General features: G+C 31.7%; 6 protein-coding genes and 1 pseudogene across 10 annotated transcripts; 2 read left to right on the top strand and 5 right to left on the bottom strand.

Annotated features, from left to right (window-relative positions):
• Positions 1-15632: 15632 nt before the first annotated feature.
• Positions 15633-17684, bottom strand: HTA9 (histone H2A protein 9). Its single transcript, XM_047311836.2, has 2 exons — positions 17426-17684; positions 15633-16155 (listed from the first exon to the last, which is right to left on the bottom strand). The coding sequence occupies exons 1-2, from the start codon at positions 17531-17533 to the stop codon at positions 15859-15861; spliced, it is 405 nt and encodes a 134-aa protein (XP_047167792.1). The 5' UTR covers positions 17534-17684; the 3' UTR covers positions 15633-15858.
• Positions 17685-18771: 1087 nt separating this feature from the next.
• Positions 18772-20806, top strand: LOC148203361 (uncharacterized). The gene is made up of 5 exons (XM_088107593.1): positions 18772-18805; positions 19210-19323; positions 19817-20430; positions 20518-20642; positions 20752-20806. Exons 1-5 carry the CDS (start codon positions 18772-18774, stop codon positions 20804-20806), a joined length of 942 nt encoding a protein of 313 aa, XP_087963719.1.
• A 138-nt stretch (positions 20807-20944) lies between these two features.
• LOC148203360 (serine/threonine-protein phosphatase 7 long form homolog) lies at positions 20945-21529 on the bottom strand. The gene has a single exon (XM_088107592.1). The coding sequence runs from the start codon at positions 21527-21529 to the stop codon at positions 20945-20947; it is 585 nt and encodes a 194-aa protein (XP_087963718.1).
• Positions 21530-24500: 2971 nt separating this feature from the next.
• On the bottom strand, positions 24501-27304 carry LOC124836659 (3-ketoacyl-CoA synthase 11 pseudogene; annotated as a pseudogene). The gene is made up of 2 exons (XR_015784092.1): positions 26898-27304; positions 24501-26272 (listed from the first exon to the last, which is right to left on the bottom strand). The product of XR_015784092.1 is annotated as a 3-ketoacyl-CoA synthase 11 pseudogene (transcript).
• Positions 27305-34428: 7124 nt separating this feature from the next.
• On the bottom strand, positions 34429-39671 carry HBP5 (SOUL heme-binding family protein). The gene is made up of 8 exons (XM_047311842.2): positions 39214-39671; positions 38990-39127; positions 38809-38877; positions 38632-38703; positions 38320-38402; positions 38106-38237; positions 37725-37938; positions 34429-34755 (listed from the first exon to the last, which is right to left on the bottom strand). Exons 1-8 carry the CDS (start codon positions 39625-39627, stop codon positions 34711-34713), a joined length of 1167 nt encoding a protein of 388 aa, XP_047167798.1. The 5' UTR covers positions 39628-39671; the 3' UTR covers positions 34429-34710.
• Positions 39672-51482: 11811 nt separating this feature from the next.
• Positions 51483-52892, top strand: LOC124836658 (GRAS family transcription factor family protein). Its single transcript, XM_047311833.2, has one exon. It carries the CDS (start codon positions 51618-51620, stop codon positions 52815-52817), a length of 1200 nt encoding a protein of 399 aa, XP_047167789.1. The 5' UTR covers positions 51483-51617; the 3' UTR covers positions 52818-52892.
• A 5774-nt stretch (positions 52893-58666) lies between these two features.
• Positions 58667-71641, bottom strand: LOC124836664 (protein argonaute PNH1-like). Of its 4 annotated transcripts, none has more exons than XM_088106051.1 (24): positions 71433-71641; positions 70424-70552; positions 65051-65338; positions 64602-64810; positions 64307-64453; positions 64064-64197; positions 63863-63972; positions 63232-63338; positions 63007-63145; positions 62808-62924; positions 62500-62607; positions 62339-62410; positions 62123-62245; positions 61718-61877; positions 61274-61395; positions 60982-61119; positions 60619-60761; positions 60308-60370; positions 60146-60209; positions 59926-60061; positions 59600-59673; positions 59353-59447; positions 59236-59267; positions 58667-59007 (listed from the first exon to the last, which is right to left on the bottom strand). In XM_088106051.1, exons 3-24 carry the CDS (start codon positions 65315-65317, stop codon positions 58841-58843), a joined length of 2727 nt encoding a protein of 908 aa, XP_087962177.1. In that variant the 5' UTR covers positions 65318-65338; positions 70424-70552; positions 71433-71641; the 3' UTR covers positions 58667-58840. The 4 variants fall into 4 exon arrangements, with proteins under 4 accessions (XP_087962177.1, XP_087962176.1, XP_047167795.1 ...); XM_088106050.1 differs by having other exon boundaries at positions 71437-71641; XM_047311839.2 differs by lacking the exon at positions 71433-71641 and adding an exon at positions 71032-71420.
• Between the last annotated feature and the right edge of the window lie 448 nt (positions 71642-72089).

Here is a 72089-nt window from a genome sequence, read left to right as displayed (position 1 = left end):
TCTTTTAACATGCCTTCTTTTGATATTCTATATAAACAAGTTATACTTTCTCATTTTTTTTCTCTTTCATAAGTGATGGAGTTTAATAGGAATGACATAGTCTGAATTCGTCATACTTGTCATCAAATAGATCACTTTCAACTTTGTTTTTTTAAAGGAAAGTCAGGTATTAGTGTTTGGTGACTAAGGTGAGTATAGATATAGGAAGAAAAGAAACTAGCTCGAACTACTTGTAACATGTGAAAAATGGACTTTGATAACTTAACATGAATATTAAACATTATGTTTAGTTTTGGATTGTCCTAGAAAACCTTGTGTTGAGATTTGAATTAAAACATCTTGTATTGGTGATTTAACCGAATAAGTTATTACATATAGTTCTCTCATCCTATTACATAAAATGACATGCTATATATGACGTTTCACATGTCTAGGTTATTCCATAGAGCACCTTAGCCCTGAATTGAATATCAAATTTATCAAAATACATAGTACAAGGGTAAAATAGTAATAAATGATTGAATTTTTTTTATTTTTTTTAAGAAAAAAGAGAATAAAAAGTAAGAAAGGGCAATGTAAGATGAATATAAAAAATTTATGTATGTTAAAGTATCATTATTTCTATCTCTTATATTAATGCTACCAAAAGTGATGCCACATATACTACAATAATAGGAAGCAAGCCTCGACCTTGATATCAAGTAAACACAATCCCTTTAAAATGAGACAATTCCACAACCTCTATATAAGGATAACGAATCTTTTGATATTAGAATATTGATAGAGAAATAGAAAAATATTGAAAGAAAAATAAACAAAAATTGAGAGTTAAGTATTTTTTATTAACTTACAATGTGCTTTTAAAAAATTAATTTAACAAAATTTGGTTAAAAAAAATCAAATCTATATATTTTTAAAATTAAAGGACTAAATTGGATTAAAATTTCGAAATAGACTATTTTTAATTTTTATATTTAAGATAAAAATATATTTAATCATTATTTAATTAGTGGTTAGTTCATGGTAAAATGATTGATTTTTTTTATTGTTATTAAAATTATATTTAAAATAAGTTTTAAAAACTTTTTATTAGAATTAGTTATAAGAAATATAAAAATTATTTAGTAAAGAAATGCGTACAACTAAGTTGTTGGTATCCTTTAAGGAAAATAATAAGTTTGACACACCTACCAATTCTTATATAATATATATATATATATATATATATATATATATATATATATATATATATATATTAATGGAGAAAGATATACAAATATTGAAAATAATTGTCTAATAATAATAACGAAGAAAATTATTTATAAGGGTAATTCATTATTCTTATTAGTAAAGAGACGGAGGATTATCATATATGTTTTTACACATTTAACTAGTTAAATTACCATATAGTATTGATGGTGTTTTTAATGAGAAGGATTAATTAGGAAGAAATAATATAAACATGACTTCACTCTAATTCATAAAATAAATTGACACTAATTTTAATTTAAAATTTTAAAATATATAATAAATTTGTTTTTTTTTCTTATATGATATCAACTTTATATAATACTTACAGTCATATTTGAATTCTCAATAATATATCTTTAAATGTGAATATCTTTTATATTAATACATTCCCCATCATGAAAATGACCTTATACTGTTTTGTTATTTATATAGTGTTGTTTTTATCAACTATCTAAGTTGATCATTAAAATAAATCAACGACTTTCATATCAAATGTTCTTTCAATATGAAAGAATTTTAAGATGTTTTGGATATATAAGAAATATATTATATGTAGAAATTTGTTATTTTATTTTATTCATATATTTTATATGCAAAGTAAAATTCGGCATAATATCAAATATTTACAATATATTAATTTTAATTTTCTAAATTTAAATAATAACTAAATATATTTATATATTTCTAAAATTAAAAGATTTACTAAAAAATAAATTTAAATAAAAAATATCAACTAAATATTCTCAATAAACATACATATTTTTTTTTAAAAATAAGTAAATCCACACTCTTCTTCCTGCAAAAATTGTTGGAAGAAATTTAATAAAAGTAACTTCTATTCCAAACATATTTTGTTGAAATGCACCGAATATATATATATATATTAGAAACTATAAGTAATTTATAAACATTAAGCATATAGAACAAGAAGTGGTAGGAACAAGATAGATATGGAAGCAGCATGGGCCTTAGAAACATAGTGATACCCATCAAATAGGAACGTTCGTCGTACTTGTCATCAAATAGATTACTTTTAATTTTGTTTTTTTAGAGGAAAGTAAGGTATTAGTGTTTGGTGACTAAGGTGAGTATAGATATAGGAAGAAAAGAAACTATATCACATTCAAAAATGGACTTTGGTAATTTTACATTAATATTAAATATAGTTTTCCCATCCTATGCTATTATCATAAGGTGACGTGTTATATGATGTTTCACATGTCTAAGTTGTTCTATAGAACGACCTTAGCCCCAAATTGAGTTGGGTAACAATGATTGACTATGAAATTTGTTAAGGATCCATCTAACTAGTTGATTAAAACATATTTCTAAATGATCATAAATTTTTTTTTTATTAAGAAAGAATAGTGTCAAATAAAGATTGTGAGTTAAATGTTTGTTATTAACTTTATGTTTGAATTAACTTAACAAAATTTGGTTAAAAAAATTAAATCTACATATTTTTAAAATTATAAAATTAAAAAACTAAATTGAATTAATTTTTTGAAAATATACTAATTTCAATTTTTACGATAAAAATATATTTATTTTTATTTAATCATTGGTTAGTTTATGGTGATATTATTGATTTTTTTGTATAGTTATGAAAATTATCTTTAAGATAATTTTTTTAAAACTTTTTATTAAAACTAGTAATTAGAAATATAAAAATTATTTTAGTAAAGGAATGCGTATAACTAAGTTGTTGTGTATCCTTTAAGAAAAATAATAAGTTTGACACACTTACCAATTGTTTTATATATATACTAATGGAGAAAGATATACAAGTATTGAAAATAACTATCTAATAATAATAACGAAAAAGTTATTTATAAATAACGTAACTATCACCGTTCTAAAGTTTTATCTAAATCAATAATTTTACTTTAACTTTTGACTAAAAGAAGAGTTAAATAAAAATAAAGCAATGTATCTCAACACACCATAAATATTAAACGAAAAAAAATTAAAAAATAAATAATACTAAATTATGACTTATTTGAATAATATATCTTGAATATATATTTCATACCTGTATTTAACTTAATTAAATTTTAGAATTATACTACTTTGAATATTTTTAAATTACGTAATAAAAGAGATGCAACATTACAAACGTTATATATATATTTTTTGTTAGTGTAAGGGTAGCTCATTATTCTTATTAGTAAAGAGACGGGAGGATTATAATATTTTGTTTTACACATTTAACTAGTTAAATTATCATATAGTATGGGTGGTTTTTTTTTTTTTATGAGAAGATTCATTAGAGAGAAATAATATAAACATGTGACCACACTCTAATTTATAAAATAAATTGACGCTAATTTTAATTTAAAATTTTAAGATATATAATGAATTTATGAATTTTTTTTCTTATATGTTGATCAATTTTTTCACTAATATATAATATTAGACTTAAATTTTCAATAATTTTTTTAAATGTGAATTTTTTACATTAATGTATTTCCCATTGTGAAAACAGTAACGTTATATTGTTGTTATTCAACAGGCTAAGTTGGTCACAAGATAAATCAACGACTTTAATATCAAATTTTTTTGAATATGAAAGAATTTTCAAGTGTTTTGAATATATAAAAGATATATTATAAGTAAAAATTTGTTATTTTATTCTATTCATATATTTTATATGGAGAGTAAAATGTTAGACAATATATTTGGTTGAAATGCACCGAACATATATATATATATATATATATATATATATATATATATATATAGAGTAGAAAGTATAAGTAAATTATAAACATTAAGCATATAGATATGGAGGACAGCATGGGCCTTAGAAACATTTTCAGAAAGTGCAGAAAATGACTTGAAGGAAAACAGTGATAACACTGAGCCGTAGCAGTAGCAGGCTTAGATAACCAATAAATAGAAACTAGGTCGTAGTAGCCCCAAACAACACACCACTCAACCGACATTGAAACCACCTTTTCTGTCCTATAATTCCATCCACCCATTACCCTTCTATATTTATTTCCTTCATCAATAATATTTCCTATCAAACATCTTTCACAACTTCTTAACATTTCCTCATTTTAATATAAACTTTTTAATATTCAACCAAACTGTCATATCAAATGTTATCAGGATATTATTCAATTATTTATTAATATTTAATTTTACATTAAACATGTCTCCATACGATGAATATGTAAATTTATTTTTATTTTTCATGGACGTGAAATCTTCAACAATTTTTTTATTTAAAGTTATATATTAAATATGAGACAATATATTAATACGTAGTCGATTATTAGTTTTAAATCTAATTTAATTTTATAAAATTGATATATAAAATAAGATATATATTTATTTATATATCATTAATTTGTCTTTTATTTTTTTAATTAATGTGAGATCTCTAACCTGATAGTGTATATAAGCTTTTAACCAAATGCTACCATGTTATTGAACAAGTTGGACAGCATAATGCCTCCATGCACCCTGAAATTAGATAGACATGTTGCTGGCAGGTTGTAATCAAGATCAGGTTTTACATGACCCACTTGGGCCTCTTTTACAGTGTTCAGTGCCCAGCATTGGAAGCACAGTTTGCAGATAGTAATAGCCAAATGGGCCTATTGGGTGAGACATACAAGTTCAGCCGACATAGATTGAGACAAGACTTAAGCTTAATGGGCCTCATCGGGGTGAAGGACCAGAGACACTGATTGTCTATTTGGGCCCGCTTACTTTGCTGCAGGTTGCCAGTTGCGGAGACATAGTCTTTTCCGTCAAAACATAAATCTTAATTAAAAATATGTTTTTTTTTTAAAAAAAAATTTTTAGTAACCTTTGACAATTATGAACTCAGGTAAATATTTTTCTTTACGATTTTGTAAATTTGATGGAAAGTAATCAATTTTGGTACTTAGTTTATTGTTATAAGGATTGAAGCTTACGTTCATGATTATTAGAATTTCATTGTTTTATACAAACTATTTAAATAAAATTTAACCAGTTTTTGTCTTATTTTTATATTTTTCATGATAAAATAAAACAAAATAATTCCAGAAAAAATTGAAGATAGATAATTCTTGAAAATTTAAAACTCTGTAAAAAAAAGATTTGCTCCAATGTAAATTATAGAAAGGTAGCTGTGAAATGATAAATTACACAAAAAGATTATTTGCATGACTATAAATAAGCAGAGTTCTAAGAAAAAAAAAATCAAAGTAAGTTATTCACGCCACCTAAAAATTCTTTATTTATGGAAAGAATGGTTAAGTTTGAAATTCCACCTATGAGACATTATTGATTAATTAAAGGAAATTCGGATATCACAATTTTTATTGCAATATCTCAACTTTTAATAGTATTTACACTATTATGGGATAAGTTACACATAAGTAAACTACAATAGTGATGAGAAAAATATGTATAAACTTTTATAATTATATAAACGTAATCACAATAGTATAACATATATTAATAAAAAGGATAATGTTTCTATCAACAAAGTTCCTTATATTTAAAAGTTAAAGTGTAACTATAAGTCTATTAAAAGGAAGTATATACATCTATAAATAAATATATATCAACAAACTAAGAAAAAGGTTGGTCTTTTGCTCCGTCCTTGCTTGCTAACATTTGATTCAAAGACAGCTCCTTATCTACTCACACCGCAAAGATGATAATTGCAACCCAAGAGATGAACAAACACAAAAAAAAAAAAGGTAAGATAGTTATCAAAGAACAGACATAAGTCTCATTACATAATTCACTTATCAATCATCAAATAATATTCACACACATATGCTCATCTAACTCTTAACTGACCACTTAGATACATGTATTGATATCAAACTCTAGAGGCCCTACCTTTGAGGTGGAACAACAACAATATCCTCAACAAAAAATCACACACTCCAAGATTAATCCTTTCAAGCATTCAGGGCTAACGAATAACCAATAGACTAGGGACCTCCTTCTACTCTCCACCACATAATTATCCTTCTCTTCTTAAGACTGAAGGTTATTGAGAGCGTCAAAATAACCTCTAATTACTAGCTTCCTATATCAATACATTCACCTACACACGTAACCATTTAAAGAACCTCTCATCGATGTCCTTATAACCATCATTCACATGCCACCACACCTTTCAACCATATCACATAATATAAGATACATCATTCTACCATTCACAAATAAACATAGCAGAGAAATTACTTAAAATTAGCAATAAGACCTAGACTTACTCGCCCAGCAAGAAGTCCCCACTCGCCCAACGATAGCAAAACCAGTAAGCTCTCACAGCCTTGTGAGCTGGCTCGTTTAGCCCCTACAACCATCACCAAAACACCTTACAAACTCGCCCAACGAACCAATTCACTCGCCTAACAAATGCGAAAACAGAGAACTCCCACAGACCAACGAGGGAGTTCGCCAACCCCTGATACCCATTGCCAAATCCTTATTTACTCGCCTTGCGAGTAGTTTGCTCACCCAACCCCTCTGCATAAACCAGCAATCCTCCAAATTTTCCAAGAACACCACTCCAACCTCCCATGTCCTCTCCCATGAATTTCGACCAACTTCTAACACTCCTAAAAGTAAATCTAAACTACAACCAACATGTCCATATACATATAACTCAATCTAAACAAGTTTTGAATCATTTTACCATGAAATTCCCACCCAAAAGCAACTCAATTCCACTTTATGGATCAAAACTCAAATCTACCAATTCTTACTGTTGACCAAGCAACTTAGGGGTTTGAACAAGTCCAAATGAACTCCAAGACAAACTGAACTCTCCATTTTACCTAAAACCTACTTCTCAAATTCACTACTCAAAACCTCAAAATACACTTAAGAGTCAACGAACAATACAACCTATCATCTATTATGCAAATCTACACCCTCTACATGTTCAATCATCATCCAAACTAATCTTAAATGACACTACCAAAGATTCCAAATTCTCATTTCTCCCATTTCACTATTTCTTCCAAAAGTCAACTACCAACACCTCCCCTTTTAGAGGATCTAAAATTCTACAATTACAATTTCATTCAACAATTAAACCAAATATAATACCACCATTTCACTAAAACATCATCAACAGGGTTATTCAAAACAAACACATACTCATACAAGACATCAAGCATCATACCACCAATTTCACTAAATCAAGACAACATTCTCACCAAGAAATTCATCTCTAACATAATTAGATCATATTATCATTTCAGAAATTCATCAAGCATTGAAATTAAATACTCAAATTATAAAACTAGCTTCCCTTACCTTATAAGGAGTTATCCCAACTACACAACTCGTTGCTCTTGCTTTGAGCTCAAGGAACTCTAGAAAAACCTACAAACCATAAGAACATCATCAAAGCAAGTTCTTAGGATCTCTGATCGACAAAAAGATATGTAGAAAACTACTTTAACACATGTGAAGATAACTACTACGCATGAATTTGACCGAAAAATTAAAGAAAAAATGAGCATAAATGTACTTGTTCTATAAAGAAAAATGATCAGATAAAAGGGAAGGATTATCCATCGTGATTACTGAGATACCTTCTGATTATCAAACAGATGATCTAAGCATTAAAAATCGTAAAGAGAATGTAGATAGAGCTAAGAAAAAGATTTCTAGAAATATAGTAAGTATTTTTTATAATGAAACAAATTTATAATTTTTTATTTATATAATTGAATTATTTATTCGGTTTCATTGTTTTAAAATATTTATAAACTTTAATACTTGATTTTATAGGATTTACAGTCCAACAATCCTTCTATAATGTTATTTAGCACTATATTTTAACAATAGGTATAAGTTTTCTATGTTTATAATTGTTTAATATTTTTGAAAGAAGTTTACTATGTACTTTTTTTTCTTCACAAATTTGATTTTATCTTCATGTTTTTTTTGTTATTACTTTTTTAGTAATATTATTCATTTTATAGTAAATAATTGATGTGTTTTGACATATCTATCTTAATGAAATATCATAATATATAATAAATGTTAAATATGTTTTTTTTTCTTTCTGTTATAAGATAAATTATATTTTAATCTTAAACTAAATTATAAAATATTTTGTAAAGTCATGTACAACAAATATAGACTATATTTATTTATTTAACTGTAAAACTCCATTTCTTATACAAGGAATACCTATAATTGTTTGTTGAGAGATATATTTTGCATGCCTTTAATAAAATATAGTTTTGTGATTTAGTTTAAAAGTAAAACATAATTTTTTATAATAATTAAAAAAAAAACATGTTTACCTCATATAATGATATCTAACAAAAAAAAAAACTTCCATATTTCCTTAAAACTTATACTCAGAAACGAAGAACGATACCAACAAATGCAGTCAGTCAAAAAATTGAAGAATATTTTTAATAGGAGCAAATATGATCTATGGCAAATGAAAAAGTTACAGTACTCAAAAAAAAAAAATATATATATATATATATATATATATATATATATATATATATGTATATGTATGCATGTATATGTGTATATATCAATGTTTGCAAATCCCGAAGTTTCAAAAATAAAAAAAATATTTTGCAAAAGCAAAACTCGACGATCTCCAATAATTTAAAAAAAACTTAAATGTTTACTTCGTTTTCATGTTAAGAGGTGAATTTCTGTTTAGTATCCAGTTTTAAAAATGAAGACATTAGGTCCCTATGTTATGAAAAGTGTATGAATAAGGTCATGTCCGTTAAGTTGACAACAACAACATTAAGTCCATGTTGATGTGGCCATACTTTTTCTCTTCTCTCTTCTTCTGTCCATGCTGATGTGGCCTTATTCATATATTTTTCATAACATAGGGGTCAATGTCTTCATTTTAAAATCGGGTACTAAACATAAATTCACCTCTTAACATGGAGACGAAGTAAGCATTTAAACCTTTTAAAAAATAACCTTTTAATATTTGAAATAATTATTATTTATAATAAATAATTACCTTTTTATTGCATGTAATAAATAAAAATTAACTAATTCATTAAAAGAATTATTTTCTATCAGTAAAAAAATTAATAAATAATTATATTAGAGTACTTATTGGATGTTCCAACTCTTTTAAATATATATATATATATATATATATATATATATATATATATATATATATATATATATATATAATAACCATCTATATAGAGATCCAAAGCATTTAAACAAAACTTTCTACAAAACAAAGTGAGGAATACATATACACATAATTCATTAAAGGCTTAATACCCTATTTTGTTCCCAGTTTCGTTCGAGAATGTCAAATTAGTCCATCCTTTAAAACGTGCGTCAATTACGTCCTTACTTAATAAAATTTATATTAATGAAATCCCTTCCGTTAAATCTGTACAAACGGCGTTAATAGAAGAGAGAGAAAATTAATTAACGCCGTTTGTACGGATTTAATGGAAAGGATTTCATTGATATAAATTTTATTAAGTAAGGATGTAGTTGACGCACGTTTTAAAGGATGGACTAATTTGACATTGTCGAGCGAAACTGGAGACAAAATAGGGTATTAAGCCTTCATTAAATGGTTATTAATCACGTTTACGTATACATTTATTTTATATAAATAGTAACCATTTTAAACTTTAATTTGAAACCAAACATAAAAATATATTTATAATATAAAAAAAATCACTAAAGTTACTATTTACTCTATATAATATATTATTAAAATCGTTACTAATAATTTAAATTAGGTTTAATAGGTTCGGAAGTCCCTATATTTGCAGGTTAGTTTTAATTGGGTCCTCCAATTTTGGAAGTGATCAATGAGTCCCTGTTTTGGTAAAATTAAATCAATAATGTCCTTGCCGTTAATTTTATTAAACGGCGTTAACTTTCTAGCGAAGTGTCATGCTGAGGTGGCTTTTAATTAGAACGTGGCACTGGAAACCTTCTCCCCTTCCCCTTTCCCGAAACCTTCTCCCTTCCCCTTCCCCTTCCCCTTCCTCTCCAACTCCAACCTCACCTTCTCCCATCTTTGGGAAACTTTCTTCTTGCCCTCTCACGCCCACCTCTTCAACATCTACATCCACGCCCATCCCCCAATGAACCGTCAAGCGCACCTTCCTTGCCTCCCCATCTCTTTACCGTTGCACTCCTCCACAACTTTACAAAAAAAAACTTTACAAAAAAAAAACTTTACAGAGTATCAACTCATCCTCTGTTAACTCTAAAGATTGTAGTATGGAAATAAAACAGAAGGGATGGATGATGACATGATCGCAATCTGATTGATTTAGTTAGAAATGACAAATTTTGACAACATATTCGTACATGCCTCATATATTTTAGAGGTTGGTTTTTGCTGGAATCAATCAGATGTCTAAAAAATTTATAATCTGCTTCTGTGATCAGAAATTAAAAGGCTGTTACAGAAATACACCAAATTTCTTGTGGTTCCTTTTGTCATGTATATCATGTTATCCATATGATTAACTTCTGCTCCCTTGATGAACCTGTAGTGTAATTAAATATCTGTCACTTAATTTTCCTTCACCCATGTCTTTCCAAATACCTAAAATGAGTTACTGTATTCAGCAAATTATGCTTCCTTGTGCAGAATGACAAACAATTTCTGTTTGAAATTCATTTATTCCTCTTGTTTGCATGAGTAAACTCACCAAGATCTAGTGATTTACTCAACTATTGTGACAGACTCTCGGTAACGAAAACATGAACATTGTCCAATCACCCCTTGAGAGGCCCTTTCTCATCAGCAACTGCACCAGTGAGGAACGCTTCCAAAAGCTCTCCAGGTACAGGAATAAGAGGAACAAGAGGAACTTTGGGAGGAAAATCAAGGTAATTGTTTCCCAAAGATGGGAGAAGGTGAGGTTGGAGTTGGAGAGGAAGGGGAAGGGGAAGGGAAAGGGGAAGGGGAGAAGGTTTCCAGTGCCACGTGCTAATTAAAAGCCACCTCAGCATGACACTTCGCTAGAAAGTTAACGCCGTTTACTAAAATTAACGGCAAGGACATTATTGATTTAATTTTACCAAAACAGGGACTCAATTGATCATTTCCAAAATTGAAGGACCCAATTAAAACTAACCTGCAAATATAGGGACTTCCAAACCTATTAAACCTTTAAATTAATATGTTACATATATTAATTATTAGTTAATATTTAATAAGAAAATATTAGTTGTAAAACAATATTAATTTATCATTTATTTAGTTACTTAATAAAATAAGATATTATAAAATTGAGAAAATAAAAGAGATTGTCTCAAACATTTAAAGATATAATATTAACATATTTCATTTTACTTTACCTGAGCTTGAACGATTATTACAGGAACAGGATAACCTCCAACATGTGGACTCCCACATAACAATGCTTACATTAATGAAATGTCAACATAGAATCTCCCCACGAGATTCATAGAATTATGCCAAACACATATATAATATTTATTATCATTAACAATCTTATCATATCTTATCATCATCGCCATGCATATTTATCCATCATTCTATTAACCATTCTTATATCATATTATAAATCAATCATTGTTTTAACATTCACATAATCATACACATTAAAAACATCATAAAAGACATGTGAAAATTTAGTTAAAATTTTGATATTTTTGCTCACCCACTAGATTGCTCACTCAACAAAGTGATTAACAACACATTCGCTCACCTACCAGATCTACTTGCTCAACGAGTAATGTCTGACAACAATATCACTCAACCACTAGATTTGCTTGCTCAATGAGTAGTATCTGGCAATACACTCGTCCAACGACCAAATAACTTGCTTAAAGAATATATTACTGGAACTTACAGACTTAAATTGTCCCAAAAGTCTCCTAGTACGTTTATTCTTGCCTAGTGACTGTCAATATAGTAAACTCTTTAACTTTGCTCTTGCCTAGTGATTACCAAGTCAGTAACTCTTTGACTTTGACTTTGTTAGAGGAATATGCATAATTGTACATAATAAAATTCTACAAATTTATATCATTCCAGCCTTGCAAATCAATCTAACAACAACCACAAATGTTAAAATATACCAACCATTAGATTATACACAACTCAATAACTTAATTCACCTTAATTGTAATCTCAACCATACAACATATCAAATTTCAACATACAATCACTAAAGACAAATCAAACCCCTAATTCAACTTCACATGTCATATTTCATCAGGCAACTCAATTATACAAACCAACTATCATACAAGCATATAATCAATAATTACACGTTATCTATCAATTAAAAACAATGAAACTATCTTTTCTTATTTGAGAGACAAACTAGACTAATTAAGAATCCTTAAAACACCTCCAAACACACAAAAAGCTTTATGTACTCCTAGAAACAACATAAACATGATCTAGGCACACTATAAGGTCCACTTATCAGTAGAGACTAACAAAGAAAATTTAAACACCACATGTGAGCCAAAAAGTGCAACATGCAAAAAAAGGACATACAAATCAAGAAAAAGAATAGAAAAACAGTGTACTTTGTTGAAGAAAAAGGGCCAAGCCCATCTAAGTAGAAAATCTCATAAACAATAATTATAAAGTATAAAAATACTCAAGATAAAATTTTGTGAATCATTTTCTAAACTTAATAGAAATTTGGTCTTTCTATCCAAAATATGAGTATGACAAATACTTATTTTAAGTTAAATCATGTCATTCGTTACCTATTTTTGTAGAAAAATATTAAACTAGTCCCATTATTTTATACTTCTCAATTTAGTCCTTATTTTTAAAATTTTGATGCAATAAGATTTTTACTATTAGTATTATAATGACACTGTTAAAGATGTGTCACCTATCAACTTCTTTATTTTTTTAATTTTAAAAATAATTGTCATGTGTCAAAATGACGTCGCGTCATATGATAGTGGCAGTGTGATGTGACAGGGGAAGTCTCACGTGTTACTGTCACACCATATGTAAATGTTTTAGTCTCAATTTAATCAATGTATTTTTATTTTATCTCAATTCAGTCTTAATTTTTTATTTTAAAAAAATTAAACAATTTTGTTTCTCTAAATTGAAACAAAATTTATTTTTTATATAAATGTTATACAAATATTTTTATTAAATATTTTTAACAAGATTATTTATATTTATATTTTGCATTTTATTTTATTTAAAGAATATTTTAAAGTTGTTAATAAAAAATAATATTAATAAAAATAATTCAAAATTAATTTGTACTAACAAATATGCTTGTTTATCAATTTTATTTAATAAAATAAAATAAGTTTATCAACTTTTTCAATTATTTTAAATAATGGTATATTTTTAACGAATAACATAATTTAACCTTTATTTTATTTTTAAATTTGACATTAGACTTCACCGTGTCATTAAAAAAATGATTTATTTTCAATACTTAAAATTGCTATTGCTACATCTAGTATCTCATGTCAGATATTTTCATAGTCTAAAATGTATTGCTTTTCAAAATTAATCTCCGCGGAATATTAGGATTTTCACCAATATAATAATATTGAGTATTCAATATGTGTACACGTTGTTTAAATATGCACTCTTGTGCCAAAACTTTTCATTGTAAAATCAATTAAAATTTGTTCTATAATGATACTATTTATTTACCACATTTTCTTTCGTGAACGGTGTTACCATAATTATTTTCACCTCTATAATGATACTATTAATTTAGTTTAAATTTCCTTGATCTCCTTTATAATTTAATATCCCAGTTGAAATCATCACAATATTTTCCTTCTCCAGAATGACTGGATTCAACAACATTTATGAAATTCACCCAACTTTTTATATTTTTCTTTTCCAAGATTCTACTTGTGTGTCTCACAATGATTCCCAACAAGTTTGCTACAATCTAATGTTTATGTTGTGAGACTTAACATCACAAAGTCAAACTTCATTAACATCATTTGACCAATTTTTTCTACTGCTTTACTGATAAAATATCTCATTTCATACACTCTGATTTTAATGATGAGATAGGTAACCATGGAAAATATTTTTCTACGAATTAGACATTTAATACTTTTCAAATGATTTGTAATCTGTAGATATTTTTCGATTTTTGTTTTAGTAACATCATGAACTCATCATGTTAATCTCAATTAAACAAAAATAAAAGAAAAAAAGCAAAATGATATCAGCAAAATAACCTATTTGTCCTACAAATCACACAACAAAATAGAAGAAAATATAAAATTGTTCCAACATGTGACACGCGAAAGGAGATGAGAAAATGAAATTTCTACTGACATTATCTGAAAGTAATGATCTATTTAAGCATTCTGACATGTGTTAATTACATTTATAATTTCTTGACTATTTTACAATGGCAAAGAACTAAAATATTATTAAATTATACAAATACTACGGAAAAAAAACCTGTGATCACATTTAAAAATTTTAAAAATAAATTACCTAAACTAATTTTTCGTAGTATTAAAACTTGAAATATAGAAGTTCATAATTGAAATAACCGAAGTATAATTAAATTATACGTATAAAAGGATCAAAGGAAGCTTTTGACATTGGAGAGAGGACGTTAAAACGTGGTAAAGATGCAGGTGATGTATGGATTCAAACCATTAACACTTGTTCTGGATTACTTGAAAATTAGAAACAAAAGCTTAGGCTTGAGCAAAATATAGAGAGTTTTGCTGTTGTATACATAAACTGTGAAGTTGAATGAAAATAGAAAAGTAGCACAGACAACATATTTGTCTGCTTCTGCGACAGTTCTTGCAGCATCCACTAAAATTGCATCACAAATTTCAAATAAAAAAATAGATCTCTGGTTGAATCTAACCATTATCCAAACCATCATATAGAATTATGACAACACTCCCGCATCTAAAAAAGTACCATATCACAACTCCTTCATTGCTGCACTGCTACGCTGTTAGCCTGATATATCAACAAAAGCAGTCCCATATAGCCACATAACATGTCACAATCATAGACGACATGCCAACAGCCATCACTACAATACTATGATTACTACCATTGCCATAATGATGTTGCTTACCAAAACTATTTCAATAAGTTTAATCCTTTATGCCAACCCAAATACCAGGAGACCAAATTGAGATAAACAACCTTAACATCCACAAGCCTACTAGCATGGTTGGGATGGACATCAGATACAAGTATTATAAGATGCAATGCTAAACACAGGTTGAATGTAACAATATTTCAAATCATCATACTGAATTATCCTCAATTAAGATTTTCAGTGATAGTGATTAGTGACATACTAAATTGATAAACAGAAAAACGAAGACTACCTCCACGACCAACAACAGCAACACAGTCTTATATAGAAGGTCCTTTTTTCATGTTCATGCAACAAATGCACAATTAGTAGAGTAACAATAACTCAAATTATCAGACCGGATTATCCTCAATTAAGATTTGAAGTGATTGAGACATACTAAATTGATGAAGAGAAAGACTAAACATTATCTCCATGATCAACAACAGCAACTCAGTCTTAAATAGAAGGTCCTACTGATTTATCAAGTGCATGCAACAAATACACAATTAGTAGAGAGAAATTTCACATGAAGCAGCTATTATGCACTAGGGATCTACTCCTTAGAAGACTTGTTGATAAGAGACTTGTGAATGTGAGGAATCACTCCTCCTCCAGCAATCGTTCCTTTTATCAGGGTATCCAGCTCTTCATCCCCACGAATGGCTAGCTGTAAATGCCGGGGAGTGATACGTTTGACCTTGAGATCCTTGCTAGCATTTCCTGCCAGCTCCAATACTTCAGCAGTGAGATACTCCAAGATTGCTGCAGAGTAAACAGCAGCTGTAGCCCCAACTCTACCATTAGCGGTTGTCCTAGACTTCAATAGCCGGTGGATACGACCAACTGGAAACTGCAAATTACAATATACAAAAAGCTCACGTAAGACAACATACCAGCTTGCTACTCCTTAGCCCAATGTATCAATAGTTCCCACAAACTATACGCTAGCATATTCTGTGAATCAAAATACAATGATTTGGCCAAAAGATTAAAAAGGTTGGTGAGATTATAGTAAAAAACTCATATCACATTAAAACAGAAGGTGATTATGAAACTTTTCGAGAAATGACCCTACTTAACATGCTTCAATCTACTAGCTACCAAGAAGGGACTGATTTCAATTTCTAAATCAAAGGGTTACACCTAAGACAGTGTCCTCAATCACAGACGAGAAACCAAATATATAGCCAGGTAAATCTCCCTAAACATATGAAATTTTGGTTGTAGCAATTCAGAACCATGCCGGCAATGTTAGAAGCATTTGTAATAACAAACAATGATTGAAAATGGAAAATAAACAAAACAAACTAATGTGTAAGCAAAATTATCTGACTCTGGATAACTTTGATTAAACAATATTGCGACCTACATCTAAACATCAACAGTAGAAATTTTCAGGTCTAACTGGACTCTAGTTGTCTTATGGGCCGCAATAAACGCGTTTACATGTCGATGCAGCTCCAACATATTTAAAATAACAATCCAAGTGTTTACATAGCAAAAGTCAGTCAAAATTTACATAGACTCAACACTGACTAAAATGTCAAAATAACAACAACAAAGAGGTATATTCCCGACTTAATCACACCAACAAAATTTAAATGCATTAAAAGTTTGACATTCAAGAGAAATGAAGAGTAATACTGTTCGATGACGAAATCACTCTAACAATACAGATAAAAAAATATAAAACATTTTCATTCTAGTGGCACAACATCGGGGACAGCATATGGCAAAACCCTATTCTAAAGCGAGGTTAAAGTCTCCAACATGTGGTCATGAACGAGTACGCTGCAATCAAACTCACTAACTTAGTACACTCGCATTAAACCTTCCAGATAACTAAAGAAAAAAGAAAAAGAAAAATAAAAACTTTCAAAGAAAAAAAAACACCAACATTTGATTTTTTTTTTCTTCCTCACCCGCTGGTAAAATTATCCTACGGGAAAAGCACAGCTAACATCTACGAGACCCGACAACAAATGGCTCACATTGCGTTACCCCAATAACGAGGGTTAAGAAAAGAAAAGAATTTACAGAATGAGTGCGTGGAGATTTTGTAGGGCTACGAGGGAATCGGAAGAGGTAAAGGAATGAGAAAGGAAGGGAGATCTGAGAACCTGAAGGCCGGCACGAGAAGAACGTGAAATCGGCTTCTTTTTGTCCTTATCTTTGTTGGCGGCAGAGGTTTTGCCGGTGATCAACCCCTTCGCCCCTTTCCCCGACATCTTTTACCGCCAAAACAGTACGAGGTGTTGCGCTGAGAGGAGAGAGAAAGATAGAGAGAGAAGATGAAGGCAGGTCTCAGACTCCGACGAAGGTAATCTCTAATCGACAGAGGAAAGGGATTTGAGGTTGTTTCTTGGTCCTTCCTACCACGCTTCTTTATTTATTTATTTTTTCCACACACGCATTCGCTGATCCTCCAACTTTCTTCTAATTACATCGCCACCCCATATTTAAGAGTATTTACTCATTTTCACCGTAAACTGGTGTTTTAAAGCTTTAGCCGAATTGACCAATCCGACCTTCTTAAAAACCGAATTAAAAGTTAGCCCTATAATTAAATTGGATAAAACTCGGGCAGTGTTTAACGAAATGCGTTATAATATTATATATTCGTAGCAGTTTGGGATGTTATTTTAATAATGGTAAATAGGAATGGTAGTGGATATAGTTAGTAGTTATTTATTTGTTATTTGTCTAATAAAAAAAATATGTATGTGTTATATATCTCTTTGAGTACCCAGTTTCGAAAATACTATAGATTAATTTTAAATTTGTAAGTTTTCCATGAAATATTTTTTAAATTTTATTTTATATGTTTTTAAACAAAACTATAGAAAAAACTTAAATAAGTTACATTTCAAAAATATAAATCCAAATTATGCTAATCTGAAACATATCTCTAAAAAATAGTACTTTAAACGTAACTAAATAATTCTCAAAACGTAAGTGTAATATGATTAGAATCTCTTAAGCAATTTTAATAGACAAGAGTAAATATAATGGATATAAATAAAAATAAGTCAAACTTTAACATTGATATGTTCATTGTTAATATTTTTACTTTGGCAACTTATTTGAGAAACAAAGAACATAAAATAAAATAAATAATTGACACAGTGATATTATTGGTAAATTTGAAATGAAATATTAAAGAAACTGCTATCATTTTCAATTTTTTACATTATATAACTTTTTTTTGTAACCTTTCAATTTTGAAGGGTCTAAAAAGAAAATTAGTTCACTAATTTTAACAATTAATATATATCAAATATAAATATCTAATTTAAAATTTTAATTTGATTATCTCTTATCTTTCTTCATAGCCAAATTTGAATATATATAATAACAAGAACATCTATATTTTTACAAAATTTACATTATATATTTTCTCCAAAAAAATTAATGAAGTGGTATAGTATAGAATAAATTGGTAGTAGTTGTTAGGATGGTGAAAATAATGGTGATTAATCCTACGATAGAAATGCTTATCGGTGATGACCCTTGTCCTCAAAAGGTTATTATATTATTTCATTGAAGTTTCGAAAACATAACATTCAATCATAGGGAAAAGTGTCTAACATATGGGGACGTCGTGTATAAGTAACAAGTAACTCAAATTGAATATTCATCATGACTGATTCTTCCTACACCTCACTGTCTTCATCCTGCACTCTCAAATTTACTTCTTTGTCCTTCATTTAATAAAAAGTCAAAACTTAAATTAATGAATTTATTTTTGTTAACCATCAACCATTTTCCTAACTGCCAACCACAAAAATATTTTTTTGGTATAAACCCTCAGGTGCGCCCTGTTCTTCGTTTTTACTGTAGCAAGCATTATTATTTTTCTTCACTTCTTTACTGTGTATTGAGTTGGATTGAGTTGGTGGTTAAGATTCTCGGGTGGTGGTAGTGCTGGGTTTGTTGGGAGATTTGGAGATCTGCTGTGACATTGTTCGGCGAGAGGAAGAAGACACTGTGACATTGTTCGACGAGAGGAAGAAGACAGGTACACGAATCTCGTAACTGCACTTCGAGGTGCGGAAAGCAGTGGCCGCACTTCGAAGTGCGTTTTTTATTTTGTAGTCGCACTTTGAAGTGTGGTTTGTGATATGTATTTTTTTATTTTATTTCATGCATGCTTTTTTTGTTTAATTTTTTTTTCTTTATTTCATGCATGTTTTTTTTATTTAATGATTTTTTAGTTATATTCCTGCAATGCTTTTTTTTATGTTTTTTTATTATGTTATTATTTTTTATTTAAATTTCTTGTTTTATGTTATGATTTTTTATTTTAAATTTTTTGTTCATGGATTATGCTTAGTCATTAGGCAGTGTATTATTACTCAAAGAATGAATTGGAAATACCTCTTTAATAATATTTAGGTTAGTTGATTTTTATGTTGAAAGATGAATATGAATTTTTTATTAGGCAGTGTTTTTGAATTTTTTATTTGTAATTTAATAAATCTTTATATCGGAGTTTTCTTATTCTTTAAAAGAAGTGGGTGAGGGTGATTACACAGATCAATTTTTCACTGATAAAATATTCCCAACACGCGCCGATTTAATTGAATGGGTTCGAAAGATTGCATTTGATCTTGGATTTGTTGTCGTCACTATAAGATCTGACACAGCAACTGGTGAAGCTGGTAGAAAGACATTTATTTTGTTAGGCTGTGAAAGAAGCGGGAAGTATAGGAAGTATAAGCCAGATGTTCAACCTAGTTTCTCTGGCACAAGAAAATGTGAGTGTCCGTTTAGGTTGAGGGGTAAACCTAAAGGAGATGGTTGGGTGTTGAAGGTTATGTGCGGCTATCACAACCATGAATTAGCAGAGACTTTGGTCGGTCATCCTTTCGCGGGTAGGTTAAATGCTGCTGAACTATCAATTCTTGTGGACATGACTAATAGTCAAGTAAAGCCGTCAAATATTCTTTTGACTCTGAAAGAACATAATGAAGATAACGTGACCACGATAAAGCAAATATATAATGCGAGGTACACGTACAAACGATCTTTGAGAGGGTCTAGAACTGAAATGCAGCAGTTGATGATGTTGTTAGATAGAGACAAATACATCCAGAGAAGTAGATGTTTGGACGATTCTGACGTGGTAAGTGACTTGTTTTGGACACATCCCGATTCAATACACTTAGTCAATTCTTTTAATATTGTTTTCTTAATGGATACGACGTACAAGACGAACAAATATCGACTTCCGTTGCTCGAGATTGTGGGAGTCACATCAACTGGTTTGACATTCACAGCCGCCTTTGCATTACTTTCAAGTGAACGCCAAAGTAATTTCACTTGGACATTGGAAAGGTTCAAAGGATTATTATTGACATCAGAGGGCGGTCCACGCGTTATTATCACTGACAGAGACCTTGCTTTGATAAATGCAATTAATAATGTCTTTCCGGAGACTTATCAGATGTTATGTACATTCCACATTGCGAAAAATGTTAGAGCCAAATGCAAGATGTTAGTGGATAAGGTTGAGTCAGTGGATGTGTTGATGGAAGTGTGGCAGAATGTCATGGATTGTGACGACCAGTCTATGTTTAGTGCTTATGTTCATCGTCTTGAGTATGCCTCTTCTGCATGGCCTCTATTTTTTGATTATGTCAACCGCACTTGGATACCAGACATACCAACAATCCTAGCTCAGCCGACCGTCTACGACGAACTGGAGGCACCAACCTGTCATCTGGAATGTCTCGCCTCATGCACGGTGCAAGACTAGGTCGTTCATCGTCATTGCCTGGAGTGATGTACGAGTGCGACACCCGCCTAAACCACGTTATGTATCCATCAACACACGCATGTGGCTCATGAGCTTCAATGACACTAATAATGGCATACTCTACATACCGCAACCAATTTAGATCAATCATAGGAATGTCTGGCATCGGAAGACTATCAGGTGACCGTGGTATGTTCTGTTGAAAACCAAATTGACGCAACACGCGTTCAGGTAGATGTCGATGAATCATGTCGCCTAATCGGATCCATCCCGAGTACATAATTATGGCAATGAATGGGCATGTACGTCTGTGCGAAACGTATGGATTCCAGATAACTACATCATAAGTGAGGGCATCCAGAAATGTTCGGCCCTCTGTCAAACTCCAACCCACCCTCGGGGGTATGTATCGTGAAGCACGTGGATCAAGTTTTGTGTACCTCTCAGACACTTGCCTCCTTCCCATTGTAGGAAAGTGCTCATATATCCAACTCTACAAAAAACATTACTTCAATCGTGGGTTTCATTGTCAAACAATATTAAAATAAACTTAGAAGATGGTAATGTACCTGTAGAAGAGTGGAATACCTAGCTATCTGTCTGACCTCACTGAAGCTAACATCTCCTAGCTGCTCATATGTATGTGCAAGTGCTGCTACTCCCCAAGCAATCTCGAACAAGCATTCAAGTCTCGCAAGAGAAGGAGATACGATACCCGAATTAGAGTCGCACTCTTATTCGTAAAAATTGTGCATCCAAGCAGATGCAACAAGTATGCCCGAGCAGCACACTCCCAACGCTCCTGCTGGATGCACTCCTGGTAGACCTCGCGTAGCCAGCTGAGCCTAACTTTTGGACCACGTGACTGTTTCATCTCAGCTGAAGCTTTAGCGTGGTCCACGCCAAGCAGCTCCATGATATGAGATCGAGCCTCATCATACTCTAACTCCTCAACCTCACAAAATTGTCCCATGATGGGTAGGTGGAGCAAATTCATAACGTCATCTAATGTGACACTCATCTCACCTATCGGTAGGTGGAAAGTATTAGTCTCTACGTGCCACCTCTCCGAAAGGGCAATGATCAATCCATGATCGGCATACTCGTATGAGAGGTTCACTAAACAACTCAACCCCGACATGAAGATATAAGGCTCAATGGCCTCATGATACATTCCAAAATGCTTCAATTTTTTGCCATGGGTGACAACCTTTATCCCCCTTCGATCCTAAATACAAACATAATTATATAAAAAAAATGTAACATTTATTAAACAATTAAAATTTAGGTTGATGACTAACCCGACCTTGCCATATGGCAAATGCAACATGCTGGATATAGTGAGTAAGTAAGGAGGTGTCATGTGGACCTCCTGGGAATCCACCATCTTCAGCTTCATCTTCATCTTCATCTTCATCTTCACCTTCACCTTCATGTTCTTCTTGACTACAGTCATGTTGCTGCTGAATATCCTCCTCTTCAACGTAATCATCCTGACCATGTCCATGCTGTAATAACTCTTCCTGCTCCTCATCATCATGCTCATCAATAACGTCCACACGATATTCTTCTACTCGTCTTCTACGAGCAGATGCCGTAGGTCGTCTTCTTTCATCTGATGGCTCACTACGAGAGGATGAAACCTCACCATGATGTCCACCTCTAGTTTTAACCATATCTATTAACCCATTATATTATTAACATATTATATACAAAAAAGTAATTAATAATGTAATCAAAAATATTCAAACAAATAAAAAGTAATATAAAAATCCAAAAAAATTACATATATAATAATTAAATTATTACAAATAAATCCAAAATAATAATTATTATTTATTTCAATAAACAATTTAATTATTATTTAAATTTCAAAAATATTAAAAAAATTAAATAAAATTAAATACATAATAAATAATATAGTACGAAAATAACAACTAACATAAAAAATTTAATTATTATACTAACCTAATAAAAATAAAACCAAATCCGGTTATCCGCTTCCGCAGATCGAAACGCGGTTGTTTATCTGTGCCGCAGATCGAACTGCGGTTTGTGCTTGCCGCAGATCGAACTGTGTTTCTCCTTGCCGCAGATCGAAATGCGGTTTTGTGCCCTTTCTGCACTTCCAACTGCGGACGTGCAACTCCAGCGAGCTCCAGTGACCGAACACGAAGCACAAATTACAGCAAACAAAATTATAGCAGATGCAAGGCTACTAACCTGGACGCCAGATACACCTCAGATCTGTGAGGAAAACAACGAAGGAACGTAGCGTGACACGAAGTACGACTGAAAAAGCTTGACACGAACGCAGCGAAGACAAGATACAGGGAAACAACAATGGTAGAGAGGAGGACGACGGAGAGAAAAAGAGGAAGGAGACTCTTTGGAAAGGAGGTGTAGGTGTAAGGTTTGAGATGCGGCAGAAGAGTTAAAGTTTTACTAAACTTTTTAAAAATGCAAAATATTTTTCTCTCCTCGTTGACTGTGGCAAGGACATAGTTAGAATTAAAATTTCTTTTGGAGGTGCAGGATGAGGGCCGTGAGATGCAGGGAGAATGACTCATTCATTATTAAGGTAAAATGACTATATTTTATACTTCTTTTGAAAATTCATCATTAGAGTATTTCATCCTTCTGTTCTGTTATTTCAAATATGATTGGTTACGTCATATGTAAGAACAAAAAGTAAAAAAAAAAAATTAGGTTGAATTGTTATTCTAAAAAAACATAATTAAGTTTTAAGTCTTTTATAAATTTAAATATTTTTAATTGAGTTCCTAATAAATTTTTTTTATTGAATATATAAAACTTTTATATTTTTTAATTAGATTATTATTCTTTAATTTTTCTATTAACATAATAATATGATTGTTATCTTATCCCGTTATTTTAATTATTTATTTTTATATGTTAACAACATGAATTTAATTGTTAATATAAAATAACAATGTCATTAGCCAGTAATTTATTGTTTTATATTAAATACAATATCTTAATTTTTTTAATATGTGAAAAAAAGTATAAAAAATATTTAATATTTAAAATAAAATAAAATCAAAAGTAACGTATGTACAAGTTAAAATAAAATTTGTAAAAGAGAAAAATTTGTGGAAATTAGCGTATTCATAAACTAGTTTCAGTTTAAACATGAACTAATTTTCGTTTATGTATATACTAATTTTAGTTTATAGAAAAACTGATTTAATTTTTTCTTTATATATCCGTCTCCTAAGAGGGTTGTGAATAAATTTGTCCTCTCTCAAAAAGACCAATTGATGATGAGCGAGTCAAAAAATCATACAATGAATTTCTCTAACGTTGAGTGTTTATTTTAGAGAATACTTTTGCTTATCATGGAATATTCTAATAATATTAACTTTTTCTTTAATGTATTTATATGAACACTTTGAAAGCAGCAAGGAGCTCATGACTAAAGAATAAGAATTTTTTTCTTTTTCCATTCATGGAAAGAATTGTAAATGTATTATAGAAACACAGAACAGGATTTTAATTACATTGCACTACCAAAGTCCAAACCTCTCTTGCTTCAACCTTTGACTAAAATAGATTTAATATAAAACAAAATCTATGCTCCAAGCTTCCAGCACTTGAACAGTTACCACCTAATTTTGACCCAAAAATACTGAAAACTGCATTTGTCTAGAAGGATGAAATCCTTGGTACTTCAACTGGGAAACTGTGGATCTCATCCATCCAAGGGTTTTTCTCTTTGGCAGGGTTGATGGTCCTCAGAGCCTTCCACACTGCACTGTTGCACTTGAATCCAGAACCGAATGCTATCTGCCATGTTCTATCGCCCTTCCTCATCCTCCCTTTCGCTTCTGTGTAAGCCAATTCATACCAAAGAGAACTGCTCGAGGTGTTTCCAAAACGGTAAAGTGTCATCCTTGATGGCTCCATATGCCAAGTAGACAGCTGCAAGTTCTTCTCAAGTTCATCCAACACGGCTCTGCCTCCGGCATGGATGCAGAAGTGCTCAAAAGCCAGCTTGAAGTCTGGAATATAAGGCTTGATCTTCATCTTGAAAAGCTTCTTCCCGACCAACGTGGCAAAGAATAGGAGTTGTTCGGACATTGGAAGGACAAGAGGCCCCAATGTGGTGATGTTTGTTTTCAAAGCATCACCAGCAACTGCCATCAAATCTTTGGACAAAGTGACACCAACCTTGCCATTAGAATCTTCCTCTTGGATAACACAGCCGAAGCACTTGTCATCAGAAGCCTTGTTGGTGCGAACTGTGTCAACCAGCCGGTATTTGGATCTTCTTTTATCAGAGCTTTTGTTGGAAAGCAGAATGGCAGCCCCTCCCATACGGAACAAACAATTGGAAACAAGCTTGGATCGGTCATTCCCAGGGTACCAATTCAAGGTGATGTTTTCTGTGCTAACTACCAATGCATAGGAATTGGGGTGTACTTGGAGAAGGTCCTTAGCAAGATCAATCGAAATGAGACCTGCACTGCATCCCATTCCACCAAGGTTGAGGCTTTTTATGTTCCCTCTAAGCTTATAATGATTGATGATCATTGCCGAAAGGGAGGGCGTGGGGCAGAAGAGGCTGCAATTCACAATCAGAATTCCAATGTCCTTAGGCTTCACAAAAGTCTTGGAAAAAAGCTCATCAATTGCACCAAACATGACAAGCTCGGCCTCTTTTCTTGCCTCTTGCATTGAAGGGTTGGGAGGATCATTGAGAACAGCTTCTGGAAAGTATGTGCTTTCCCCAAGGCCAGCCCTCTCTAGAATCTTCCGCTGGAATTCAAGATTTTCCTCTGTGAAAAAACCACTCCTCCTGGACTGGTCCATGAATATCTTCTTTGTGCATTTGCGAGCTTCTTCAGGCTTGTAACATGAGAAATTGACAAGGTACACGGGTCTTGGACGAGTCATTACGTATAGTGTGGACAAAAATACAATCATGGTGGAGCAAAGAATGACGGATATCAAATTGTATTGTAGATTCTCCCAAATGTCATGGAGATCTTTCACGGAAAAGGTTGAGAGCTGTGCAGCAATGATCACCACCAGAGGGGAAAGACAGAGGTACATGCCATGAGTGATGAGGTAATGATAACCAAGTTTCACGTACTTCAATTTCACGGACTTCTTGAAATCTGGAAGGTTCCGCGATGACGGTGGCATCAATGGTGTGTCTGGTTTTGTCTCTGCCATTTTTCCTGTTCTGAATTTCATTTCAACACATTTAGCAATATTAGATAACCTGATACAGTCAAACTCAGCATTTATGCATTAGACTAAACTTCGCTTGAAAAACAAAAAGGTCAAAAGAAGATTCTTTTCCTCAAATCTTTGAAAAAACGAGATTGATATGAGCATTTATACACAAAGATTGAAGTGAATAACGAGTAAGATATCAGGTTTGGATAACTCAAAAACAAAATCTTGGATTCAAATTAAACGAAAATCCCACTAAAAATAAAAGATTTTCGGACAAGAAATTTGTCATCACTAACAAAAATATAGAGATGAAACAATTTCATAACTTCTAATAACAATACACAATAAAGACCCATGTAACAATTTCGTTGCTTTCACTTAAGTCAACGAAATCGAAACGACAGAACCAAAGTTCAAGTTTTCAAACATCCCTTTTCTACAGCAAACCATTGCGTAAACCCAGATCCGAATTTAAGACGAAACAGGGAAAACCATATCCATATCCGATTGTACACATTAAACACTATTATTCATTCACATCAACAAATCGACACCCCCAAAGTGTCACGAACCATGAAAAAAAAATCAAGAGTGCAACAAAACCCAGTTCCCAGATAAAAAATCAGTACCTTGAAAGGCCAAAGACAGCAGAGAACGCAGCAATGTCGCCCGTGAAATGGAGAGAAGCGGATTAGAGAGAGATAGCTTAATAGATTTGAATCAGTGGTTGAAAATGAGGTAAAGTTAAAATTGTTAGAGAGAGAAAGATTGGGTGGCGAAATGAAAGGAGATTAGTAACGAAGTTGCGCCTATATTACATTCTAAGATTATCTGATAGCAAGGTATATCTATATATAGAGGAGGCAGCAGAAAGAAGGGTGGGAGGGAAGTAAGTTCGAAAGAAGGAAGGTCTAGCCCAAAAACAAAATCTGCATGTCGGGTTTTGGAACGCGTCGCCAGCGAATTCGCATTGTTTTTCAAGGGCGGCGCAGTCCGACTTTGACCGTTCGCATCAGAGACGGTCACTGCACTGGCGTTAAATCCAACCGTTGTTATCATTGTATTTATTTCTTCTACTGTCCTCCTAATCTAGAACTCATTTATTATATCTTTTATTTTCATTAATTAATACTTCTAAACTTTTTCTTTAAAAGAGAAATAGTTTTAAGCTTCTCTGTCATATTTTTTCTCTTTTTGTTAATGTTCCTCTATTTTATTATGCTGTGAGTGTCGAATGTATTTTATGTTTTGCAGACCACTATATTTATCCCTTTTTAATACTTTTCTTGTAAGGTAGTAAAGGATTCGTAGAATAATACAGGTTTAAACCCTTTTACAGGTTTAAACACTCTTGTGATCGTCATGTTTGTATGAAAATTTTAGTTGGGTCTTTATATTTGTAACTGTCTCAATTAGATTATAATATTTGTAAAATTAAGCAATTTTATTTTATCCGTTAAATTATCCCAGACGCCGTTAATTTGAGTTGAGCTATATATTTTTTATGACGTGACATTGTGCATTAAATTGATTGGATGATGTGTTTTAGAATCATCAAATCCACATGGCAACCCTGCTTCTTCTTCCCTCCAACCACCTCTTTCGCTCCTCCATCCAAGTTGCTTCCTTTCCACTCCCACTCTCAAACCCTCATTCCCCCAAACACACACCTTTTCTCCCTCTCAAACTAAAAAACGTCGTCATCGTGTGAGAACAGAAACCCCAATCTGGAACAAAAACGTCGTTGTTCGGACGTCATGTGTTGAATGATCAAAATTAAATGGAAAACATATAAAATGTTTTAATATAATCAAAGATTTATGTTTAATCTAATCTGGAAGGAATTTATTTTTTGACATTCTTTTCCTTAAACTTTGCTACTTCCCTAAACTTTGTTGTTGTGGTTCGCGGACCAACCCTTTCGTTTATTTCCTGTGTCTTGTGCAAGGTCCCTGTACAGGGAGGTTCCTTTCTTCCGTTTGTTCCGGTTCAGATTCGTCTCGGTAGGGAGGGGAGACGCCCTTCTCCCTCTTCTTTGTTGTTGTTCGACCCTGCAAAACACTTATCTTCTTCTCCGTTCTAGTGCGTTTTCCCAGGAAGGAGAGGCAGGTTTCGACGGCCAGGCGCAACCTCCTTTCTTACAGGGCGATGGGCATCATGATAGTGGCGTCTTCGCGGCACGGGGTTTTGTGTTCTCCTGTGGTTTCGTAGATGGGCATTGCATTTTGGGGTCAGGGTTTGATTTGGGTTTTGGGTTTTTCGCTCTCACAATTTCAGGTGGTTCTGCTCTGTTCCTGCATTTTGGGGCTGACGAGTAGACCTCCAAACAGCGTCTTGGTGGCTGGTGAAGGCAGCGACGACATCGTGTGTAGGGTGAAGGCATCCTACGACATCGTTAGGGATGGATCTGTAGAAGGCGAGGAAGGAGACGATTGGATCGAAGAGGACGACAAGCTTAGGGTACTGCGCCAGGAGGTAACGGTTGTACTGGAGGGAGTTGAAGAACGGGATAGTGTAAGCCGCAATGGAGATGAGGCGCTCCGTCGGAGCAGAAGAAGAGTTCGAGAAACGCGCCCCGACAAAGGCATTTTTTAGTTTGAGAGGGAGAAAGGGTGTGTGTCTGAGGAGTGAGGGTTTGAGGGTGGGAGTGGAAAGGAAGCGACTTGGGCGGAGGAGCAGAAGAGGTAAAAGGTGATCAGTGGTTGGAGGGAAGAAGAAGCACCGTCGCCACGTGGATTTGATGATTCTAAAACACATCACTCATTTAAGGGTGTTGCTCCCTCCACCACCACACCTTTCTCCCTCCACCTCCCATTTACTATTTTGCCCCTCAGTAAAATTTTATTTTTAGGGTTATTATTTTTTAATTTTATCCATTCACAACCTATTTCACTAATAACCTATTCTAGTCCCGTACATGAGTAAAATACTTTTCTTTCATTTTAATATTATATTTCTTCCTCTCTTTCTTTCGTCGATGTGAGATACTACAAGTTGCAAAGGTTGGTGGTGATGGAAAGAATTATCAAGCAGTCTCCCTCTCGTGGTGCAATGTCGCTCTCGTGGTGCAGTGCATGGAGTGGTGCAGTGCGTGTCGTGCTTCCTCCAGGTGCGTATTCGAATAAACCTTGAAATAAAACCCTAAAATAAAAAACGTAACCTTTAAACGGAGGTGACATCCTTCAACGGATGTCAACATCCGTTTAAGGAAAAACGGATGTCGACATCCGTTTTACCTTAAACAGATGTTGACATCCGTTGAAGATGTCACCTCCGTTTAAAGGTTACATTTTTTATTTTATGGTTTGTTTTATTAGGGGACATTCGTTGAAGGATGTTACCTCCGTTGATGTATACTTCCTCACGTTGGTTGATGCTCTAGACGCTCATCAATGTTCCTCCACACCACGACGGCGACGCTCCTTCACACCACGATGGCAATGGAAGCTTTCAAACCAAAAAAAACTGGGAAGAAAAAGGAATGGAAGTGCGGGAGGTGGGGAGATGAAACGGAAATGGGGAAAAGGGAAGAAAGTTCCGTGGGTGGGTGTTGGGAAAGTAAAATTAGGGTTTCAAATTATTTAAAATAGGGTAAAAGTAAAAATCTTTTTAACTTAAGGATATAATTGTATTTAAAATAATGTGGGGAGGTGGAGGAAGTATAGGGTCGTGGTGGAGGGAGCAACACCCTTAATCCAGAATGCCATGTCATAAAAAAAATACAGCTCAACTCAAGTTAACGCCATCTGTGACAACTTAACGGATAGGGTAAATTTGGCTCATTTTTATAAATATTATGACCCAATTGAGACAGTTTCAAATATGAGGATCCAACTGAGATTCCCATACAAATATGAGGATCATCCGAGGGTTTAAACCAATAATATATATTAATTACTGAACGATGTGTAATACTTCTTATTAATAATATACTTAAAAATGGTAAGATGATCTATTAGACAATCTTATAATATATTTTAGCCAAATTTAAATAAATATTTATTAAACAATTTTATTAATACTCTAATAGAAGGAGTTTAGCAAAAAATTATTAGATGATTCATTACATGCATTGATTACATGCATTGATTAGATGAGTCTAAAATATTTATTAGACAATATTATTCATATGTTAACTAGATGAATCTATCAATAAATACTATATTAGTTTTTTCATATATTGATAAGATGAGTTTAACAAAATAAATTACAAAAGTCTTTTCATACACAATTTAGACAAATGTATTAATACACATTAGACGAGTTTGTCCATTAACTAATTAGACAAGTCTTGCAATACACATTAGACGAGTTTGAATATAAACTGATTATATGAGTTTAATAATACACATTATACAAGTATGTCTATATACCTATGAGATAAGTCTAGCAATGCATATTAAAATATTATGTCAATGCATTGATTAGACGGTCTAGAAATATTAATCAAACAAGTCTTTTCATACACTTATCAGACAAATATTGCAAAAAATATTACATGAGTCTAACAATACACATTAGACGATACTGTAGATACATTAATTAGAAGAGTATAACAAAAATATATTAGACATGACATTCCATACATTGATTAGATAAGTTTAAAAATACTTTGATTAAACGAGTTGTTGTTGAATTGATCAAACCAGTCTAGCAATGCACATTAGACAAGTCATTCATATATTGATTAGACGAGTCTAACAATATATATTAGACAAGTTATTTCATACACAGATTAGACGAGTGTATTAATACACATTAGATGTGTATGTTCATTCACTTATTAGATGAATATTGCAATATACATTAAACAAATTTGTTCATATCCTAATTAGATGAGTCTAGCAATACACATTAGACGAGTTCATCCATACACTAATTAGACAAATATTTTTTACATAAAACATAAAACAAGTCATTTCATGCATTAATTAGATGAGTATAACAATATACATCAGGTCAGTCCATCCATTAATTAAACGAATTTTGTTAAACACATTATATGTCTTTGTCCATACATTAATTAAACGAGTCTAGTAATATACATTAGATAAGTCTCTTTATACACATATTATAGAGTCTATTAATACACATTATACAACTCTATTTATTCTCTGATTAAATATGTTTTGCAATGCACATTAGACGAGTTTGGTCATACATATTAGATGAGTGTAACAATACACATTAGATGAGTATAACAATACACATTAGATGAGTGTGTCCATACAATGATTACACGAGTCTAACATTAGATATTAGACAAAATTGTTGATGCATTGATTATACGAATCTAACAATACACACCAATATATCCATACATGATTTGTATTTATTATGAATATATTCAACATATTTTTGCATAATCTATTCTTTCTATTTTTAGAAAATTTACTCTATATTTTTTCATATGTTATATTCTTTGTATTTTTACAAAATTTACCCTTTATATTTTTATATATATTGACTTTTTAAACTTATGAATAATTTTCACATTGATTTTATTCAAAATTTTATTATAAACTTAAAGTATTATTATTATTTTCTTCGACTTCTAAATATCTTTTAATATAATATATAAATATATGTTAATATAATATATATTTTCTAAAATAAAAAATACATATGTTCGAAGGCAGGAATTTAAAATTAGTTTTTTTAAAAGAGAAATAATTTTAAACTTGTCTGTCATATTTTTTTTCTGTTAATATTCCTTTTTTTATTTTTATTACGTGTGAGTGTCGAATGTATTTTATGTTTTTGAGGCCAGTATATTTGTCCTTTTTTAGTACTTTCTTGTAAGGTAGTTAAAGGATAAAATAATATCTATTAATTATTTAAAGACATGTAATACTTCTTATTAATAATATGATTAAAAATGCTAATTATATTTTCCTTGTGTTTCTGTGAAAATATTAAATAAGTAATAAAAAAATAGTTAAGATGAAACCTTTTCTTTTTTCTAAATAAAGCTCAACTTAATCTCTTTCTTCAAAATTCATTTTATTCAACACACTTTTTAGTCTTTCCTTTCAATTTTCGGATTTTAATTTTTTTTATACTTTTTAACAAATCAAGATTTGGATACTTATTAAATAAAAAAATTGTATTCAAAGTCGAAAGTAAGTAAAGAAAAGTGATAGAATGAAAATCTTAAAAACATTAAAAGGAGCAATTAATAATCTTATAAATTATTTGGTCATAAAACAAGTTTTATATGAAATAGATAGTTAGTTCAAACAATTTCATCGGCTTTTAAAAGTATTTCTAGAAATATAAATGTTTATTCGTTACTTTTGTTTGTCATTAGTTTATGGGTAACCTGAGATAGAAAATAAAAGCTTAATTTCTAGTCTTTTTCAAAATATTCAACAAATATGAGGTCATGTGTTGAGTTGATAAAAATAATATGTTTTTTTGAAAAATCTCACATAAGATAAGTCCCAATGGCGTGATGAGAATAATTATATAATGGATTTTAGGTTCATGGTTTAAAATACCCGTTAAAAATTACTTTAAGTTTGTATTTGATTTTTCTTATACTTTTATAGTAAAGTGTTGTAAGATTTAGGTTAAATTTTTGCTTTGAAGGGTATGGGTGTACTTGGAATCAAAGGACACCAGAGAGTAATTTATGTGTTGTAAATTTTTTCACATAGTATTATTATCTGATTGTCATTAAATAATAATTGTGATTTTTCTCCGATTTTGAAATTTCCACGTTATATTCTTATGTTGATGTTATTTATCTATTGGTAGGGTAATTATCGAGGATAAAAATGTTAATGTTATTCACGATGACGCATTTTTTCTTCTAGAGTTGTATTAGAACTTATGGTTTGGTAAAATATTTTTATTATATGTTGTGGTCGCAGTTTAGTCTGATTTTCTATATAAAAGAAATATTAATTTCTAGTTGTTAAAAAATCGTCCTGGTTGTTGAAGTTGTAATGATATTTATAAGAGTAATCAAATGTGATATAGAGAAATTTGATAGAAGGATAATGGTTGCCGGATATGTTATTGTGCTGGCATGATTAATGTACTCCTAAATCTGGAAAGGAGGTTGTAGTTGGTCCTCGCATGATTCTATGAGTGCTCGTGTTGTGTTGCCACATTTCAGACGTGGTTTTCTCCATGTCTTTATATAATTTTTTTTTCTTTTATTATAAACCAAATTGAGTGTTTTTGTACTTTGTTCTCATTCATAATAATATCATTTGAAGTGTTTTCTTTCGTCTTTCTGCTTCGAATTTTTTAGTTTTCTTTTTTGATATCTTATTCCCGTATGTCAAGTTACGTTTACATTTGTATGATAGAGGTTAACAATTATGTTATCAAGTCTACAGAATTTATCACTGTACGTGATGATGAGTGTTGTAAATATGTTATCATCATTATTAAAACGGTTAATTTATAATTTTCCTTCTCATAATTTTGTAACAAGGAGTGTTTATCCAATAATAACTTACTCTTTATAAATTAATTACTTTTATTTTCATTTAATGTAACTATAAAAAATAAGGTATTTATTGGATCCGTTGAATTGAAAGAAAATAAAGCAAAGATATTAAAGAGTGGGAATAAATTAATTCTTAACTGTAACTCAAATTATGGTTGCTTTTTTACAAAATATACGCCTATGCCAAGTGGGTGACATCAATGGCTCTAAAGCATTGGCGTTTGGAATGGCAAAGAGCCATTTTTCTTGACCAAACATTATTCAAAGGTTATTCTATGATGTTCTCAGAACTTTTCATGACTTTCATACTTAGTTACTTCCCCCATTTCTTTTTAGAACTGTAAATGCAGAACTTAAAATTGATTTTCAATTTATGTAATTTAAAAATTAAAAATAAATTTTAAATTAAGTAATTCAAAAATAATTTCTAGATTATATAATTCAAAAGTCAAATGACTTTCAAATTATACAATCTAGAAACTATTATTTTCTTAATCCTAATTAATTTTGACTTCTAGATTACACAATTTATAAGTAATTTTTGAATTACAAGATTGTCCAATCCAAAAATAAAAATAAAAATGAGGTGTCTTTTTTTATGGAGGTGCAGGAAACTGCCTTAATGAATTAGCAGTTGTCTACTGGGTCTTGAATATAGATATAGGCCCACTATCAAATAGGTTACGAACTTGAATCACTTCAATGAACTTATTGCTGTAGCACTTTTTCTTTTGTTGAATTGTATTTAATAAAGAACATTTATAGTTCTCTTACAACTTGATGAGTTGTTGCTAATAAACATGCACATTGATTATCTCCTATTTAATTTTTTTTCCAAATTATATTTCCTATTTTTGGTTCCAAACATCTCTCATTCTTTACCAGAGAACTTTTAACAACATTTTTCATATACTCATATATGATGGAAAAATTAGTTGTGTGCAGTGATAATAACAACAGCTACGGTTTCTGCATTGATGCTAATCCAACGAGAAATCATTTAGCCATATGAGCACTTCATTCCTCTTCCATGTCATGACCCACAAAACAAATGAATCAATTGTCATTAATTAAGCCGACCAAATCAAGTCAGTGTAACAACTTTCAAAAGGATAAAATAGATCTTTATTGAAAATGAAGTAATACTATTGACCGTGGATAGAAAAGATATAAAATAGTTTTAAGGAAATAAGAAGCTTAGACTTTGTTAATTCATCGTATTGTTTTTCCTCATGTGACTTCCAAACGATGTTCATTAGGAGCTCATACAACATTACTCACAAGAGTCAAGACTTATAATAAGAAATAAATTTGGTTCGAATTTGTAAGATCTTCTCAAGAAGCCATTAGCTTATGACTCACGTCTAATAAAGTCTCTGACACAAAAAACTAAGTTTTTGTTGTTGTATGCTAAAATTGGTGTTGTGATTCCTTCACTAAGATATCCTAGTATAACATCTAATGGGCGATTCTTGGTCAACTTGGAATTCCTTTCAATGGTTCTCATTCTTCTGTCGGACTGTCTAGTGGCTCTTGTAAACTGTATGATGCAATGGGGTATCTTTGTATATGATGTAAATCAAAACCAATAGATTTGTCTTGCTTTGAAATTCCTAATCAGGTTTGTGGTTATTAAAATTTACATGAATGACTTCTTCCACTATAGACGTTCGAGAATTGTAGATTCTATAAACCTTAAGACGTTTCCAAATATCCAAGTAAGATTCGTTTATATCTTTTGGAGTCAAACTTACCCAAACTTTCCTTGGTATTAAGGATAAAGCATTGAATGCCAACAAGGATGAGAATAATATATGTCGGACTTTTTGTTTTTCCACAACTTATAATAGGGAGTCTTTTTAATCAGGGTTTAATGTAAATTCTATTTTGTGAATAGCAGGCTATATTGATTGTTTCTGTCCGTAAGTGTTTAGGCTTGGAGTCTGTATCAAGCATAGTCTAAGCCATTTCTTGTAAAGCACGATTCTTTCTTCCACCAACAACATTTTGTAGTGGTATCCTACGAGTAGAAAAGTTATCACTTATACCATAGTTTTCACAAAGATCTTGAAAGCTTTCATTTGACAGCTTGGGTCTGTTCTAGGCCCCAAGGTAGGGGATCTTTCTTCAAAAGTTTGGATAGAAGATTAGTATATTTAGCTGCATGTGGAATAAAATCTCGGATATAATTGAGAGTCCCAAGAAATTGTTGAATCTGCTTAACAGTGAGAGATTCGTTTGGGAAGTTTAGTACCTCCCCAGCTATGTGAGGTTGAGGCTAGTATGTTCCTTGGAAGAAATGCATACCCAGAAAATCTATTTCCGATGAACCAAATGAATCTTTTTTCTCAAAACATAAGGCCAAACTGGTTAGCTAGATCAAAGAATTGTTCAAGGAGAGCCTTGTGCGATTTCATATTTTTGGAAAATAGAAAGATATCATCTATGTAGATGATTGCATGTTCTAAGAGAGGTTCAAATATTTGGGTCATTACTTTTTGAAACAAAGAGGAGGCTTCTTTTAACCCAAAAGGAAGTACAGTCCACCGATACTGGGCATTGGAAATACAGAAGGTAGTTTTGTGCCTATCAGAGGGATGGATTCCTAAATGCCAAAGCCCAAGTTTTAAATCGAACTTTGGAAAAGTGTTGGATTCTTTGAGTAGAAATTTATCATCTTTTAGGAAATGGTTTAAAGGTTTGTATTTTCACCCGAAGGTCCTTGTCTTAATATTTCTTGGCAATCTTGATGGGCCAACTGTAAATCTGTAGGAGTCATTCCAGGATGAGTAGCCTTGGTTGGATTAATATCTTCATTAAGCTTGAAAGTGAAGTTGGATGAAGAATTTTGGATTCTTCCAGATTGGACTGGGATGTGAGAATTCTTCATGACTGTCAGCACAGAGTGATTAGCTTTTTCTTGATCCCTTCTAATTGTGTGGGCACTCCAGTAATAGAAAATAATCTCTGTTATTTTTGTAAAAGGCTTGAATTCTCTTTTTAATTGGATCCCTGTGGAATGAATCTGGAGATCCTTAGCCTCAGAATAAATGTCCATCCCTACCAGGATATCTTTATTGGGCAGTTTACTTCCTATGAACTTGACCTATACTGTACATTCGGGGAAAAATCTTATCCCAATCGGAGCTTTGGTGACAAGATCAGTTCTAAAGATTTTCTCGTCGGCCACTATGAAATAACATGTCTCTTTTTTCCAGTACTGTTTCGGATAATATCTAGGTTCATTATCCTCTTTTGAGCACCTGGGTCCATATAAGCGATATGGCCTTTTCAAAGTTACATCTCAATTCCAGACTAAGGGGAGAGAGGTTGATGCTATTTAACTCCTCCAATGAAAAGATAGTCTCCGTCCTCATCATCGGAAGATTCTTTCAAGGTAAAGAGAGTCTCCTCATTTGCCGAACTTTGATCTGAGTAAATTAACTCCTACTTGAGACAAGGTTCTTTTTGAAAGAGAGATGTATTGTTAGAAATAATTTCAAGGAGTGTAATAAACCTCTACATCACTATTATAGAAAAAGAAAAAGGGTCAGATTTTAATTTTGGAGTGGGAAACTGAGTTATAAATAAGCCTCTTTAGTGTTTGGGAGGCAACTTTTAGATAATTGTTTTAACTAGATTTTTCCCGAGTGAAAATGATAATATTCCTTTTGGGAGATACTTGTATACCTATGGTTTTGTCGGAGTTTGTTTATTAGATATGTAAAGAGGAAATTTATACAGTTATCATTGTTGTGGTGCGAGTTGGTTCTTGATTAGGATTTTTTTTTCTTGTATAGATTCCTAACACACTCCCATCCAATAATAGGGATAATCCTGTTTCCTTCTTTGTTATTATTGTCAAACCTAATCTCTATAGCTAAATAATTCATCCAAAGTATACCTAAGGTATCTACACTGAGAAGTAGTATAAGCAGAGCAAGCACACATATCAGAAATCCACAAACATAATAAAGCAGGCTTCGTAGCATACCATTGTAAAGGTCCATGTCCGACCCGGATCATTGTATCGTGCAAGCAAACAACCAATCTGAGGTTTAAGACCATCTTTAATGATATTGGAGCGTAGGATTTTCTCCTTTTCACAAACAATATCCTCTGTGGGTTTTCCACTGAACTTCATTACTGCAGCAATGCCTCCCTCATTCTTTCTCACGCGAACTGTTTCTTGATTAGGACTTGGTAAACTGCTCAAGATTAAATAGTAAGCACAAACCTTTAACTTCAACTGAAGATATCACACTTTTTTTTTTATGTTTACATATTATTTTGCACAAAACTGTAGTTCTCTATTAAGCTATGACATGAATGTCTTAGCACAAAACTTGTTGACAAGAAAAACTCAGAACAATACCTTTCTGTTTCTTTGTCTGATGGAAGAACTATTTGGATTGAAACTTTGGACAGGTCAGCATCATTGCTTTGAGTGAATACAGGGGTAGTCATTGGTATCTTCTCCATCGAGGAATTCTTTCCAAATATATATCTGCGTATGTAGGGGATGATTAACCTAAGGCAGACTCTAAGAACAAACAAACAACAGCTTCACTTAAAATTTTAAATCTTACCCAGCAACATCATTAAAGCCTGTAGACCCAGATAGCTTGTCTCCATTTGTTTCGACAACTATGAATGGATCATACTGTCTAACCTGTTTCATCATTAAAAATGAAAAATATAGTGCATCAGATAACAATAGTAAAGATTCAATCTGGTACTCGTACAAGAGTGAATTTTTACCTTTGTATTTAATCAGACATTAATCATTTCAACAGATTGGCACGTTATTTTATCATGAATCAGACTACTACATTAGAAATGAAGATAATCGATGAAACTATCAATGAAAAACAATTATATTGATGAATGACACGATTAACCTCATAATTTGCCGTCCTTTTCAATACTTGATATTTTGGTGATTCTAATTCCGGTGTCTTATAAATCCTCAACTGCAAAACAAGCCCTCCTAGTTAGAATAATTTCGGAAGACTTCGACTTTGTGAGAATGTAAGGTCTAAAACATACATAGATTGATTGTGAAATAGAAGGGATACCTGTCTGATCACATCCAACAGACCTTCGAAAGAAAAATAGTCATTTTTCTGTATTGAATCCCAAAAGTCCTGGAAAATTAAGGAATGAAAAGCTCAATGCCAACATGAAATATTTGTTAATCTAAAAACCATAATTTGGTAGCATAGCATCACTACTAGATAATTGGAACTTGAAACTTACCAGGTGGCTACAAAACTTGCCATTTTCTGGGTTAATGCCCATTACGGAAGTTCCAGTAAAGATCAGCTCCGGTTTCCAAGGAAGTAGAGCGAATTTCATAACCATGGTCCACCTAGTAGTTATCTCATACGGTCCTGTCTATAGCAACTCCATTAGTCCAATAGAACAAATTCTACAATAAAGCGAAGAAGATAAGATGAAGAGAAGTTAAATTTGAAACCGACCGGTTTGACCCAATGCAACTGAAACTGGGGCTTGAATATTGTTTTGAGTAGCGCAATGTTGAAGAGGTAGCCGCTCAAAGTATCGTGTTTGGTAATAGGGTCTCGAAAGAAGACACGTTCGTCATAGGCCGTTTTATCGATACCTTGATCGTCGAAGAGGTGTGTGAGATCGTCATAAAGAAATCTCACGAGTTCTTGAATGTCGAACGTTTTGGGTGGGCTTTGCTCCGCTAAGCTCGACTGAATGACCCACTTGAAGCGGTTGCTGTTTTTTACACTGAGAGCAAGTTTTCGGGGCTTGGGGAAAGGTGGGAGGTGCCGCCGTAGGCTAACGGCGGTTCTTGGTGGGCCGGAACTGGCGCACGCCGTGGGGAACGGCCGTGCACTTTGGTGGGAGAGGGTGGAAGTTGCCATTGGTATGGAATCTGAAGACAGTGAATCCTGGCCACACACCAAATATTTGGAGAAACATGGACCAACGTAGTCCACATGTGTACGTGAGTTTCAGAGTTGACACCACGAATTTTGGCACTTTAATGTTTGAATTGAGGGCCTTATTATTCGAAAATGAGAAAGACAAGATAAAAGACAACGGGAAAGAAGAAAAAGGGTAAAACTAAGAAATAAAAATGAAAGAGAGAGTTAATGTAATTTTGAAAGTTATGATTTTTTTAATTTGTTGCTGAAATACATTCCAACTATATCTTAATAGTTACTGGAAAAGTTTAATAAAAAATGTCATTTTAATTAATTTTAAACTTAATCAGATTTGAAGGTTTGTTTTAACTAAATTGATTTGGTATAAGATTCATAAAATTTTGAAAGTTAAACTTTTTTAGGCTTGTTGGTACTCAGCCCTAGGAAACAAATACAACTTGTCTCATTTTATTTCCAAATTATTGGAATATTATTATATATAGATGTATCCACGTCATGTAATTGAATGTTATCATTTAGAATGAAAGTTTAACGTTGTGTTCGCTTGAAGAGAATTTACTGTTTAGAAGCGAATGCGAGCTATGAATCTCATTTGAAGTCGTGTTCGGATGAGAGGATAAGTGATGAATGCTGAAGACGGATTTGCGGAATGACATCATTTTTCATCATCGGCGAAAGTGAAGAGATTTGCGAAGATTGTTACTAAAATGTCGCATGTGCCCTCCAACTATTACAGAATTCCTTGTAGATGAACTATTGTTACTGAAATGTCGCATGCGAGGATTTGTTGTTCTTTATGAGTTGCAGGGTTGTACACGAGGAGGAAGAAGGAGTTGATGGCATGAAGAACACTATGTTAAGTTGAATGTGCGTGTTTGAAGGTGAAGAAGACGATGAACAGTGCTTCATCACGAAATAGAAGAAAGTGTATTCGGTTACATACCTGGAGTATTCGGTTCCAGACCTTCGAACCATGCACACAGGACTTGTATCTGGTTACATAGTTGGAGTATTCGGTTCCAGTGCTTGGAAGCATTCACAGACGAGCTGGATCCGGTTCCATACCTCGAGTATTGCAGAGAGCTCCATTCCGTGGTTCAATCTTCTCCCAAATCCTTCCCAACAGAAAATGGGTTGTCACGACAACAAGGAGAATAAATCAAACGCAGAATTTAGCGCTGCTTATGGATCAGGCACTCGCAGTGGCAATGGTAGTCAAAACACTGTTCAACCACCACCTACCACCACTGTTGCTCAGGTTCAAACATCACCCCCTCCCAAACCACAAAGACCGTCAGAGGTGGCAGTGACTCCACCAAAACCCAAACTTTCTCCGACCCAGAATACAAGGGCGGTGCAGAATAAAAATATATTAAAGAACTAAAAATAATTATGCTTCAAAAGTTCTTCAACTCTCCACATTTCATCTTTTTTGTAGTGCATAAGAAGTATTATGAATCCTTCTTACTCTTTTGCAACTCTAATTTGCAGGAGAAATTGTGGTTTTGAAAAGGTGCTTTTAAATTTTTTTTACTTCTAAGTATTATAATTTTTTTACTAAATTCATTTTACTTCTAAAAATTATAATTTTTTTAATAAATTCATTTTACTAAATTATAATTTTTTTACTTTTAAAAAATTAATTTTAATTATTATTTTTAATTTTTTACTTTTTATAAACATTTTTACAATTAAATATAACATTAACAAATAACATTTTATATTACTAGGGACATTTTGGTAATCTTCAATTTCTATCAATTAAACAATTTTTTTAAATCTGTCACATAAATAAAATCCTACACTAATTCTCACATACTTTAATTCTAAATCCACTCTCAATTACCCACAAATCCACTCAAAAAAACAACAAAAAAATTACCATCAAATCCATTCAAATTCATTCAAATCATCTCCTCCAAATCACTACAAAAGAACAAAGCCTAAGAGAGCTTGAAAACTGTTTTGAAAGACAAATATGAATAAATGATATAGTGAAAAATATATAGAAGTTGAAAAACAATTTTCGAGATATTCTTGTAAAGCTTTTACAAAGACATAGAAGTATAATGTAGGCGTATGATAAAAGAAACAATGAAGATTTTGTTTCTTATACTTTTTCACTCAAACAAAGTTGCATTCACAAACAAAACAAACTTTTTTTGTGTTAGATTTTTATTGGAAGTTATTTTAATTTTTTTAATTGCTCGAAACAAAGCAATAGTTAACATTGATTTAAAGTGAAATATTGTGTGCTTAAAGAGTTGAGATATTTTTAGAGTTTTAAAGAGTTGAGATATTTTTCAATGAAAATTTTCTTTTGAATTAAAATTAAGGTTTAATGTCTTGGTAGGTCCCTATTTTTTTTCCAGAATCTCAAGTAGGTCTTCCACTTGTTTGGCGTATCAATTGGGTCTTTATTTTTGTAAAAAAATCAAATAAAAGCTTCCCGTCAAATTGAAAAGACGCTCAACTAGGTCTTTCACTTGTTCGACGTCTCAATTGGTTCTTATTTTTGTAAAATTGAATCAAATAAAAACTTACCGTCAAATTGAAAAGACGCGGTTACAATGTACTTTTAATTGATGTGGCAATTGAAAAGACGCGGTTACAGTGTACTTTTAATTGATGTGGCATTAAAACCGTGTGTGAAGTCTATTTTTTTAATTTTTGAATTTAAAAATGGAGTGCACAGTATAAATAAAATTTAAACAAGGAAAAAGTGGGCAAAAGAAATTAAATCAAGTGCATCAACCCCTTTCTCTTTCGAAATCGAAATCAGATTAGGGGAAGATGAGTTTTATGGTTTGTGGGAGAAAACAAAAGTGTCATCTTCTTCTATTGAAAGCGCAATGGATAATGAAATGCAGATTTCATGTTCTATTTTTCTTCTTCTTCTACTGATGAAAGTTCAACGAGTGCAACACACTTCTCTCTTCTGTTCCATTGTTTATTTGTTCTTATGTGCCAACAAAAGCTCAATTTTCTTCTCCAACTCTAGTTTCCCCACAAACCCATTTTTCATTTTCCCCAAAAAGATCACAATTTTGCTTCAATCTATACTTCATCTTTTCCGGTTCCCGTTTTCGTTTCATGGGCATCTCTTCAAATTTGGAACCATAGACATTCTCATTACACACTGCCATGGACAGGGACAAGGACAAGGACAAGTCTCACACTCGCAATTTTTTTACCAAAATTATGTTTCTGCTCTGTTGTGTTTGCTAAGAGGGAAGCGATGAAGCTGACATACAAAAAATGGTTGCGCAAGAGCAGACGATTTTTGCCTAGGAAACCTTGGCTTCTATCACCAAGAATTTTAGTGATATTCACAAGCTAGGCGAGGGAGGTTTAAGCTATGTGAGGGAGGTTTTGGCCCCGTCTACAAGGTATAATAAAAATCGAGAAGCTTTTAATTGGTTCGTTCTGGTTCATGTTTTCTATGGAATTCAATACAAACCTAGTTCTTTGTTCCAAATTAAAGGTTGGATTCAACGACTTGTTGTTTTTATAGTATTTGGCCTCAATCTGATTTCGATTTCGCAATTACAGAGGAAGGGCTGCTGCATTCCATTTTTTATTCAAAAATTAAAAAAATACACTTCACACACCTTTTTAGTGTCATGTCAATTAAATGTACACTGTCAACATGTTACATAACATCCTCCGGCGTTTGTTCAATTTCACGGTAAGCCTTTGTTTAATTTAATTTTACAAAAATAAAGACTCAATTGAGACGTCGAACAAGTCGGAAACCTATTTGAGATTTTAGCTAAAAATATGGAACTACCAAAACATTAAACCTAAAATTAAACGTGATGTCCATCAATATCATGAAAGATATATTAATTGAAAAAATACCTAACATTTCTACATTTTAATAGATTTTGTATTTGATTTGGAATAATAAGTAATGATAAGCTCTTTTATCTTTGTAATTATAGATAAGTTATTAAGGATACTATTTTTATAAAATCTTACAAAAAAGAACTGCTAATTAACATGGAAAAGGACAAGAAATTTGAAAACATATACTACAAAAAAATATTAAAAGAAAAAAGATAAATACGCAAAAATAGAAAAACTTATAAAAATAGTTTTTCTACGCACATCTTTATTATTATCAATTGCACTTTCATACTAAATAAAAGAAAAAAAAAACTATTCTTTTTCATTATTCTACGTAATTATTGTTATTATCGTGATCATTCTCATCAACACCTTAGTTGCATCATTATTATTACACTTCTATTTTACACTGCTTTTAGTACTCATCACTGCAAGGATAGATTACCAAAAGGACAATCACGCAAATCCATACTTGCAGACGTTGAAGCCGCTGCTGGATGAGGCTCGTCGGAATCCGGCAACGACGGCAGATTTGGAGCTCGTCCTCGAGGGTGGAGACCACGATTGACACAGTAGTGTGCGAGAGTGAAAAGAGAATGTACGTTGAGTTGTGCAGAATTTGATGAGGGGAAAGAGATAGAACAATTTAGGAAAAAAGACGAAGTTGTGTGTGGATGGAGGCTGGAGAAGAAGAAGGAATGAATAGATGATTGGACCTCCCATGACGACGCCGATGAGTGTTCCGGATGCGACCAACGTCGCCGCCAATGGGTCTGGTTGGATAGTGGAGCTAACCCTTGATGTTGGGGTTGAGGCGGGTAGAAGAAGATGAAAAAGAGAAAAAAAAAAGATAAAATGTAAAAGAAAATAAAATAAATAAAAAAACTAGGTTTTTTTTGTTTTTTTAAATTACATGTGTCAGCCCATTTGCGTAGACATTTTAATTTAAATGTGTGTAGATCACCATAGGAATAACTATACATAAACTTTTTTAGAAAGAAAAATTCGAATTTCGAATATAGATTGAGAAATTTAAAACACAGTTAACTTATCCAAAATAGATTTATAAGTGTTCCATAAAACTTGTATGTAATGTCTGTAAAGTTCATTTTAGAAGATATATTCTCAAAAGTTTTTTTTATAAATTTTGTTTCAGAAAACCCATTCTAAAATGCATTCGGAAAGTTTGTTTTGAAAATCTTATAATAAAAACTTTGTTTTGAAAATCTCGATCCAAAAGTAAAAAAGAATTTGTTCTCGACGATTTTCGGCACGATTTATAATATCTCAATCACATACTATAAATATTATAAATAAACAATTACATAATTAATAATATAAAATAGTTAATAAGACAAAGAATAAAAGTTGCATTATAATCATACAAAACATATATACAATTTAATTTTATATATAAGTAAACTAAAACAAAACTATATATTTGGTCAAAGAAAACTAAATATTTGTTAATCTTCTATCCAAAGCTTATTTATTATATAGAAATATCATTGTCCTCTGTTCACATCCACCAAATGATCATAATCAATGTACGAACAATAAATAAAACCCAAGCACAAGAGAAAACAAACAAAGTAAGCTAGTAATACAAAATCAATTATAACATATTAAAACTTCATACATATATTATGGTTTTCATACAAAATAATTCAAACATCTTAATCATGCCTTTGACCTAAACTGGACTATTTGGATTTAGTATGAATGTTGAGTTATGGTGGGTCATCCACTTATGATGACATCTGCTACTCTGCAGAGTCATTGCCAATGAATTTCATCCTACCACATTCACAAGGTTAGTTTGTATCGCGCCTTAGGTCATACGGGAAGCACTTAGATTAAGACCTCCTGCTACTCTCACCACATATATCAATCATTTCTGATTGAGAACGAATGATTATTACAGTGTTAGGATAATTTCTGAGAATGAATTTCTTTCATTCATACCAACAATACTTTGATACAATCATGATGATAAACTTTTAGAAAGAATTGAATGATGATTTTAGAAAAATGATGAGAATATGGTTGGGAACGAAGAAGAATATTTGTTTGAAAGTAAGGTTAAGAAGAGTTGAATATAGATTGAAAATGGAGGCAAAGTTTAGCAATTAAGTAATGGGAATGTCGTGAGAATTGGAGGCAGGTGAGATTAGTATTTGTTGACTGGGCAGCATGAGTCACCCCACCACTATATCACAGTGCACGCCTGGTGTGCCGATGACCACTACCACTGGTTCATATTTCTTCTACCCAATCAACTATTCTTAATTCAATAATTCCATATTACAAAACTAACACTTCTTAAAACCAATTTAAATCTCAGCCATCACTTCAACACTGCTACCATCAACGCCGCCCATGACGTACCCTTTACTTTGGAATCCTTGTTGGACGCTTGTCCCATCTGCCTGCCTTTCAACAAATACATAAACATTTTCTTCCTTTAGCTACAGTTCCTTCCTGTACCTATAATACATTTATCTTACCTTCATCTTTTTATCCTCCTAAATTACTATCGTCGCAGCCAACTTTACTTTTTCTGACGTGGTCTTTTGTGTCTCCACCGTTTGTCTTTTCAGGTGAGTTTATCTTTCACTTTCTCATTTTATCGTTTTTTATTTCCTGAGGTACATTTCATACTGCTTCATTTCTAATATTTTTAGATAGCTCAATCCAAAATCACAATGGGCATCAACCAATTTACAAACTTCTGGATTCGGTCTTTGTTATAATCTATAACTTTATTCTATGTCATGTAACTTTTGGAAAAAGTTCTTTAGATTCTTTACATCAATAAGCCTTTTTCGGATTAAAAATTTGGAAAAGAATTTTATACTGTACGATGTAATTTTGGATTTGTATATATATTTTAAATTGCATAGTTTGAAATTAATTTTTTAATCTAAAAAAAACTAGATTATACAATTTAAATTATTAAAAGGCTTAATACCTCTTTTGGTTCCTCTTTAGGGGGCAATGTTCAAGTCCGTCCTATCTTTTTTAAAAAGTTCAATGTGGTCCCTACTTGTGAAAAAAATGTACAATTAAATTCTTTTTGGTCACGACGTTAAATATTTAACGATCCAGCTGATAGCGTGGAGTGATCTGTGTAACGTGGCTGTTTAGGTTTATAACGTGGCTGCATAAGAGGTAAACATGTGATTTTCATTAAAGTTGACGTGGCAGTGGCAATGATTTTCATTAAGAAGGGTTAGGGTTTGGTTTCCTCCCAATTGGTCTTTGAGGTTTGGGAAGTGTTTGGGGAGACATAGGAATGACTTCCCAATGGTGTTCTTCGTTTTCGAAAAGCTGGGCCAAAGGATCTTCTTGTTTGCAGAATTCAATTTGCTCTGCAGATTTCAGCTTCTTAAAATTATCAAATGTAAACCCTACCCTGATTTGCGGAATTCAATTTGTTCTGCAGATTTCAGCTTCAAGATCATCCAATTTGGAAGACAGCTCCTCCAACATGCTTAACCCCAAATCGCGATTTTTGCAACCCAAACCCTAACTTAGAACTTTTTAATCAAAACATATCGAAAACCTCTTCTTAAAATTATCAAATGTAAACCCTAACCTGATTTGCGGAATTCAATTTGCTCTGCAGATTTCAGCTTCAAGATCACCCAATTTGGAAGACGGCTCCTCCAAAATGCTTAACCCCAAATCGCGATTTCTGCAACCCAAACCCTAACTCAGAATTTTTTAATCACTGCCACGTCGACTTTAATGAAAATCACATGTTTACCCCTTATGCAGCCACGTTATGAACCTAAACAGCCACGTTGCACATATCACTCCACGCTGTCAGTTGGATCGTTAAATATTTAACGTCGTGACCAAAAAGGATTTAATTGTACACTTTTTTCACAAGTTGGGACCACATTGAACTTTTTAAAAAAGGTAGGACGGACTTGAACATTGCCCCCATAAAGAGGGACCAAAAGAGGTATTAAGCCTTATTAAAAATGTATTTTAGATGGTGTAATTTGAAACGTTTCTTTTTATGTTATTTTTATCTTGTATTGTTTTGTTTAATTTGTAAACCTATAATTAGGACAATAGATAATCTATCTCAACCCATATTAATAGATATCTTTTTCTTGAGAGATTTATTGGATAGATACCATAGAATGAGACACAAACTCAATCTACATAAAATTTGATATCACATTTAATCTAAAACTTTATAAGATAATGAATTTATGAGTTTTTTTTTTCTTATAAAAGGTTCAACTTTTTCATATTTATCTAATATGAAACTTAAATTCATTTAAATTTTCAACACATAAAAAATTAAATTTATTAAATTATTGTGATTATTGTGTGTTAAGAAACGAATTTCTTTGTACTAGTATTTTAAATATTATTTGTGTAGGATTGTGTGATGGGAGTTAAATTTGGTGTCATACAAACAAAAATTAAACAAAATTGTGTAAAGTTTGTGGTGCAAATATTAGTTACTACAATAATAATGTTGAGAGAAAAGAATAGAGTTACTTATTATAAACAAACTAACAATTTCCATATGCCTCTTGATGAGATGACTATCACATTAGATGATATGTGTACACTCCTTCACATTCCTATAGTGGGATAGTTTTGTACATGCACAACTAATGGAGTTGTTGGGCTTGAAGAATAATGATGTCTCGATAAAGACCAAACAATGTCATAGTAGACACATGAGACTAAGTTGACTATGAACAACTCTTTCACAAACATACCAATTTGTCAGAAGTATAATAGGTAGGCAGAAATCCAAGTATCAAATCCACAATTATTTACTCTATAATTATTTGTTATAAGAAAATCAATTATATGATTCTTTTTTATAAGAGAGAAAAGATAAAGAAAATGTTTTATATAATAAAAGAATAAAGATAAAATTAAGAAATTTACCTTGTATCAACCAAATAATGTCATAGTAGACACACGAGACTAAGTTAACTACGAACAACTATCTGACAAACATATCAATTTGTTAGAAGTATAGTAGATGGGCAGAAATCCAAGTATCAAATCCACAAATATTTGCTCTATAATTATTTGTTATAAGAAAATCAATTATGTGGTATTTTTTTTTAAAGAGAGAAAAGATAAAGAAAATGTTTTATATAATAAAAGAATAAATATAAAAGTAAGAAATTTACCTTGTGTTTACCAAACAATGTCATAATAGACGCATGAGACAAACATATGAGTTTGTTAAATGTATATACTAGAGAAATTCAAGTATCAAATCCACAAATATTTGTTCTATAATTATTTGTTATAAGAAAATCATTTATGTGACTTTTTTAATAAGAGAGAAAACATAAATAAAATATTTTATATAATAAAAGAATAAAAATAAAGGTAAGAAATTGAGTACTTACCCTAAACCCTAAACCCTAAACTCTAAACCCTAAACCCTAAACCCTTAGTGAACATTCTTAAGTAACAAACATTAAAATTGAGTACTTACAAGTCACTTGAGAGTTTCTATTCCCTCTCCCTTGTAGGTTGTATCACAACTTTGCTCTTTTATATATATGATAGTTCACCCTTTGTAGATTTTTGTAAATATTAGTTTGAATTTTTCGTGAACATTTAGTTTTAACCTCTTCTACTAGTGTACACAATAGTATCATATATGGTTATTCAATTTCTCACAAATTGTTTTTAATTGACTTTACTAGTAATGTCAACATATTTAAAATGATTCATAATGACGTCAAATTTTTGTTGTATAGAAAACCCAAATAATGACTCACATGACTGTTAGCTAACTCTAGTCCACATAATATGTATTTTACACTAATACAATTTTTTTTGTTTATTATTTTAGGTTTTTTTTATGTGTTTTGTAGGTCATACGTAATTGCGAGAGGTGTAAATTGAAGATATACCAGACATAAATTTACATTCTTGAAAAGAGAATAAAGGTAAACTTTGAAGCTTTTTTTTTCAGTGCTACTGAGAATTGCTTCATGGAGATGCCAAAACCCACATACATGGTTCTCATATCAAATCTAGGTTCAAGCCATCTCATCCTAGGCATGTAGCTCGCCAAGCACTTCATCCTTCTCCACAACTTTAAAGTTATAGTCATCACTATCACTTCCCAAACTTCACGCTCAACTCAACCCTCACACCATTCTTCTACTACCTCTCACTACCCTCCTTGGCCAAAACAATGTCACTGCTAGCAAAAATAATAAAACTCATATTCAAGACAAATAAGGACGTCATTCATACATAACTATGAATGATATAGTAGCAAGAAGCATGAGAAATTAACCTCGATGTAAAAAAATAATCAGAGAGAAAGATGTTTCCCAAACACGAAAAGGCCATAAACTATGACTTTTAGTCACCAATGAAAGTCTTAAATCACAAAAAGATGAAAAGTGAGGGAAACTGTGACTTCTAGCTTCATGCAAGAAGAAAAGTGAGGAGAAAAAGGGCATTAAAAGTTTTTTTAAACAAATTTATGTCTAACCTATAAAGAATAGATGTAAACGAGAGTTTTTGCATCTGATCCTTGTAGGACAAACACATAATCTACGTCTATTAAGTTCATATTAAACGTAAATTTACGTTTAACTCTACTAAATAAAGGTAAATTTATGTTTTTCCTCTAGGGGTCAAACGTAAAAATCATCCTTTAAATATGTTCTTTATTGGTCAAACATAAATATTGATAATTTATTTACAAAAAGCACATTTTTTACGCTTGTTACCTACATGTCAGACGTAAATTTAGTGACGTAGAAGACTATTTTTGTGTTAATGTTAGTGGATACTATCAAGTTTCCATGTCAAACATGTTGGGAATCGATAAAAATAAGAAAGTTGAGCACATATAAGAAAGAAGACGATAAACTTATTAGCTTAAGGTTCGGTTGAAAGTGATGTCAACGCTTTGTATAAGTTGAGTCTATGTCACATTTATTCAATCTCTCCCTAATGAATCATGTCTCAAAAGACATATTAGTGATATCAAATTGCTAGTTCATTTTGATAAAAATCACTTTAGACGCTTTAACTCAATAAGAAACTTACCTATATAATTTCATATGTAAGTTGTACTCAAGTTACATTATAATTGTAAAGTCCATAATTAATTATAATAAATAAATTTATTTTATATTTTATATTGCTCAATTCAAAAGACTTGGGAATGGTCCAATCTATAAATAACTCTCAAACAATTAACACCTGCTTGAATCCATTAAAATAAAACGAAATGCTTACCTAAAGTAACTAGCTAACTTCAACCTTTTATAAAACTTTGATTCCAATGATATTCTTTGTCAAAGACCATGTTTAAAGTAAGAACATGATACTAATAACGAATACCAAAGTTGAAGAAATTATAAATTAGAAAAAGAAAAAGTGGAGTGTATAAATAGAAAATATGAAAGTACAAAAAGAAAAATAGCGAAAAGATATGCTAATAATAGATACAAGAACCCATTTATCTTCGAAATAGATGAAAAATATATCATATTTAACTTTCCTTTAATAATTATCACTCGGATACATGTACATACATACATATATTTATATATTCTACCATTAATTCTAAAAATTCATTTCTTAATATTTAATTCCAGATTTAACAACAATATTAATATGTAAATATTTATTTTAGAGTTAAGCGATGAAATAAGATTATTAAAAGGGAAAATATTAACAATAAAGTATTATTTGGGGTGTAATTATTTATTATATTAATTTTTTCATAAATAGACTAATTTGATTTAAATTTAAAGTTTAGTAGGCATATATTTAAATTTTCATTTAAAAAAGATTATTAAAATTATGAAAAATATAAAAAAGTATGATGAGTATGTGTAGGATAGCATGTGGAAAATAATGTAGGGTAAGTTATTGAAGAGATAAGAAGGGAAAGAAAAGAGTAAATAATGGTGTTGAAAAAATGATGAAGTGGAAGGGTGGTTGTCGAAGAAATAAAAAAGGTTGATGATGAAAGACATCCTTGTCAAAAGCCAACCACACTGAGACAAGGACTCTGTGATATAAACTTGATCCATGAATCCAACAACAACCCCACCCACCTGAAATCCAACACACTCCACTGTGTTTACATGGACGATCACCCAAAATCAACTCCCAAAAACGCCATTGGCCTCTGTCTTCTCCCACAGGAACTCATCCAAACCATCTTCCTTTCACTCGTGCTACCCGAAATCGTTCGCTTAAAGCTCGTCAACAAATCCTTCTCCCGAATCATCTCCGACCACACCTTCGTTCGCCAGTGCAACACTCTATCCACTTCCACCACCTGGCTCTTCGTCTACAAAAAGCGCTGGCTCCGTGACGCCGTCCTCCACGCCTTCACCGATCGGAGCTCCGATCGCTGGTTCCGGATCCCCATCGCCGACCTTCTCAAACCGGTTCACTTCCACGGGGAGGACCTCTACTTCCTCGCCGCCTCCAACAACGTCTTCCTCTTCGCCTCCAACACCGTTCGCGAGGTCGTCGCTGTTAATTTAGTCTCCGTGACCGTTAAGAAAATCCCCCCCTCCCCGTTGGGTCCACGTGGCACCTCCTCGTGGAGGCGATCCGGTATGAAGCTCGTAACCGAACCGTCCGGGTCGGGTCACTTTCGTTTCATGTTCGCGGAGTTCGTCGGGAATCACCCCGTTTTGTTTGTGTACGACTCCAGGACTGACACGTGGAAGTCAACGGAGGCAGTGGAGAGTGGCGCGAGTGAATTTTCGCCACGTGGCGGAGGTCACGTTTTTCTGAACGTGGTTCACGGGCCCAGAGAGAGCGTTTTGGTTGCGTCAACACCGGAGTGCGATGCGGCGGTGGTTCTGCGGCCGAGATTTAACTACGCGAGGGGTGTGGGCGGTAATTTGACGGTTGGATTCAGCTGGGGGAACGTGATTGACCGGTTGCACGTATACGGTGATGGGTATATGATGATCGTGAAATCGGAGGGTGCGAGGGTAATCGGAGAGGGTGGGGTGAGTAGGAGCGTGAGGGTTTTGAAGGGTGTGGAACTGTGGGGTCTTAGCTTGGAGGGAAGAAAGTGGGAGTTTTTGTCTATGGTTGCCGGTGTGATTGAGAAGCCTTATGCGGCGATGATGGGGTGTTTGGAGGAGAAAAATGGGGTGGTGACGGCGGCGTTGGTGTGTAATTGCGAGGGAGTTTGGGATATGACGTGGCTGTCTTTTGATGCGAAATGGAAGCAGTGGACATGGATGGCACTCCCTGATTGCAAAATGAAGGGTTGGAACATGGCCGGAATAAGCTTCTCTTCTGGACTTACCTTGCCATGAACAGTCATACTCATCAAACATTTTATGTTACCTCTTCCTGCTACATATTTATTTATGAATGGCTTTCTACCTCCACTTCTTTTCGCTTTCTGTTTTCCCTTATGTCGTACGTTGCCAACTCAATTCCCAAGGATAACATGGCTAGTGTTTAATAACGGAATTTCAGTCATGGTTTATTTTGGAATCTCATATATCCTTAAAACACATTTAAGTCGATTAACAATGTGGGTTCGCATTTTAAGACTTTACTGTTTATGCGGATTTGCGAATGATGAATAGATTATTCTTTGCGGAATGCAGTCGATTTTTGTCACTCGCATAAACGAAGAGATTTACGCGGATTGTTATAAAAAAGTCATGTGTGCCCTCCACTTATTATTTGATTTATGTGCAACGTATTTTGATGTATGTGCAACCATTGGTTTTGGTTTTGGTTTTGATTTTGCAGGTTTGTAGACTGAGAGGAAGAATGACATTGTGCGTGTTGATGACATGAAGAAGCAATGGAATGAAGAAGCAGTTGAATCTGCGTGTGTGAGAGCCGAAGAAGCAGTAGGAAGAGGGTGGCGTAACCGGTTACAACAAAGTCGTAACCGGTTACAACTTAATGAAGTATTGGCTGGCACATGTGTAATCGATTACGCAAACAGGTAACCGGTTACAGGGCTATCTGTATTCGGTTGGGGGCATTTTATATTATAACTAGGGACATTTTGGTAATCTTTCATTTCTACCAATTAAACTATTTTTTTAAATCTATCACATCAATCAAATCCTACACTAATTCTCACAAACTTTACTTCCAAATCCACTCTCAATTACCCACAAATCCACTCAAAAAAACAACTACAAAATTATCTTCAAATCCACCCAAATCATCTCCCCAATTAACCCCAAAAAAACAAAGCCTAAGAGAAAAAAGATTAATATAATTTATCGTTTACTTTCTAAGACATTAGGACGACTTTTTAAATATATCCCACCACTCAGATGGAGGACTTATTAAAATCTTAACTTTTTTTTAAATAATAATTAATATTTATGTAAGAAATTTAAATTTCAAGTGAGAAGTCTTAAGGTTGACGGGATACAAGTGAGATGAACAACGTATAAAAAGAAATAGTCACAAATTTTAAATATAATGTATTTTATATATCAGTTGACTTTTGGTTTAAAATTCATTTTATTGGATTGATTTATGACACGGACTTCATCAAATCCAAATCTCTCAAGTTATATATAGACTCTCATCGATAAATTTACTTTAAGAACTCCGCAATTGCTGTAGTACATGGAAAGTGTGTTATGTTGGATTGTACATGGTAATCTCTATTAAAATTATATTGGTTGATCTAGAATGACTAAAAAAACATTTTACATAATCTCTATTAAAATTATATTGGTTGATTAGAATAACTTTAAACTATGTAAAGTTTCATCGTTTTTGTTTTAATATGTTAAAACTAATATTTTAATTCACTTAAGAGGACCCTATGTTAATATGCTATAACAACCTTTTAATTGATTATTTATTTCACTAATAAATAAAATTAACATATTAAAATAAAAGAGAGGAGAAAAAGGAGAAAAGAAAGAAGATCAATCAAATACACATGGATTTTACCGATAATTTTTTCAATCGATAATAACAAATAGATTTATCGACAGAAAAAACTATCAGTAATTATGGATAGATTAAAACTTCCATTAATAAAATTTATTAATGACATTTTTATTCACAAATTTTTTACTATTGATAATTTTAATTTATCTAAAAATGCATTATTAATGAATTTTGATACTTGATAATGTCAATTTTTTTTTGGTAGTAATAAATGAAATATTCACTCTTTTTTTTAAAAAAGAAAACGACATAAAATGTAACAATGAGATTTTTTGTTTTTGTATGAACACTATAAAAAATAATGTCAATTTGTTTAAAATCACCACTCTTTGCAACATAATACAAAACTTGAAGAATAGACATATTTTACATATAAAATATGACCTTTAAGTGTCATTTTTTTGAATAAAATCACTTCTTAATAAATCTCAATATTTTACTTAATTTTTTTCACTTTTCCTCTCAAATGTAATCTTGTTATGATGCAAAATTTGAAATCTCATCCTAATATCAAAACTTTACGTAACTAATATTTAGAATCCTGCCTTAATCTAAAACTTCTTACATCCTAAAATTTGTTTGAAATTCCTTCATAAATCTAAAATTTCACACTAATTTGAAAAATGATTGTCGTGGATCGAAAATAAGATGAAATTTTAAACTAAAACGGAGGTAGAACCCGCCAACACCACAACACATTTGACTAGAAACTTTGTCGCCACCGCCTGCATATGGTGTTACCAACATTGTGCGCGTGAAACGCCGATTCCATCTCTTCTTGCACAACACAAAGGCTCACTACAACGAACTCTGTTTCTCTTATCATTTCTAAAAATTGATTGCTAATTGAGGGTGATTTTTCTTTGGCTTTGTTGTTTTGATGTTTATTTCTCTATTAGGATTTGTCATGTTTTCTATTAATACCTTTGTTACTTGTATATGAATGTGTAAATCGGGAAGTGATGATAGGTGGAGATTGAAAACGTGAATGAGTCTTTGGTGTGTGAGTGTTGAGTTAATGGATATTGTGATTCTATTCTTCTTACGTGTATAGTTGTGTTGGTTATGGATGAAGATGGAGACATTGAAGAGGTGATGGATCTCTCTAAACCCTCTACATGTTGATAATATGGTGATAATGATTATAAAGTACTATTAATGGAGGTTGAATGAAGATGGAGAAGTTTACCAAAACCTAGTATATATAAGTTCATTTTCTCCTTGCCCCAAATTTTCTTATTAGTTAGTGCATTGGTGTTTGGTTTAGTTATTGCTTTCTTAAATATGGTTTAGACGTGGTATGTGTTTGGTAAAGGGTTGTTTGATACATATAGTTTCTTGAAAGCTTGGACTAAGGATGGCAAACAAATTCACACCCTCAAGTATCCGCGGATAAATTTTTTGACGAATAGTTGGTACCCACGGGTTGTAGGTAGTGGGTATTTTAATATCTACTTATAAACAAGTCGAGTGTGAATATTATAGTATCCATACCTGTGGGTATCCGCTATCCGTAAAAAATAAAAATAAAAATTTAATTTATATTTTATTAAGTTAAATTTAATTTATATTTTATCATATTAAATTTAATTAAAAATAAATTTATATTTATATTTAATTTAATTTAATTTATATTTTTTATAATTTTATTTTAATAATTCATAAAAATATATATTTTAAATATTTATGGGTTTGCAACTATCCATAAATATTTTTTAAATATATGTATAAATAGTAAATTTTTTTTTCCGAATCGGATAACGAATAAACACTATTCGTACCACCCGTTGTCATCCTTAAACCTTGTGAGAAGAACACTGGACATTTGGATGCATGGGCCCTCGAGGGTTGACCATTTAGTATTGTAGTATCATGATATTTTTATATATATTTTAAATTTTCATTATTAAAAATATATTTTATTAAATTATAAAATTATAAATTTAAGTAATAATAAATAAGAAAATATTTCAATAACAACATTTCATAACAATGGTAATTATAAATATGATAATACAATGTAAAAAAATATTTTCGAACAAACTATCACATTATACTTTATAGTGATATGAATCACGATGGTTTTCAAAACCGTCACAGACGTAAATTGTGACCGTTAAAAACTATCATATTTTACAAAATTAGCGGTTGCAATTTACACAGTTTTTTTATAAACTTTTGATGATCTGTAATGAAAACTTGATAAACCTTAGTTTATTTGTAATGCATGTAAATTTTAAGTACTCCTATATAAATTTGTGCATAAAATAACACTAGCATGCATACATATATATATATATATATATATATATATATATATATATATATATATTTTACACGTATATAATGTATGTTAATTATTTATATGAAGTTCTCAAGTTATATGTTTGCATTTGATGAGTTGGACAAAGTTGTGTACTTCATATGATGAATCAATTTAAGTTGTGCATCTATATTTGCTCGATCACATGAATTTGTGATGTCTGACGAAACTATAATAATTTATGCTTTCATTTGTTAGTCTAAACTTATAAAAATCATGTTTAACACTTTGTTGAATTTTGAATCAAACGCATATACAGAACAATTACAATTTCTGAATTAAATCTGAAATTTTTTCTTTTAACTTTAGAAATGAATACTAAATCGATTAGATGTTAACAAAAATGAAGAAATTATTTAACAAGGTTTAGGTTAAAGTGAAAGTATAATAATATATTGAAAAAAATATTTTTTCATGTTTAAAAAGAAAAAGTCATGAACTAGCTAGCTCTGGTCCATATAATTTTTTTAGACTTTTTAATCCTCTTAACTCTTTTTAATGGAAACTTTTTTAACCCCAGTCAGAGTTAAGCCTTATGGACGGAGTCAAATTCATAGTTCTCGCATCAGGTAATATTTTTAAGGTAGTCTTTTGTTTGAACAACTTGAGTGTTATTAATGGATTTGATATAAATATGTAATATTTTGTATTAAAAAGGCCAATTTTCAGCCATTCTTAGGAGAACTTTTGTGTTTGAACATGATTCATAGTTACTATACAAATTAAGTGTTGAAATATTGTTTTAAGTGCTAAAATAATTTTACTGTTTTTTACCTTAGTGATGTTTATATAGTATTTGTTGAAAATTTATTTGTCATTGCTTCTTTATTTCTTCTACAATTTTCTTAAGTTTTACTTATAATAAATATCGTTTTAATATTTTTTTCCTATTTCTTCCTCATGCTCTTTTTTCACACTGGTTGTTGTTAGGATTCTTTGATCTTCTTGTAAATATTTTACTTTTTTTTTAGTAAATTATTTTTTTGTTAGAAATTTCATGGTTTTGTGGAATTGAATTAGACTAAAATTCATCATTTTAACATGATGGTATATAGCCATGTAATATTAACATTTTTCATTTATAATCACATCATTATAATAATAAAAGACTACACAAACTATTTAAAGTAAATTTTATACATTAGTAATATTTAAAAAAATATGAATTGATTAATTTTATTATATGTGTGGTTATATTAAAAAGCATAGAATCCACAAGTTTCGTGTTTTCCGGGAATATATTATTTGAAAGTGATGCAGTACCGTTCATTAAAAATTATATCCAAGGGTTGGGAATTAGGAAGAAATGTGTGATTAGCTTCAACTTAAAAGATCAGTTATATGCAAATCTTAATTAAGGAAAGTAAAGGAGCTCAATCAAATTCAAATTCAAATTCCACCCAATAGGACATGATGATTATTCATCAAAGTCAATTGAAATCTCGAGCTATGTCTACATCTGAACCAAACCCCTCTCTCTCTTTTTCTTTTTAAGATTTAAGTTGGTGAAGATTTTCTTTTCTATAAAACTATTCCAAGACAATGTTATAATTAAATTTTAGATAGAGGTGAACTTCTAGTTGTAAATTTTAACATTTTTTAAAATTATAATGCTTACTTCTCTGTTGTTGTTAGTTGTCTAAAGAACACTCATATGATGATATTTATGTAAATCCATTTTACTTCCTTCAATAATAAGGACTTGATTTTCCTAATACACGTTTAGAAAAGTCATGATTATGTCACCAAAATTTAGTATTACTTGTTTAAGAAAATTGTATTATTTGATGAAGATTAGATTCTCTTATATATATTACCTATCAACCCGAAATGATGTCAATTTCTTCTGATGTAAATTGGACTCAGTTTTTCTTCTTGTTGTATCTTTTTGATAAATTTTTTCTTGATAGACTCATCAATTATGCAGATAAAACTAGGACTATAAAGATATAGTCAAAATTTTCCATGCAGAAGATGCTTATAATATAACATTGACAAATTTGTCACCTCTAATTAGTTTCTGTTGACTATATATGCTACTGTTTCTCTATTCTGAAGCCTCTTATTGCATCTCATTCAACAGTAAAACATTACATTTTTCACCTTCTCTTTCAGAGCAGGCAGTGGCCGAACTGGCCCCTCTTTCGATCTTGTTCCTCGCAGTTTGGAAATCTCAACAACATCAGGTTCCATGTAGAATCGAGCCCTGTAGGCTGCTAGATGAGCATAGTATGCGGGAGGCACTGCAAACACAACATAAACTTTATAAAAAATAAGAAAAAAAGCAAAAAAGGTTCATACAGAAGTTAATTTGTATAAACTTATAGCATACTTCTATAAATATTTATTGTTTAATTTGGTCATAAACTAATTATATGTTATAGGAAAACTTATTTCATTGTTTTTCTTTTCTAAAAGTCCATTTTGAGAAGTTCGTCCAAAGATATACTGTCTGAGTTTAGCATGATTACCTACAGAAACAGACCGTGTACATCTTGCATAACTGCAACCAAAATGTTAAGGAAGGTTATGTCATCTTAGAAATATAGCATAATAAATCTGAGATGATGAACAGAAAAATCATTTACGTGTAGCATAAATTGTTGGTAAGAGACTGAATCTCGTCTGCAGTGAAATTGTTCTCGTCCCAGAGGACATGATAGTGTGCTGGTCTACTTGTACCCTGTAAATTGCCCATCACCAACATAAAATCAATGCTGCTACACACTAGATATTTTAATGGTTTACAACAATAAGATGCTGATTGCAGAAATTTATGCAGGTTTTCAGTCCTATGTCCTAACCAATGTGGCAGCACCAATACCATTATCATACCTGAATTCCTGCATGACTGCATAAGTAGAAGTCGAATTCAGAAGGATGGCAGATCTTAGAATCTACCACAGTTCCTACATTAAAATCAGTCCAATATGGAACGTTTACAACACAGGTTGATGAAATTGGATAATTTGCAGAAGAGTGAAAGATCTTATAATCTACCACACAGTATCTACGTTACCATAAAACTTTCATAGGTAATAATCTTTTATATTTTCAATTGAATTCATTCCCTTATAACACTTGCATTCAGATATCCTTAAAATAGTGACAACTGACAAACCCAAAGTCTGGCAGCTGGTAGAAGCAAAAAGAAAACTAACCAGGTAAGATATTTCCACTCTTATCAGTACTATTTCTGTCATCGTGATTGTTTGCAAAGAGTCTAGTGTGATGCCGCTTTTGAACTACTACAAATGTTACTGGTGGCTGGTAACTAGGTTCCAAAGATGCACAAGCCTATACACAAAGAGAATATAGATACCGGAGAATAGCATACTGATAAAAGTTATAACTATACTCTGAGTTGTTTTCTGCAAGTACCTTGCGGATGGCATCAAGCTCATATAGCAAAACCTGGTAGAACTGTCCTTCACTTACCCCATCCCTGATAATGTATTAGATAACATTGTAGTTAAAGTAACTGCATAGTCCACATTTTTAACTACCTCTACCATAACAGTATCAGAACAAATCCAATCCCACCTGTAGAAGATTATTCTCAATGGTTTTTGTCCCGTTGCCTTCTTGAATGATAGTAAAAGCTCCCTGCAGTTTCACACATTAACATGAATTGATATGAATGCAGATGTTGGATAACATCAAATGATAAATGCTAAAAAAACATTAAGATTTCCTAGTTGTCAATTATCGAGTTCTAAAGTGGAGCAATGTGAACCAAAGACACTGTAAGACCTTTAAAGAAAAACCAGATAAATACAACAGGAGACCCTATATGAATTTGAAGCAAAAACATTTATAAAGCGACAAACTTAAAAGTGATGGCAGTTAAGTACCTGATCATACCACCATATGTTACACCCCTCTGTGGATCTTTCCAAGATCTGAAAAGATCTTGAATAAGCTCTTCTCGATGAGGCTGAGCACAGACCAACCCTGCATACTTTGTTACTTCAGGCCAGTCCTGGGAGGCTACAACCTGGATTACCATAATCAGTTAGAGGTCAGAAAAAAAGAAATAGGAGAATAACAGGACATGTGAGATAATTCCAGTACTATCACTCAAAAAGCAATAAGAAATAGAGTAGGGTGAAGAAGATCCTACTGCCACATAAAGTAAACAACATTCTCAGTCCTTTCAATTACATACCAAACATAGGACACCATTTAGTTGTATATAGAAGTTTGGAAATGCTTACAGCAGCAATGGATGGACAAGAATCCTCTCCTGATTCCGGATGAGTTACATCAGCTCCAAATATTATTGTTGGAATATCACTGACCAGTGGAATCCTCCAACTTAAAGCATCCAAAAGCACTGTGTTTCTTCCTCCCATCTGCAAGAATAAATAGTTTAATTAAGCAAAGGAAATGAAAATAATGATTACAAATAAAATAAGACTTATGATATAAAAGGAAAGATTTTAGAGTAGCATGTAGCCACCCTGTCACTTTGGATTGTAAAGTATGATCGAAGATTTAGTAGCAGACCTTGACATTGATTTTAAGTGCCACATTTGCAAGGTATTGTCTATTGATCTTGAATACATGTTTCGTAAGGCAGCATTGAGAGATCAACCCCAGATCTGTTTCGCAAATCCTTTTGAGATCACCTGAACGAAGAGTTTGTTTCTTTAATGCAAGTGTGAAATAATTTTCTCCACAGATAAACTGACATATAGATAATGGAGAAATGCTAAGCATCTCTTTTTTTCTTGATACCATGTTTAGAAAGGAATCTACTAGGGAAAAAAACATATTCAAGAAAGAGGATAGAGGCATTACCAGATTGCAGGCATAAGAAATGAAAAAAAAAATGTCCAAATGAAGAAACATCAAGGCACTATAGCCTCAACATTTCTATAATTATAAACCAGTACCATCTTAGTTATAGTTATGAAGTAATACAAATGGAAGAGTGACCTAGAATCATACCGTACAGAGAGCCATTATTGTCTGGAAGAATGGCAATCAGTAACTCTAGCTCTTTCCCACAAAGCTTATCCATAGCAGCAGAGTGTACATAATTCAAAGCCTTCTTTACCTGATCTGGTCTTGCAGAATATATAGGAATCACAGGGTCCTGACTGAATTCCTGACGAAGATCAAACTTTAAACCAATTGGTCGTAAACACTCTGATAACCCACAAAAGCTAAAGCTATTGGGTGACACAAGAATGGGTATACATTACATCTTGACAATGAATGTAACTAGGACTGACAATGATATATAATGAAAGATGAGTATTTATAATTTCAAAGAGTATGGAGTGCAGTTGAAATAAATGGTGCCTAAAAAAGAATGCAGCAACAAGACTTGGCCAACTTTTGAAACTTTACCATGCCTGAGATTTGGCACATCTGAACTAACTGTTGACAAAATCCACGAGCTGTACTTTCCTGTACACTTCGAGAGAAATTGATACATGCCCAATATCTTACAGTACTTCCATTTATTACTTTCTGCATTAAAATTACCAGAATTTCAATCAGTCAGGAACAAGTAGCTTCTTTCACCAAAAGAATGAACTACTATATGTTAACGTCTGAGCTGACCTTGTTCATCATGTTCCACTGACCAACTTGTGGCAAGTATTCTTTTTCTCTTCCAGTGTCGTGATATTTCAACTATAAGTAAAAAGAAGAGCCAAAATACATTATCAACACAATGGAAAAAAGTAAACAACCGGTAAACAATTTAATTATGGGAAAATTACCCAAGGAGGTGGAAGAACCCGAGCCTCAACAGATGCAAGCTTGTTATCTATGCTGATGCCAAACTCTTTTGCATATGGATTATTGTCGTAGTTGTTTTGTTGCATTGTCTGCAAGTAAACAGACAAGCTCTAGATAAATAAACCAAACTAAACAAACCGTGTTAGAACAGGAAGAGCTCGCATGACTATAAAGGATGAAGTTACAGTGATTGTAACTTCAAACTATATAATGTCCAATTGACTCTAAAATAAAAATGTATCAGAAAGGGAAGGATTGAGGTAAAACCAAGAATCCTTGATAATGTGACCTGTAAAATGTCTGCCTCTTGTTCTCGGGGTCTCTGGCATGAGAACTTCAGCAGAGAAGTTATCTGCTTTTCATTTAACCCTTTTGTATATCTCTGGCCCTCAACTATTTTGCATGCCTGGGACAAGATTCACATGAGTTCGCTATGGGAAAGGTAGAATAGAATAATATAATTTGATTATATTGAAAGCAAAGATTACCTCCATGGGCAAATAGTTGACCTTCCTTTGGCTTCCTACTTGAAGGCAAGGTAGATGAGAATATTTTATTGTAAATCCATACATTTCTTGAAAATAATCTACTACTGATTTCATGTTCATTTGCTCATCAAGAGGGAAACTGTTCAGTGGGAAAAGAGACAGTATTTCAAAGGAGGATATGTGTAAAATGTAAATTTCAACCTTCTAAAGTCAGAAAAGACATACATAAGCTCCCTTGTAGGCTGTGAAGTCAGTCCTGATATTCTATACTTCCTTCGAAAATTTCCTCTATGTGTAACTTCAACTTTTACACCTCTTAGAGCCTTTTTTATCTGTTCTCCAGTGACAGCCCACACATATTTTGGTTAGATATTACTTAAATCTTTCTCTCAATTTGAGAACTAGAGACATCACCAATTAAATTCTTCAATAACCGATAAGGGAACTTTCATAATGAATTTCAACATTTGGCAAGTATACTTGAAAAAATTATGAGGTCAGGTCAATTGGAAGAAAGACTTCTCGTTTTCCTTTTTGTTTAAAAGAAAAGCTTGGCTAATAGTTGATCAGTCATCTTCTATGGCACTAAACAATGATTTTAAGCAAAGACCCTTCACCTCACAAGATTATACCGAAGCCAGTGATTGATTATGCCGATGTCGTTCAAGTAAAAAGTATATTGGCATATGAGAAATGACTTAATAATTTATGAGCAAGGTTTCAAATTGCGGTTGTGGTTTTCCATAAAACAACATTCATAGTGTAGTAGAACATTGATTGCAGAGTTTCCAAAAAATAACATTCATAGTGTTCATCTAACAATGATTGCAGGGATTCCAAAACACAATATTCATACCTTGACACGATCAGCATCCGACAAAGGCTTTGAGTGCACATCTTTTCCCAAAATTTGAGCAACAAAATCAATCACAGGTAGTGGTTCAATAAAAGCCATTGATGACATATCTGAATGCAATCAAACATAACTGAATAAACACCAATGACAATGGAAAACAAAGGATTGAAGCTTATTAGTTATTATTGGTGGAAGCCTAACCAATGTTAAGTGACAATCCCATCTGAGTAGGCCTTATACTCTGGTAGAAGCCCCTCCACGATTCAAGGCCACCACCCAACTGCTGTGGTTTTCTTACATCCGGAGAATAAAGAAACCTCCCAATTGACACGTAACTAGAAATGCACATGAAGCCACAAGAAACATGAAAAAAATATCACAATCAATGGTACAAAAGTAGTCAACATATAACATATAACTTTCAAAGAACAACCCCAAATGCACCTCTGAGCCGCAAGCTCCCTTAACACAATATCAAAGACCGTTAGAGCTTCCTGTGGATTGTCCACTTGCTTTCCACTGAGAAGGTCACGTAGCTGATGCATGCTAACATGAGTTGCGAACTTGATTACCACCTTAAACTTTCTTTCCCTGTTACAAAATAATTAAGACTCTTTAAGACACTCACATTCAACAAAATCCAAACGTTGGTTACAAATTCAGAAAGTGTCATAGATCTCTTATGATTATGAACAAAATATAGCATTCTTGAAGAGAACAAGACAACTTGAAAGATTACCTGGTACCACTAGTGGCATCATCATCCTCACTCAACGTTACATTGAATTCTTTGTATGTAAAAGGAAGCAAACCAGCAGTGTAAAGGTTTCTTCCTCCATCATACACAGGGAGCCTCGTGGCTAAGTCAGTGTTCCTGTGAACCCTCACCAACTCTGCTACGATAGTCTTGCTTGTTTTTCGAGAAGTGACTTCAGGTGTTATTTTAACCTTAACAAAAATCAAACGCAACAAAGTGACTCAAAACAATTCTAGGCCAACCCCTTGGGAATTTGATAATGCAAGACAAATTGTTGCAATGTGGAGGTGTTCATACTTTCTCCACTCCCCTGATTTGATTATTTTGGAAGAATTGATGTACTTTTCTTTAACCATTCTCATGAGGGTGGCAAAAAAATATTTTCTTTTTTTAAATTTAACCATCCATGCAGTATATAAGATTAGACTTACATTGTAATGGCTCAAGTCAGATGCAGATATATCAGCAAGGAAGTGGTTAGCTTTGACGAGACACTTGGTCCCGAGTTGACCATAGCCAGGCCTTTGATGAAACATAAGACTCTTGGAAGTGGCAGAGGAAGGAAGCTGTGGATGAAGTTCTGTTTCTTGTAATTTCTCTGGCTTGCACTGGCTCCTTCTCCTGCACCTTCTTCTACGTTCTGTGGGTTTTGGAAGAGGCCTTCTAGACTTCACTTGGTGCTCCTCTGGATCCTTCATTTTTCACTTGGCAGAGTAGTTCTGTGGAAAACACACACAAGCAAGTTTGTCTTATGTTTCTGTAAGGAGGAGAGGGGGAAGTGGGAAAAAGACAGATTCCAGCTGGGAAAAAGGTTTTTTATGGCGCAACAAGTTTGAAGTTTCACTCACAAACAAAACCATGTCTCAGCTTATGGCTTATGCAATGGTCTTGATGGGAGAGAATAGAAAGTTCAGGAGTGGGAAAGAAATGAAACTTTGCAACGGCTGAAAAGCTGAAAAGAAGGGGAAAAAGAGGAGGAGAGGATGGTACAACATCAAATCCAGATAGTGTTTTCCTCTTCCCCTAGGTGCTGTATATTCTCTGAAAAGATGTGGATCATAAATAAAGTGACGTGCATATACATACATGCAAACCAGGAATAGCCTATAACAAACATAACATTTTTTAAATAAAAATACAATTTTTGACATATAACAAACATAAAGATTGAGATGTGACACTTTTAAATGGTATTAACATTAATGGGATGAATAAAAGTTCATCGAAAATGGAGGTCTCATAATATGAATTTTTGTTTGAACTAGTGGCCTAATGAAAAATTTTGATAAGCCCCATTAGGGTGGAAGTATAGGTTTGATGTCCATAGGGTGATAGGCATAAGGTAGAAAGAAAATGGGTGTGTGGTGGTAGTATGGTGAATTATTTGGGATGTGGGTTTGAAGTGGTGGTCCCAAAGGAGATGTTTTTGAAACTTAGTCTACTCCAAGTTCTTGGAGGGACAGGTTGTAAGGTTGCATGTATGAAGGGCTTTTGCAGAAACCAGAAAAGAAGCTTTAACGTCTTGCCAAGTTGAACTACAGCGACAGAACATGGCGAAAAGCAGTCAGCACTACAAAGACCACAGACTGAAAGAAAGTGAGAAGCTAAGGTTGGTGGTGCTTGGAAATCCATGAAATAAGAGTGTCAGTTGTACGTGCAAGCGAGGCTAAAACACTGCAAGCTTTATCATGCGTGGCCGAAAAAACAAAGATTTTGGTCCTCTTCTCTTTGGCTTCGGTCTTTTGGATGCGAACTAATGTGGAGCCGATAAAAGTATAATTGATGCCAACGCTTATCGACTATTCGTGATCTTTATAAAGACACGAAGAACAATCATTTGTCCTGTCCCTTTCACGCAACAGATACAACATCCCTCAAAACTCTTTCACCATTTTTTAGCTTATAAACTCCAAATTTTTAATCTTTCATCCCTTCCAAAAACTTCAATTCATAAAGTTTACTTCTTTGGATTTTCAAAAGAAGACATTCAACATGATAGAAACAAGACATTCCAAGTATTATTAAAAACTTTATGCTTACAAGCCGAAAGAGATTACGATTATATGCGTAAAAACAAAAACGGATGATTTCTAAGTATACAAATTTACTAGAAAAAAAAATTATTTACTTTTTTATATTACTATGAGTTATAAATCCTTTCGTTGATATTGATATTACTATGAGCTAATTTTTTAAAATAAAGGATTTCATTAAAATATATACTGTCAATACGATATTTTTTACACAGTTTTCATATTTAGTTTAATATGAATTTCTACATAAAAAAAATACCGACTACTATAATTTATTTGATTAAACTATAAGACAACAAATATATAATAAGTCCCAAGAAAAAAAATGTAACTTTTATTTTTCACTATATAATTTTGATCTTGAATTGATGAGAAAATGGATAGAAATATCATTTAATGTAGTACAATTTTTGCATAGGTCTGGTTTTATGGTCAACCGAAACAAATTAATTTTAATTTTGACGTAAAGAATAACTTTAAAATAACGATACTCTTGACAATATTTTTTTGACAACATTTTAACATTATCTACGTGATATAAAATTATTCCACAATCAATAATAATAATTATAAACAACATAGATAAATCACAAAATAATATATAGATAATATTAAAATGTTGTCAAAATATCATTATTCTAACTTCAATCCAACCTAGATGAGTTTTAACTTGAAAGTTTATATATGAAGTCATCTTGAAAAAAGTGACAATTACAATTTTATAAATTGAAAATAATATTATCTTAAATTAAAACGTATACATATAATAAAATTTATTTCGTAAATCACTACATTTGAAATTAAATTAGTTTCATTTATTTTACCTTAATTTTAAAAATAAACATATATATTTTCCTTCCTTTAAGTTTTCAATCAAGTGGTATGATTTGCCAACTTTAAAAAGATATTAAAAATCTAATTTATTTATTTAAAGAAAAGACAAAAAATAAAAAAGAGTCAGTCCAGCAGAGGACGAAATGTACTAAAATGTTGTCTTTTTTAAAGTAAATGGAAAATCAGATGTGAAAAATGTCACAGTCAATTGATAATTGGTGTATCAGATAATCTGAATTGTTTACCCAATTCAGCTCTCTATCTATACCCTAAGGTGGCCCTACCAAGATTATGACCAATAATAAACAAATCTTCTCTAAATCCTAATACTCACAAAAACTTACATTAAAATAATTCATCTATAATATTTTAAACAATATTTTATATCCCAAATACATTTATATATTTAGTATATCGGCCTTAAGTATGTTAATAAAAGTTAATCATATTTATTTTAAAATCAAAATCTCATTTTAGTTTTGTTTTGAAAATGTGATTCAAAGAATGAAGGAAGGAAAGTTATTTAAATTATTATTACTCTTTTTCATAAATCTCGACTAAGATATTTGTTTTCTTAAATTTTGACTAAGATATTTGTTTTAATATGTTTAATTGTTTCACATTTTTCAAGAATTCAGTTAAAATGAAAGATAACTCAAATCATTTTTTCTTCTTTAACTATTAATGATTTTTTTAATGGAGAAAAAACTGAACTTCAATACAGAAAATAATTTCTAATAATATAATTCCAATAAACTTTAGATAATAAAATTTAATGTTCTACATTTAAATTTATATTTTCTACAAAATCTATCATCTTATAATTTAGTCTCTTAAACTTATTCCGGATTCTTGTTAATAAATTAAAATAAGTTTGACATTATAAATATTAAAACATATATATATATATATATATATATATATATATATAATTTAAAATTCAAAAACAAACTATTCTTCAATTCAATCTAGCAGATAAAATAATATTTTTAATTGCACATTAAATTATTCATACAAGCATATAATCTTGTTGTCTAAAGCTTCTAAAAAGTAGATGATATTGTAATATTGGAACTTCTAGTTTTATTAAAAACATTGTGGTAATTGTTAAATATTTTTTCACCAGAACAAAACTCTTTAAATTTATATTTTATTTATTTATAATTACAAAAAACTCACATAATGCAAGAAAATATTGATCGTTTATTGTTTGATAAAGGAATATTTTCAACAATTATGGGTTTTCAGCCAACTTATAATATATAATCATTTTAATTATAATTTCAAGCTATTAAATAGTAAATTAAAATAAAATAAAATTTAAGGTTGATATGAAAGTGTTTAAGTTAATACGGCCAATTGTTCTTATTTTAATTTCAAGCTAGTAAATAAGTAATTAGAATAAATTAAATTAAATTAAATTAAAGAGTCAGTGTGAAAAGTCTTCCACAGTTAATACTACCCTATTAAAGGAAAAATATTTTTTAAAATTATTAAAAGGATTAACCAAAATTATTTTTAGTAGTTTTAAAAACAAATGTTTATGAAATCTCTATATTTTATATTTTAAAAAACTTAAACTGTATGTAAGGAAATGTATTGATCGTACTTAATATTTGTTTATACATATTAATTAATGAATTTTTTTTAAGCAATGCTCAATAATCTTGGTTCAATATCAAGTAAACAAAAGCATACAAATTATAGTTAAATCAGAAAATCATTTATTAACAAATTTTAAAATTTTCAAAATGAAATGCTTCAAATGTCTATATTCCTACATTTTAATTTACATTTAAAAAAAATGCAATAGAGGAAATATTTTCTAATTGCATTAAAAATATTTTAACCCATTTTCATCAATTTTATTTAAATATTGAATTTCTTTTTCAATATTCAGCTTAATTGAATATTTATATTAGTTTTTAAGTATTCCTTACAGTTTTGTTTGTTTTATTTGAAAAAACTAAAGGAAAACACAAACTTCCTTCTTATACCTGAATATAAGATATAGAGAAGTCTTTAATATTTTATTTATTATTGTATTAATATCTCTTTCTCATAGGACAATTTATATTTTCAAACTGTTTGCAGCTTTAATTAATTAACTTATATTAAATTGTATATTTAATAATGACAACAGGAGAGAAACCGACATTTGTAGTGAAAATATATAAAAGAGATAAAAAGATAACTAAATTAATTTTTTGTTAATTAATTAATTATTTAATAATGAATTTAGACAAGACTTGAGTATAAAGTTGAAAAATTAAAACTATTAATAATTAAGGGTTATGGAAAAGAAACATAGAACTTCCACTGATATACTCGTTTAAAATTAAATCTAACAATTCTATAAATGAAGTTATTATTGGAATTAAAGTTATAAATTATTAATCATGAACTTAAATGAACAAAAGCAACCACTGCAAATACAATTATAGATTAATCTTCTATCTCTTAAATTTGAAATAATTTTTAACCTTCAAAATTTAGAATTTATAAATTTTTGCTTCTAAGTTTAAAAGTTACTTTAATATATATATTCAAACAACTGATGTGACAAATGCATTAAAAAGGTTTTAAGTTTATATTTAATATTATTTTTTATTTTTGTGTAAAATAATTAAACTAGCCATGATCTGGTATGATTTTTTTCCTGAACTATTCTCTGCAGAATGGTGTTTGTGACTTTTTCTTTATAAAGATGTATTTATGAGTCTGGAAACAGCCGAAAATAGCAGTGAAGGAAACCCATATCGCAACCATGACAAAGTGAGACCCAAAACAACACAGCAACAAACATCTCACTTCGACAACTTCATACATAATAAACAGAACAATAACTGAGGTATAGACTTTTTGCAGTGTGAGAAAAATTGAAAAATGCAGAACCTTTTGTTGACAGAACAAGAGAAGCAGTTAATGGAAGCAAACCTTTTGCTTTACGCTATGTGTGTATTAATGTCTCTCTGCTGTCACTGTGCTCCAACCCAACTATATGATCAGTGTATTAAATATGAAATAATATTGAACTCAACCTTCACATTACCTCTTCTATTCTCCCTGCACACAAAGGTATAATACTGTTACTGCAGCCTTTCAATTAAGAGTATACACATGCATCAGCTGCACCTAGCTGCTATGTAATTAATACACCCAGCCATACACAAATATTCAAACACTACATGCACTCATGGAGTTTTCTTTCTGTGCTGCTATATCAATTATGATCAAGTACTACTACTTTCGTTTAGTATCATGGTAAATTTTCACAACAAAAGCTTGCTAACTGTCTATTCAAAGGCACAGACAGTAAGAAATGGACTCAGGCCACTGGTGACTGCATATTTGTTTGTGGTACTCTTAACCAAAGCTGAAATCGAAGCATAAAAAAGATTGAAATTTGTGTGGATATTTGGACTTAAGAACGAGTTTTGAGAGCCTCAAAACATCATCCAATAGTAATCATTTACGGAGTTCAAAAGATGAGTAGAATTAGAAAGAGAAGAAAGCTTTGTAGATCTACAGCGGTTAGAACAAACCTGAAAAGAGAAATTTAGATTAAAGGGGAGAAGAGCATGCAGGGCCTTGAGCAAATTATGAAAGAAAGGTGAGGTTGGAAGGAAGAGGAAGAAGAAAAGAAGGATAATGGAGAGTTGTATAGTGGATAAAACATTAAGCAAAGTGTAGGGTGGAGGAGTTAGAGAAATTGGTGTTGAGTAGTAGCTTTAAGAAAGGAGCTTTAAACGAGAAAGGAGATCTAAGAAGGGGTTTTGGGGGTGAAAGCGTGCCACTTTGATTATTTAAAAGGATAAAAAACAATGAAGGCTTTTTATCTTTTGAGAAGCAGGAAAAGAAACGCCACATACATTAATGAAAAAATTGCAGAAAGGAGCATTTGGGGTGGTTGGAGAGTGATAAAGAAAGGTGCGAGATTCCATACATACACATAGATAGAGTGAGAAGTGTGCTTTCTCTCTGCCTCTGGTGCAAAGCTTAGAAGGAAAAATTAAAGAAATTGTTTAAGGGAAAGAGAAGCTGTGTCAGTTTCTTAGACGGAAAATGTGGCGGAATTGTGTTATGTCAGTGTTAAATGAAAGAAAAAAAGAAAGCAGAAGGGTTGTGTTGTGGAGAAGCATGTGTAATGGGGGGTGAAACTTTTATAAAGCAAGAACTAAGCTCAGCACAGCTTACAAGGCTCGTTTTACAACTATATACTATTAATATTTCGTTTATGTAATACTTTTTTCTCCTTTACCTTTTACATTTTATAGGATAAGAACTGTACATAAACACATTGTCTCTCTTTTCACAAAAATATGTTCAGATTATTTTCTTTTTCCTCAGATGTTAGTTCCTCCTGTACAAAATAAAAAAAAAGTTCATAATTCTTTTTATTAAGATTAATGGAATATATATATATATATATATATATATGAAAGTTAACAATAATAATCATATAAAAAATAGTAACTTTTTTTATATAACATCCCAAAATTTTAATAGTATTAACACTATTATAAAAATTATTAATATTTAATAAACTAGAATAGTTAAAACAAAATGCATACATAAAATTATTATAATTATCTAAATATAA

The sequence above is a fragment of the Vigna umbellata genome, chromosome 2 (assembly GCF_029865625.1).
Source record: "Vigna umbellata cultivar VRB3 chromosome 2, Vumbellata_1.0, whole genome shotgun sequence".
NCBI lineage: Eukaryota > Viridiplantae > Streptophyta > Magnoliopsida > Fabales > Fabaceae > Vigna > Vigna umbellata.
Note: the sequence above shows the minus strand (reverse complement) of the source record. Positions and strands in the feature narration are given on the sequence as shown.

Excerpts from the sequence above, each read along its gene's own strand:
- LOC124836658 (XM_047311833.2), top strand. The coding sequence starts at position 51,618 with ATGGACGATCACCCAAAATCAACTCCCAAAAACGCCATTGGCCTCTGT.
- LOC148203360 (XM_088107592.1), bottom strand. The coding sequence starts at position 21,529 with ATGGGAAGGAGGCAAGTGTCTGAGAGGTACACAAAACTTGATCCACGT.
- LOC124836664 (XM_088106051.1), bottom strand. The coding sequence starts at position 65,317 with ATGAAGGATCCAGAGGAGCACCAAGTGAAGTCTAGAAGGCCTCTTCCA. Across the intron at positions 61,878-62,122 it reads TGTGCCAAATCTCAGGCATG|GAATTCAGTCAGGACCCTGT; the intron begins GTAAAGTTTCAA and ends GATCTTCGTCAG. Across the intron at positions 59,674-59,925 it reads GAGTGGAAATATCTTACCTG|GAACTGTGGTAGATTCTAAG; the intron begins GTTAGTTTTCTT and ends ATTTTAATGTAG.
- HBP5 (XM_047311842.2), bottom strand. The coding sequence starts at position 39,627 with ATGGCAACTTCCACCCTCTCCCACCAAAGTGCACGGCCGTTCCCCACG. Across the intron at positions 39,128-39,213 it reads AGTTGCATTGGGTCAAACCG|ACAGGACCGTATGAGATAAC; the intron begins GTCGGTTTCAAA and ends GAGTTGCTATAG. Across the intron at positions 38,403-38,631 it reads AAAGGACGGCAAATTATGAG|GTTAGACAGTATGATCCATT; the intron begins GTTAATCGTGTC and ends ATGATGAAACAG.
- LOC148203361 (XM_088107593.1), top strand. The coding sequence starts at position 18,772 with ATGGTGATTAATCCTACGATAGAAATGCTTATCG. Across the intron at positions 18,806-19,209 it reads TACGATAGAAATGCTTATCG|ATTCTCGGGTGGTGGTAGTG; the intron begins GTGATGACCCTT and ends TTGGTGGTTAAG. Across the intron at positions 19,324-19,816 it reads CGACGAGAGGAAGAAGACAG|AAGTGGGTGAGGGTGATTAC; the intron begins GTACACGAATCT and ends ATTCTTTAAAAG.
- HTA9 (XM_047311836.2), bottom strand. The coding sequence starts at position 17,533 with ATGTCGGGGAAAGGGGCGAAGGGGTTGATCACCGGCAAAACCTCTGCC. Across the intron at positions 16,156-17,425 it reads CTTCTCGTGCCGGCCTTCAG|TTTCCAGTTGGTCGTATCCA; the intron begins GTTCTCAGATCT and ends TGTAATTTGCAG.